The 72,089-nt window shown below is 41.9% G+C and overlaps 3 protein-coding genes and 1 pseudogene across 3 annotated transcripts; all 4 read right to left on the reverse strand.

Annotated features, from left to right (window-relative positions):
- Nucleotides 1-9,945: 9,945 nt before the first annotated feature.
- Nucleotides 9,946-17,925, reverse strand: LOC134624369 (E3 ubiquitin-protein ligase TRIM21-like). The gene is made up of 2 exons (XM_063469351.1): nucleotides 17,828-17,925; nucleotides 9,946-11,879 (listed from the first exon to the last, which is right to left on the reverse strand). Exon 2 carries the CDS (start codon nucleotides 11,868-11,870, stop codon nucleotides 10,212-10,214), a length of 1,659 nt encoding a protein of 552 aa, XP_063325421.1. The 5' UTR covers nucleotides 11,871-11,879; nucleotides 17,828-17,925; the 3' UTR covers nucleotides 9,946-10,211.
- An 8,542-nt stretch (nucleotides 17,926-26,467) lies between these two features.
- On the reverse strand, nucleotides 26,468-27,882 carry LOC134621808 (uncharacterized; annotated as a pseudogene).
- Nucleotides 27,883-33,904: 6,022 nt separating this feature from the next.
- LOC134624367 (general transcription factor II-I repeat domain-containing protein 2-like) lies at nucleotides 33,905-35,731 on the reverse strand. The gene has a single exon (XM_063469342.1). It carries the CDS (start codon nucleotides 35,729-35,731, stop codon nucleotides 33,905-33,907), a length of 1,827 nt encoding a protein of 608 aa, XP_063325412.1.
- Nucleotides 35,732-67,417: 31,686 nt separating this feature from the next.
- LOC134621824 (E3 ubiquitin-protein ligase TRIM21-like) lies at nucleotides 67,418-70,790 on the reverse strand. Its single transcript, XM_063467971.1, has 2 exons — nucleotides 70,668-70,790; nucleotides 67,418-69,085 (listed from the first exon to the last, which is right to left on the reverse strand). Exon 2 carries the CDS (start codon nucleotides 69,074-69,076, stop codon nucleotides 67,418-67,420), a length of 1,659 nt encoding a protein of 552 aa, XP_063324041.1. The 5' UTR covers nucleotides 69,077-69,085; nucleotides 70,668-70,790.
- Nucleotides 70,791-72,089: the final 1,299 nt, after the last annotated feature.

Genomic DNA, 72,089 nt, shown 5'->3' on the forward strand with positions numbered 1-72,089 from the left:
TAGCTCTTTATTAAATCTCTCTCCATTACAACACCTTGCTCTCAAACCTCAGACTAACCAGAATATTTAACATTAGAATGGGAAGCCTGGCCTCCAGTTTCCAGGAGTAATTTTTAGTTATTAGTTATGGTCAATCTCTCTTCCACAGCATGGTCGGGGGCAGGGATAGGTCAGTAGGTAGTGTGGACGCCCCCACTGAACGGCTACCCTGAGGTACTCCTGAGGTACCGTCCCTGCACACTGCTCCCCGGGCGCCTGATTTTTCTGCTGCCCACTGTTACACTGAGTTAAATGCAGAGAGAGTAATTTCCCCATGGAGATCAATAAAGCATACGTTATTATGTATTTTGTCCTGCCTCCTTCTCCTCACCCCAACTGGTCACAGACGACCACTCTCCCCTGTGCCTCGTTCTGCTGGATGTTTCCTCCTGTTCAAAGGGAGTTCCTCCTCTCCCCGACTCCAAAGTTCTTGCTAAAAGAGGGTCAGATAAACTATGCTTTGTTAATGTTTTATTATTATAATTTATCATTACAATATAAATGCCTTGAGATGACTGGTGTCATAATTTCGTGCTGTTTAACCTTGAGCTGAATACACTACAGCATGACAGCCTTTGTTCTTACAGTAAAGGAGCCATTGAAAAGCTAAAGTAGCTGTTTTAGACTAATCATACACATTTTTACAGACATGCATGAATTTCAGTTTACAGACAATCATACGAAGTTCACTAATTGGACCTTGTTACATATTTGGGTGGTTGACTCTGAGGCAGACAATTTGCCTAACACCCCATTTTCCTTAATTTGAAAAAATACATGTAATTGAAATCCTTCTGGTTTGCACCGTAATATATCAGCACAGACAGGAGCTCTGAGTCAGCAAAACTTTAAATGAGACAGTGAGAGTGAGGAGGTCCGACAGATATTTGAGGATGCAGCTGATGCAACATCAATGAACTCTGTCATTGGATATATTGGAAAATACATGGACGATATCATCACTAAAACCACCGTCTGCAAATATCCAAATCAGAAACCCTGGTAGATAAGGACATTCCTGCTAAGCTCAAAGTGCAGACCTCTGCCTTTAACTCAGGGCATTCTGATGCATATACAGCAGCCAGGTATGACCTCTGAAAAGGGGCCACAAAGGACTACAGGGACAAAGTGGAGTCCAGCTACCACAGCTTTGACGCCAGGCGACTGTGGAATGGACTACGCTGCATCACTGACTACAAGATGGAAAACACGGGCAGTGTTCAGCCCACAGCGTCTCTCGCAAACGAGCTTAACAACTTCTATGATCATTTTGATGCAGACAACGAGGAGCCGCTCCTCTATCCTCAGGAGCCGCTCCTCTATCCTCAGGAGCACAGTGAGGCTGCAACTTTAACTCTTAAAACAGAAGCTGTGAGATGGTCTTTCAAAAAGGTCGATCCTCACAAAGCTCCGGGACCAGACGACATCCCAGGCCGGGTTCTCAGAGCATGCGCCGACCAGCTGGCAGGGTGTTCACCAACATCTTCAACCTCTCCCTGAGGCAGTCAGTGGTCCCCACATCCCTCAAAACATCCACCATCATTCCCGTTCCTAAGAAATCAGTGGTCTCCTGTCTGAAATACTACCGCCCTGTTGTGCTGATGTAGCAGATTTCAAACGGTTGACTGCGTTGTGACGACAGACACAGACTGGCTGGAAACTGGATTTATTTCTAAAAGACAAAGTGCAGCAGCAAAATCAGTGTCACACAGCAACAGCAGGCCTCTCCTCATCCCAGTGTGGAGTCCATGCAGCTCTGCTCACAATATATAAAAGAAAATACAATCTATCAAAACAATGGTGTGGTTTCTCTCAACAGCCACTTTAAAATCAAATGTTATAGTGGGGTAAAACAGAGACAAATATGAAGCAAGGTGTAGTCAAAAATAAGCCACTAATAATAACTTGTAATATTTAAATCCCCACGAAGATGGATCAATTACACAATACATATTCAAACAACTTTAACTTTTCCCAACATGGCTGAAAATACTATTCAGTGTGCAGCCTCAGATCATGAACTCATTATAGACATAAAACAAAACCTATACATATACACATACCTAAAAGTGCAGCAGCAAAATCAGTGTCACACAGCAACAGCAGGCCTCTCCTCATCCCTGTTTAGCACAGGAACACATAAACGGATGGTGTAATAGATTAAAAGCAGTTCCAATTACTATTTTCCTCGTTCAAAGTAATCAAAAACATTTTGGGAGCTTTTAGCCAAAACAACTAATACTTATTAAAGAAAAATACACCAAATTTAAACGTATAATTTAGTACAGGGAGAGGAGCTACAGAAAGTGTGCCTCACCAGTCCATGCAGCTCTGGCTGGGACCCCCACACATGCAGCATGTTTAAAGTGGTGTCACACTGATTAATGCCCCATTAATGCCCCACTTCAACAGTGACATGTGGAACCTTAGTTTTACAAAAATCAAATTTACACAATAAAAAAAACTATATACTATACAGTTTTGAAAATGTTCACACTCAGTATATTATATCTCAGCTACACTGACATCCGTCATCATGAAGTGCCTTGAGTGGCTGGTCAAAGGTCACATCTGCTCCTCCCTCCATGTTACATATCTGCAAAGTTTGGCATGAACGCCAACATCAAATTTCTACAATCTAAGACCGAGAGCTTGCTGACGAGCTGCATTACAGTTTGGAACAGAAGCTGCTCTGCAGCAGCAGGAAATCACAGAGCATCACTGGCATGAGGCTTCCTGCCACTCAGGATGTTTATCTCCAGCAGTGTCTCTGCAAAGCACACAGCATCATCAAGGACCACAGCCACTCAGCACATCAGCTGTTCTCCTTGTTACCATCTGACGTTACAGGAGTCTGTCTGCTCGGACTACAAGACTCAGAAACTCTTTTTACCATCAAGCCATTCGGCACCACAACACATAATCCCTAAATGATGTAACGTTTATGTAAATCCCTCTGTGTAGGTCTCATCCCTTCAATAATGTGATGCTCATTGGGGCCATTTTCTTACCCTCTTTAAATAAAGTTAGTACAGCCATATAAACCAATCTGTCCCAGGTGTAACTGGGGTTCTGGTCCAGTCTGTGTATTTTGTTAGTGTCAATAAGAGTCGTGTCTGCACCCTTTATCTATTAAACTTTGACTAAACCTTCAATAATATTCTAATGTAAGAGTGTTAATAATGAATATGTCTTTAATGATCTCCTGTTAATGCTTACATGTGGCCTAATTCCTGTTATTTGTCTTCTTTTAGGATTAGGAGTGAACTTTATTGTCATTGTTGTCATAAACATATAAATACAGAGTAATGAAATACAGTAACAGCAGGGCTGGAGCTCTGGGCTTTAATCTTAGGAGTTTGTTGGGAGGATCACTGATGCAGCTGCTTCATGTGGTCCACTGCAGATGTGATGGATAGTTAGGTGATAGTTGTTCCCCTCCTACGCCTGCCGACCCTTAGACGTCGTCCTCCGCCTGACTCCTCCACTCCACCTTTGTGCAGGCCCCATCGCTGACCCAGGCCTGCGTACTGCCGGTGTTGCTCTCCTCCACAGGCTCTTGGCCTGCTGATCTGTGTTGTACCCTTCAGTTGGTGAGCTCCTTCATCTGTGAGCAGTTATCTGTTTTCCTTCATGTCAGGAGAGTCGTTATTGCGAGTGTGTGCAAACATCAGTTAGTAAGTAACTGTTTTCATTTGCTCCACTTTTTCTCTTCCTGTGAGCTCGACCTCTTCTTACTCTCCCTTTTCTTTCTCTTGTTTCTGAATTCTCCTTTTTAACTTCCTTTTCCTCTCACTTACATGTTTCCTCTTTCACAAACTGTCTAATCACTCTCTCCAGTGTGTGTGTGACTTCCTACATCTCTTACTTTCTCGTTCTCAGTTTATTCCTTAAACATATAAAGTGCAATTTGCTTCTTTTGTTGTGCAGTAAAAATGAGATCCACATATGAGGACATTTGTTTTAAATGTTGATCGAACAGTGACAGTATAATGTCTATAATGGTCCAGACAACCTAAAATGTGATGTCCACATATGTGGAGGTTAATCAGCTGTTCTAGTGATTCAATAACTTGATCAGTTCTGCATCACACAACTGTTATTTCTGTTTTTCTTTTCCCAGACAGATATTTTTGTTCTTTGAATTTAAATGTTTCTTTTCCCTCTAAAATGCTCAAGTGTAGCTACTTTGCCTTCATTCCTACTTGTTTGGGAAGAGCTGTGATCCAGCTTTTTGACTCTATTTTAATTTCTTATATTATATTTGGAGATGTGTTGTTTCCACTTGCCCTGATCACCTCCTGTGTGTATTTAGTGTGTGTTTCATTCACTCTTTGTCAGGTCGTCTGTGTATTTTCCCTCCATGTCATGTCAGAGTGCTCATCATCATCATCATCATAGTCGTCTTAGTTACCTCATTCTTGGGACTCTTCTGTTTTCTTGTAGCTCTAACTAATTTATTATCAACACCCATATGAAATTATGCATAAAATGAATGACTAATGTAAAAATTGGGTTTTTTCTTTATATGTTTATTATGTAAATGTGCTTTTATTTATTCACTCCACATAAAATGTAAAAAAAAAAAAACTTGTTTTTTGTATTTTATAGTCTATTTACAATTCAAATTTTAACTATTTAAAATATTTTTTGCTTTGGGCTCTGGGCTGGTTCAGGTGGATGTGGTGGTGTACTGCATGCTGCTGTAGATGCAGCAGCAGCAACAGTTGCAGACACACTGGCACCTTCATTAATATCACACCCAACTGACTGTTTGATCTTCCCATTGCACTGATGGGTGGACAGTTGTGGTCGCAAATTTTGAAGCCATCCTGATAACCTTCTCCCACCAATGATGTGGAGATCCAACCCTTTTAGATCCAATTAAAATCAAGACACTCAAAAAGATGCTCTGGAAAAGAGTAGAATTCTTGGAACAGAGTTTAATACACTGAATCATATGAACAGCAGGAAAAATACATACAGACATTTAGCAAGAAAATTACATAGCAGAAAGCAAGCAAAGCAAAACCCCGGGGTGTACAGCCTTAAGCACAGACAGCAGAGCAACACAGAGCCGGACAGAGAGCAACAGCAGAGGGGAAAAAGTGCTGGGGGTGTCCTCTGGTCCCCTAATATATAGGGACCAGTATCCCCGCCCACTGCTGCTGGGTAACTTTCCCACGCGCCCAAACACAGCTGCAGGGGTCAGGTACAGGCGAGGGTACGGGCAGGGCTCTGGCTGAGGGCCCTGCCCAAAGGGACACCCTTCGGTTAACCCTTTGCTTTGCCTTCTGACAATAGGTCACAACATGGTCAAAGGTCACACATTAATCCTAATTATTAATATATAATCTTATAACTACATAGGTTCTTAAAACACTTCAGTGTAGGTTCAAAGTGTGTGTGTGTGGTATTTTATCGTGATGTGTTCAGGATCTCTGTTACAATGTTACTGTTTTGGTTGTGCTGCATGAAAGACGTTGAGTGTGTATTAGGGAAGGTTAGTTACCGGAGCTGGAGAGTGAGTTATACAGGAGAACTCTCAGCAGCATTAACTGCCCTGATACTGTAAAACCTTAATAAACCTTGGTGAAACAAAATGTCTTGTGCTTAAGACTCTACATGAAAGTTACAGTGAAAATTAGAGTATATATGTTCAGTGCAGATAGATATATAGTGTATATAGTTACATAGTTATACATATCACACAAAAATCCACCACACAGGTCTCAGGAGCCTGTGCAGGTTGTTTGTGGAGCCGGCTCTATATGATATCCTCTACACTCTGCCTTTGTGTTTCAACAACATCAAAATGGTTCCAGATTTTGCTTCTTTTCTTGGTGTCACTTAATAACCCAGGATGATTAAAAACATGTTTAAGAGTCTACGTGAAAGTTACAGCACACATGTTCAGTGCAGATAGATGTAGAGTGTATATAGTTACATAGGCATACATGTCATCCTGTGTGTCCTGTTTGCCTCCAGATGTGGAGCTTCATGTTTCTCTCTGTGTGTTTGTGTCTCCAGATGTGGAGGTTCATGTTTCTGTCTGTGTTTGTGTCTCCAGATGTGGAGCTTCATGTTTCTGTCTGTGTTTGTGTCTCCAGATGTGGAGCTTCATGTTTCTGTCTGTGTGTTTGTGTCTCCAGATGTGGAGCTTGTTGTTTCTCTCTGTGTGTTTGTGTCTCCAGATGTGGAGGTTCATGTTTCTGTCTGTGTGTTTGTGTCTCCAGATGGGGAGGTTCATGTTTCTCTCTGTGTGTTTGTGTCTCCAGATGTGGAGGTTCATGTTTCTGTCTGTGTTTGTGCCTCCAGAGGTGGAGGTTTATGTTTCTCTCTGTGTGTTTGTGTCTCCAGAGGTGGAGGTTCATGTTTCTCTCTGTGTTTGTGTCTCCAGATGTGGAGGTTCATGTTTCTCTCTGTGTGTTTGTGTCTCCAGAGGTGGAGGTTCATGTTTCTCTCTGTGTTTGTGTCTCCAGATGTGGAGGTTCATGTTTCTCTCTGTGTTTGTGTCTCCAGATGTGGAGGTTCATGTTTCTCTCTGTGTTTGTGTCTCCAGATGTGGAGCTTCATGTTTCTCTCTGTGTGTTTGTGTCTCCAGATGTGGAGGTTCATGTTTCTCTCTGTGTGTTTGTGTCTCCAGATGTGGAGCTTCATGTTTCTGTCTGTGTGTTTGTGTCTCCAGATGTGGAGGTTCATGTTTCTGTCTGTGTGTTTGTGTCTCCAGATGTGGAGGTTCATGTTTCTCTCTGTGTGTTTGTGTCTCCAGATGTGGAGCTTCATGTTTCTGTCTGTGTGTTTGTGTCTCCAGATGTGGAGGTTCATGTTTCTCTCTGTGTGTTTGTGTCTCCAGATGTGGAGGTTCATGTTTCTCTCTGTGTGTTTGTGTCTCCAGATGTGGAGCTTCATGTTTCTCTCTGTGTTTGTGTCTCCAGATGTGGAGGTTCATGTTTCTGTCTGTGTGTTTGTGTCTCCAGATGTGGAGGTTCATGTTTCTCTCTGTGTTTGTGTCTCCAGATGTGGAGGTTCATGTTTCTCTCTGTGTGTTTGTGTCTCCAGATGTGGAGGTTCATGTTTCTGTCTGTGTTTGTGTCTCCAGATGTGGAGGTTCATGTTTCTGTCTGTGTGTTTGTGTCTCCAGATGTGGAGGTTCATGTTTCTGTCTGTGTGTTTGTGTCTCCAGATGTGGAGCTTCATGTTTCTGTCTGTGTGTTTGTGTCTCCAGATGTGGAGCTTCATGTTTCTCTCTGTGTTTGTGTCTCCAGATGTGGAGGTTCATGTTTCTCTCTGTGTGTTTGTGTCTCCAGATGTGGAGGTTCATGTTTCTGTCTGTGTGTTTGTGTCTCCAGATGTGGAGCTTCATGTTTCTGTCTGTGTTTGTGTCTCCAGATGTGGAGCTTCATGTTTCTCTCTGTGTGTTTGTGTCTCCAGATGTGGAGGTTCATGTTTCTCTCTGTGTGTTTGTGTCTCCAGATGTGGAGCTTCATGTTTCTCTCTGTGTTTGTGTCTGTGATTGGCTCACGGTGATGATGTCATTCTATGACGAGCTCCTAATCAGTGTGACTGTGCTGTAGGTGAGTGTGCAGAGTTCGCCTGTAATGAGCATCAGATCCTTTGTTCTGTCTGGTTTACCTGCCTCACCTGACGTGCTTAATAATGAAACATCTGTATGAACTGTGCCGTCAGTCGTTAGTGTCAATAAAGTTTAACTCTGGAATTTAAAGCAAAGCTATTTTCAGCTGCTCTCGCACCACCAGCAGATTTTACCTGGACTCTGTTCCTGCCACAAAAGTAAAGATGAGACTGAGATCAGTTTGATGTGACCTCAGTGTGTTCATAAACTGCTATAATGTGTTTTTGTTTATCAAACCGTGTTTCAGATTTTCATATATCAATAAAGTTTAATGACAGATTCTGTGTGTGTGTGTTGAGTCAGACTTTGAGCTCGAACAGAATGAACATTAATGATGTCTGAATTTGTCTTTGCAAACACAAAGATGTCAAACTAAATCCTGATGAAGACTCTGCTGATAAAAGCAGCTGAAAGAAAAATCAATGAGTGTTTATAGAAATGAATCTAACATGAGAACTTGGAAACATGGCTTCATCCTTCCTCTGCCTCCTCTTCATCAGCCTCAGCACAGCAGGTACCATCAATCCGCTCACCAGTGATCATTAATACACTGATCAATGCCATGATTCGCCCTCAGTCTGATGTTCTGTTTGTTCTCAGATGGATTCATGACTTACAGACTGTCTCGCTGTGACTTTAACTCCACTGAGCTGAAGGACATCCAGTTCACCGACTCTTACTATTACAACATGATAGAGATCATCAGGTTTGACAGCAATGTGGGGAAGTTTGTTGGATTCACTGACTTTGGAGTGAAGACCGCAGAGACCTGGAACAATATTCCTGCAAGGCTGGCTAGTATGAGGGCTCAGAAGGGGACGTACTGCAAACCAAACATTGATGTTAGATACCACAAACTTACGTCTAAATCAGGTGAGCGTGCGGTGGTCTGTGTGACATCATCAGGTGTTCCTGTTAACCTCACTCTGAATCATTTATGATGGACTCACAGCTGCAGCTAATTTTGATGATTAATAACTTTAATAAATCATCGATCACGGAACATAAAACGCCAGAGAACGAATCTAACCTGCGGCGCCCCCTGCTGGTGACACAGGCAAACTGCAGCTGTTCCTCATAACACACTGATTATGATATTATTTTTTTATACTCTTTGAGCTGAAAAATCATCCACAATTGTTTTTAATATTTCCATATACATATTTTAACAGTATTAAGGAGCCTAGCAAGTTAATTATTTCCTTCTTTTCATCTTATTCATTTATTTTAAATATGATAAATATGAAACACTGATGTCTGCAGTTTATTTATTGATTGTGACCTTCACAGCTTGTTTAGCTGCTTCACACCTGCAAACATTTACAGCTCAGATCTATGACTCAGTGCTACAGTGGAGTTATTCAATATGAGGCAACAATTATAAGGTTATCATCATAACACACACATATAAATGTGACTGCTGTTATTTAATCTGTGTGTGTGAAGTGTTTCACTCTCTACAGCATCTCTGCAGTAAAGTGAGCTAAAGTGCTGAAACAGCTGGTGTGCTGACAGGCTGACCTGACTGATCAGTGAAATATAAACACACACAACCTGTGACTGTGTAACATCAGAAACAAAGAGAAACATGAGGAGAACCAGCTCAAGACTCCTGTGCAGGGGAAGCTGTCTGATAGTGTGTGCAGAAGGTCCATGGAGGCAAGTTTTGTTCCCGTAATCCTCTCCACAGACTTTATGACTCTTTGTCTGTGTGGTGTTTCCATAGCAGACGGTTGTTGATGTGTCAGGCTGCACAAACAGCTGTGCAGCTTTTATTTATTTATTATTTTGTGTGATGCAGCTGTTCTTTGTGTTGTTGCTGGATCGTTGCCTCAGGGGGAAAGTTGTGTGTGTGTTGAACATGCAGACTCACAGAGACTGCAGCTGTCAGCAGCCACACACACTTTATATTCTTCAAATCAAATCACAGTGAAACATGTTCACTGACAGCTCAGCTTCAGCATCTTCTTCATGCTGTGACTGCAGCCGTTCAACTCTGTTTCTCTTTAACCCAAATCATCACAACATGGAAATATAATCATCAAAATGATGTGACTGGAAGGATGCAGCAGTCTGTGCTCCACCTTTCTCCTCCACGCCGGCAGGTGGAGAACATGGATGCATGAATCTCTACAGAGTTCTTTGAATATTATCCGTCTTATCAGTTTTCAGTGAACAAAAATCCTCACAGAGCCAAAATAAGCAGTTTGTATCCAACATAACTCAGCTGGACTCTGATGCTCCGTATAACAGCCACACATGAGTCTGGATTCACTCAAAGCATTGAACAAACTTTATTGTAAATGAAGCTTTTGGACATTTATTCTCTGATATTTGCTCTTCAGCTCGAGTCTCCATCAGTGGGAACATTTCCTGATTCAACTTTTCTTCTGTTCAAATCAAACTCCATGAGAATCAAAGTGTGAATCAGAGTCCTGATGATCAGATTCTATAGAAACATGGAGACTGTAGAGGATTTACACTCAATATGTTCATTTGGTCCCTTCAAGAAAAATCAATCATTCATCAAATAAAATCAGTCGTTGATCGACTCAGTTTGATTGACAGGACAGATGATCAGAGGTGCAGAGTTTTTACCACCATAATTAAAACATGGACTGAAGTATGGGTGGAGTCTGTGAGTGAAGGAGCAGCCAGTAAAGGAGTAGATCAGAGCTGCAGCACCTACATCATAAAAGGAGACCAGACCCTCCTCATAATCCACAAACACCCCCACCTTCTCAGGACCAGGATGAAGACAGAGGGGGACTGGAGGGGAATCACAAGCTATGTACTCATTTCCATTTCTCAGCCACACAGTCCAGAAACCATCCTGAGGACTCAGTGTGATTTTTCCCTTCCTGTTGATCGACTCTGTGGCCACTCCTAAATCCCAGTCAGTCTTTCCTTTAACCTGAACCTCAAAGTAAAATCTGCCTGAAGAGAAACTCTGCTCTCCTAAAACATTAACACACAGAGAAAATCTCTCTGGGTTGTTTGGAAGTTTCTTCCTCACATCACCACAGTACACTTGTTTTCCATCATCAGACAGGATGAGCCAGGGATTTGCTGTATCAGGATCCAGAGTCACATCCACCTCATGCTGCTGCACCCTCTGCAGCTCAGCCTCAAACAGCTTCTTCTTCATGGGTTTCCAGACTGTCTCCTCCAGCTGAGCCACAGCTCTCCCCACAGTCCCCTCATATGATGGTAGATGAACTCTGACCTCTGTCCAGTCCTTGCTGGGTGGAGCAGCTTTCAGGGAGGAGAAGCTTTGGAGGAGGTGGAGGTGGTCTTCAGAGCGTGAGAGCTGCTCCACCTCAGAGCTTCTCTCCATCAGCTCAGAGATTTCCTGTTCCAGATCTTTGATGAGACCTTCAGCCTGTTTCTCTGTAGTTTCCTGTTTGTCTTCGATCTCCTTCATGAGCTCCTTCAGGCGTCTCTCAACAGACTCCATCAGAGCAGTGAAGACCTGAACACCTTCTGCTTTCTGTCTGTCTGCAGCATCTTTACTCATCTTCACCGACTCTGTGATCTCCTGAATCTTCAGTCGTCTCTTCAGGATCATCTGCTGAATCTCAGCCTCTGTCTTCTCCAGCTCTGCCTTCTTTCCTTCATATTCTTCTCTCAGAGGAACAAACTCGTGGTTCTTGTGGTCTAAAACAGAGCAGAGCACGCAGACACATGTCTGGTCGGTCTTACAGAACAGCTCTAGAGGTTTATTGTGCTTCATACACATCCTGTCTTCCAGGTTCTCCACAGCATCAATCAGCTGATGTCTTTTCAGACGTTTCACTGTCAGATGAGGCTCCAGGTGAGTCTGACAGTAGGAGGTCTGACACACCAGGCAGGACTTCAGGGCCTTCAGTCTGGTTCCAGTGCAGACGTCACAGGGAACTTCTCCTGGTTTGGCAGCTTGTTGCTCTGAGCTGCTGCTGCTGGCTTTCTGCTGAGCTTCACGTCTGAACTGAGCAACCATCTCAGAGAACAAAGTGTTGATGTCTAGTTCAGGTCGTCTCTTGAACACTCTGTTACACATAGGACACTTCTGTCTGCCATCAGTGTCCCAGTGCTGACTGATGCAGGTTTTGCAGAAGTTGTGTCCACATGATGTAGAGACTGGATCAGTGAACACATCCAGACAGATGGAGCACAGAAACTGATCTTCAGATCGCAGATTGCTGGCAGCAGACATGTCTGCACTCTGAGGGAGAAAGAAAAGAAACATTTGATTCAAAATTCACTTAAAATTTCATTTTTAAAAAGAGAGAAACAAGCGTCAGTAGTCTGAGGAGCTTGGAAAGAAAAGCGTCTGGACTTCAAGTTTCTTGAAGACGTTTCATCAGAGAAGCTTCTTCAGTTCTCAGAGTAACTGGTGGAGACCCAGCAACACACTCAGACACAAACTGGTTCATCCCAAACACAAACTTAACATCGTCGTGTCTGCTGTACAGTGCAGCGTCCAGATGAACAGAATAATGTTTGGGGATGAAGATAAATACAGTCGTTAAAAAGATGTGAAATTGTTTCTCTGACTGTTTTACAGAAGGTCCAAGATTCATCCAGATCATTTGTATACTTGAATAAATCAGTTTGTTGGATATATTCCATCAATTACTGTGAAGTAAACTTCGACCTTGTTGGTGACTAAATACTTCTTATTGTAAGTCCAGATCAACGAGCCATTAATATTAAACAGTGACTGTTCCAATAGAAGTGACAGTGAGGAGGACAATGAATCATAAACCTCAGAAATGTGTTATTAACTGTTTGATCCAGTATATTAATGGCATTTATGAGAACATGTTTATTCAGTGGTGTCTGTATATTTGGTCCATTTGTGCGTCATTAAAAACTGTCCTGTTTTCTCTCACAGATACTGGAACATCACAGCTCCTCACAGACTCAGGATATGGAAGAAGATGAACTTTTCCAGTCACTCGCTGGGATACATCATTCAATTATTCTGGATCCTCAGAAAACATTGATTTATTTTTGTATTTCATATATTTGTTTGTCCAAATCAAAGATTTATGTTAGTAGAGAAGAAGCCACCATGATGAAGCCTGTGTGTGAAAATGAGATCAGTGAATTTTGTTGATCAAAATCACATTTAAGGAGGAATTCTGTCCTCCAGTTTGTTTAAATAAGCTTTGGGATTAAACACCATCATCTATGTTTGTGTCTGATGACATGTTTGATCCAGTTCAGCTTGAATATCACAGCTGATGTGTGAACTCTGACATATTTAAAGCCTCGATTATCAGGATGATTTAAACACATCTGTTTAAATAATGTCTGTGAAGGTTCTCAGTCATCCAGGTCATCGTAGTCAAAGGAGTTTGCAAAGAAAAGCGTCTGGACTTCTTTAAGTTGCTTGAAGACGTTTCACCTCTCATCCGAGAAGCTTCTTCAGTTCTAAGGTCAAATGGCCGAGAGTCCCAGATTTAAACCCAGTGGGAGTATCCCCCCAAGGAGGGACAAAGGACCCCCTGGTGATCCTCTAATCACATGCGCCAAGGTGTGAAAGCGGGTGTGGTACCTAATCAGCCAGGGTTTCGGGTGAGCCCATTGTGAAACCTGGTCCCACCTTGTCATGTGAATTCCTGAGGTCAGATGGCCCAGGATGTGAGTGGGCGTTAAGGCGTCTGGGAAGGATCTCAAAACTGGATTATAGATGCAGACAGTTGGTGTCGTAAACCACCGCCTCTGTTCAAAGATGGTCGCTCACAGTGGACATAGATGGCCTCTTTCACTCCTCTTTCAAACCATCTGTCCTCTCTGTCCAATATGTGAACATTGGCATCCTCGAAAGAGTGACCTTTATCCTTAAGATGCAGGTGGACTGCTGAGTCTTGTCCTGTGGAGGTGGCTCTTCTATGTTGTGCCATGCGCTTGTGAAGTGGCTGTTTGGTCTCTCCGTTGTAGAGGTCTGGGCATTCCTCACTGCACTGTACAGCATACACCACGTTGTTAAGTCTGTGTTTAGGAGTTTTGTCTTTCGGGTGAACCAGTTTCTGTCTGAGTGTGTTGCTGGGTCTGAAGTACACTGGGATGTCGTGCTTGGAGAAAACTCTCCTGAGTTTCTCTGATACACCGGCTACATAGGGGATGACAGCGTTGTTGCGTCTGTCTTTCTTATCCTCCCTCGCTGGTGTCTGATCTTCTTTTCTGTGGCTCTTTGCTGACTTTATGAATGCCCAGTTAGGATAACCACATGTTTTCAGTGCTTCCTTTACATGTGTGTGTTCCTTCTTTTTTCCCTCAGGCTTAGAGGGAACATGTTCTGCCCGGTGGTGTAGGGTCCTAATTACTCCAAGTTTGTGTTCCAGAGGGTGATGGGAGTGATGGGTGGTTTACGACACCAACTGTCTGCCATCTATAATCCAGTTTTGAGTTCCCTCCCCAGACGCCTTAACGCCCACTCACATCCTGGGCCATCTGACCTCAGGAATTCACATGACAAGGTGGGACCAGGTTTCACAATGGGCTCACCCGAAACCCTGGCTGATTAGGTCCCACACCCGCTTTCACACCTTGGCGCATGTGATTAGAGGATCACCAGGGGGTCCTTTGTCCCTCCTTGGGGGGATACTCCCACTGGGTTTAAATCTGGGACTCTCGGCCATTTGACCTTAGAACTGAAGAAGCTTCTCGGATGAGAGGTGAAACGTCTTCAAGCAACTTAAAGAAGTCCAGACGCTTTTTTCTTTGCAAACTCCTTTGACCTGTTTAAATAATGAGATTTATTTTTCCACACAAAGTTATAAAGTGCAGCATCGACTGTTTTCTGAATGATTCAGGAACATCTGTGACTCTTACAGGATACACTAAGTCAGATAATCTCTCTTTGTAAATGTCTGAATGACTTTTTGAAGTACTGACCAAAATCTGCTGGTTTACAGTATCAAAGGCTTTATATACATATATATATACATATATATATATATATATATATATATATATGTATATGTGTATATATATATATATATATATATATGTATATATGTGTATGTATAAATATATATATGTATATATATATATATATATATATATATATATATATGTATATATGTGTATATATAAATATATATATATATATATATATATATATATATGTGTATATATATATATATATATTTATACATACACATATATACATATATATATATATATATATATATATACACATATATATATATATATATATATATGTATATATGTGTATATATAAATATATATATATATATATATATATATATATATATATATATATATATATATGTGTATATATATATATATATATATATGTGTATATATATGTATATATATATATATATATATATATATATATATTAGTGCTGTCAATAGATTAAAAAAAATTAACTAACCAATCTCACAATTTTCTGTTATTAATTGCGATTAATCGCAATTATTTGATTAATAGCCTGGCTCCAATTACATTTTTTCAACTTTATATTTTAAGATTGTAACAGACATTTATGCAACACAATGAAGTAAATGCAGAATAAACACAAAGAATGTATGCTGAAATTCAAAGAGAATTTTAATAGTTTTCATCAATCTTTAACACAGTGAAAACTTACAAAACACCTTTAAGGCCATCAACAGTGACCGAACCCAGGCCTACAGGTTAAAGTGAATATCATAACAATAAAGGGTGCACAAAACTCAGTATTTAAAACACAAAAAGACACAGCTGAAAATCTGGAATGTTGAACATTTTTCACTTCAAAGGAGCAATCTGGCTCAGTCCTTCTGTGCACTCAGCCAGTTACTGAGGCAGACTATTCTGTTTACATTGTCTGATGACAAAGAAGCACGCTTCTTTTGAATGATGTGACCTGAGAGTGAGAATAATCTCTCACAGGGCACTGTGGTTGCAGGGGTTGACAGGTACTTGCGTGCAATAGGTGCCAGCCTGGCATGTGCTCCTTCTCTCTTTAACCACCACTGTAGTGGACACTCTCCTGTGTCAATTTTGGGCTCTGCTTTGTACAGATTCAGACAGCAGTCTATAGCATCTTCCTCTTCCTCTGTATCTGAATCAGGAGAACCCAGCAAGGAGATGGACATCTTGCTCTTCTTTGGTGAGGGTTCCTCTGTTGTCTGAGCAGATGGTTGGTGTGCATCCGTCTCTGCCATCAGAAGGTCATGTACTGATGCCCACACCTCTCTTCTTTCATCTTTGGAAAGGCATTTAAGGTCTTTAAACCTGGGATCAAGGGCAGTAGCGATCTTCAGCCATGTGAGATTGCTGCTGGCCCTCCGCTGAGCTAGGTCTGTGGTAAAAACCATCTTAAACTTCACAGCGTAGACTGGGTCATCATCCAAGGGCTCCATGACCCAGAACAAATGACGCAAGGCTGGCAACACCATGGAACAGGAGACATAGCGCTCTCCCCCCAGCAGTTCGGTAACATATCTGTAATAGAAAGATCAAGTCTGTATTTTTCTATTAATCACACAGAGACAAACATAAATACCACATATGAAAATACACAGAGAGGTGGAGGTGGAGAACATACTTGAAAACAAAGCTAGAACACAAAGATAGACACACAATCATGAGAAACAGAATGATTTACCTGCAAGGTTCAAGTAGTTCCTCCAGCTTCTGCAGTCTGTCAAGCCCCTGGTCAGTCAGCATGGTCACCTTGCTGTTTTGTTGAGTCAGGATGGTGGTGAGCACAGATTTGTTTCTCTGGATCCGCTTGATCATCTCTAGGGTGGAGTTCCATCTTGTTGGAACGTCCTGAACAAGCGGTTCTGTTTGATGTCCATGTGCAGCTTGCTGTGCCTTTAATTCCTGAGCGTTTGCTGGACTATGCTTAAAATGTCCAACAATCTTGCGACATTTGGCCAGAGCCCTTTCAAATGCGTTGTCATTAAGAGAAACTGTGATCACACTCTGCAGAATGTGGGCCATGCAGGGCATGTGTTCAAATGGAAGTAGTCTGGCGGCTGCAACCATGTTACGAGCACTGTCGGTGCCAAGCGTGGTTACCTTGTCCTTGATTTCCCATTCGTTTGCAACATTCAGAAAATGGTCAGCACACGCCTCAGCATAGTGTCTCTCTTCAGTTTTACTCACTGTTAGTGCAAACGATTGCATAGTCCAGTCGTTATCAATAAAATGCGCCATGACCCCCAAGTAATTATCGTTGTTCACCGAAGTCCAGTGGTCTCCGGTGAGAGCGACGTTCCTTACTTGCACAAGCTGCTGAGCCCTCTGGTCCCCAAAGTGTGCAGTCTCGACACAATGGTTCCTCTCGAGGGCAGATTGTAACACTCATCTCCTGATGCAGCGCGAATGACTTCTCTCAGTCCATCATCTTCTACCATGCTAACTGGTCAGCAGTTTTTAGCTATCCAAACAACCAAAGAATTGGTTAATTTTTCTCTCACATTTTTTGTTATTCGTCTACGAGCACCATACTCCTGAAGCGTAGACTGGCGAGGTCCAGTAGAGGTGGATTCAGTTGGGTGTTTTGCTCTCAGGTGATACGCCAGTGATGAACTGCTTCTGTGGTACTTGATTTCAGCTTTGCAAATTGTGCATCTTACTCTCGTTTTGTCCAACAAGCCATCAGGCAACTTCTTAAAGAGAAACTTTCCACCCAAAAGTCTACCCTCGTCCATGCTTGCGTGTGTTAGCTAGTGTTAGCTAGATAGTAGCATGGTGTCACTTCTTCTTCTTCTAATCATTTCTGTCAGGCCAAACGCCAGCATAGCACACTGTTGCTATGTACATATATATATATATACATATATATATATATATATATATATATGTATGTATGTAGGTGTTTTCACATCTGTAATCCTTATGATCAATCAGATCCAGAATCAATCTAATAGGAACAGGAACTGATGAAAAAACAGTCATCAGAACAGGAAGTGATGAATAACCAGGAAGTGTGGAGTCAGTCTGAAGTCCAGAGCACAGCCTGAGTCCACAGTCCTGAGCAGAGCCAGAGTGAGACTGAAGCAGCAGCTCGATGTTCCTACAGTGGATCTGTGGTTACATGAGCAGATTTCTATGGATCCAGTGTGACTGTGATGAGTCAGCATGAAGTGAACAGAGTGAAGATTTATGTAGAAACAGGAAGTGTGATCAGCTGCACTCACCACTGTTGCTGAGAGAAACCTGATGGACTCCAGTGAATCTTCTTTTAGAGACAAACAGGACTCGACTGCAGCTCTGCTGCTGCTCTCTCACACTTTCACTTCTGCAAAATGACGTTGAACTTCTCGTCTCTGCTCCGCCTCTTCCTGCCTCTCCCTTTATCAGCCGGTCTGTACTCAGTGACTGTGTCCCAATTCAGGGTCTGCACGCTTGAAATACGCGCACTACGCGTACTACGGACGGTGCGTACTATAAGTACGAGAAGTGCGGAAGTGAGAGGCTTGTGAAATGAGACGGTCTAGCCTTCGTCGCGCTGTTCAGGTTGCCTAGCAACCATGAGACTAACCGCGAGAAACATGTCATACAGCATTGTTTGACAGAAATGAAGGAGAAAAAATGTTTTGTTGGTCATTCATTTTTGTCATGACATCACTTTGATTAGTTGAGTATCTGAGGCTGAGACCACAGGACTGTAAAACATGATTTTTGGCTTCATTTCTGTACTGAACAGTCATTTCAAGATTAGTTAGTAAATAACAATCAGCTAACGTTGTTCATGAGGCTAAAATCATCTCACTGTGGTAATGTAAATATAATATGGCCAATATTATATGTATTGTCAGATTATTATGGTAATATATATATATATATAAACACCCAGCACGCCCCTGCGGGCGGTTTATCCTTCAAGCTTGGGTCCTCTACCAGAGGCCTGGGAGCTTGAGGGTCCTGCGCAGTATCTTAGCTGTTCCCAGGACTGCGCTCTTCTGGACAGAGATCGCCGATGTTATTCCCGGGATCTGCTGGAGCCACTCGCCTAGCTTGGGACTCACCGCACCTAGTGCTCCGATTACCACGGGGACCACCGTTACCTTCACCCTCCACATCCTCTCGAGCTCTTCTCTGAGCCCTTGGTATTTCTCCAGCTTCTCGTGTTCCTTCTTCCTGATATTGCTGTCATTCAAAACCGCTACATCGATCACTACGGCCGTCTTCTTCCGTCTGTCTGCCACCACTATGTCCGGTTGGTTAGCCACCACCATTTTGTCCGTTTGTATCTGGAAGTCCCACAGGATCTTAGCTCGGTCATTCTCCATCACCCTTGGGGGCATCTCCCATTTTGACCTCGGGACTTCCAGGTTATACTCCTGTACACTATGCCGGCCACTTGGTTATGCCGTTCCATGTATGCCTTGCCTGCTAGCATCTTGCACCCTGCTGTTATGTGCTGGATTGTCTCTGGGGCATCTTTACACAGCCTGCACCTGGGGTCTTGCCTGGTGTGATAGACCCCAGCCTCTATGGATCTTGTGCTCAGTGCTTGTTCCCGTGCTGCCATGATTAGTGCCTCTGTGCTGTCTTTCAGTCCAGCTTTGTCCAGCCACTGGTAGGATTTCTGGATATCAGCCACCTCCTCTATCTGCCGGTGGTACATACCGTGCAGGGGCCTGTCCTTCCATGATGGTTCCTCGTCTCCCTCCTCTTTCTTGGGTTTCTGCTGCCTGAGGTATTCACTGAGCACGCTGTCAGTTGAGGCCATCTTCATGATGTATTCGTGGATGTTTCTTGTCTCATCCTGGACTGTGGTGCTGACACTCACCAGTCCCCGGCCCCCTTCATTCCGCTTAGCTGGACTTGGGGTGAAACCCTCCATGTATGGTAAGGAGCTTTCTTGTCTTTATGTCAGTGGCTTCTATCTCCTCCTTTGGCCAGCCTATTACCCCAGCAGGGTACCTGATCACGGGCAGGGCGTAGGTGTTGATGGCCCGGATCTTGTTCTTACCGTTCAGCTGACTCCTCAGGACTTGCCTGACCCTCTGGAGGTACTTGGTGGTTGCAGCTTTCCTAGCGGCCTCTTCATGGTTCCCATTCACCTGCGGGATCCCCAGGTACTTGTAACTGTCCTCTATGTCTGCAATGTTGCCTTCTGGTAGTTCAATCCCCTCAGTTCTGACTACCTTCCCTCTCTTTGTTATCATCCGACTACACTTCTCCAGTCCGAACGACATTCCAATGTCATTGCTGTATAGCCTGGTAGTGTGTATCAGTGAATCGATGTCTCGTTCACTCTTGGCATACAGCTTGATGTCATCCATGAACAGGAGGTGGCTGACAACTGCTCCATTCCGTAGTCGGTATCCGTAGCCAGTATATATATATATATACATATATATATATATATATATATATATATATATTACAGCAGTGAGCTTGAACTCTGGGTCAAAGATTAAAGTTGCAGTTATTTATATTTCCTATCACCTTAAATCTTCACTCAAAGACAAGTATCTTTGACTGTGTATATATAGATGTATTATACATAAGAGACAAATATTGTTCTTTTAATATGTTGGCATTACTAAATTTGGCTCAATGCTTACATATATGTGTAACAAGGAAAATGTACGAGCTGTGATAACTGTTTCTGATAGAATGAAGATCAGACTGATATATGAAATATTCCTTTATTGGGTGAGAAAATCAGACCATGTCATAACTGCTTTAAGTCATACAGAATAGATATCAGAGCCTTAAACAGGCTGACTTCTGCTAAATGGGTCAAACTGGGCAGAAAGTATACAAACACATAACATCCTTATAGAATATGATGTAACACTATAGATCAACTTACCTCAGAATATATAAAGCATATAAACAATTACAGCAATATGATGCAACAAACACAGCAGTGCTACTAATCCAAAATACTCAAAGCTTCATAGAACTGAAACAAACATTTATTTTTAGCTCCATTCTGCTGCTGATACATACTTTAGGTTTCTGAATATTAAACTTGTTGCTGCCTTTCATAGTGTGTAACTTGAAGGCCCTGAGTACTTTCTCCCACACTGAAAACACTGGAATGATAATATTATTTGAACATTACCTAATAAGACTGATTCAGGACAGACAATTAGTTATGTTAAACTTTCCTAGCAGTCCTTCACAAACAGGGAACAGTCTGTCTATTCTCTCCATCTGTCAGCTGCTGCTGGCTCTTCCTCCTCCTCTTCCTCACACACTGCTGAGTTTGTCCTGGTGGATCATCAGGGGTGCAAAGCCTCACAGATGATGTGCAGCAGTGGGTCCCTCACTCTGGACACTTGCAGTTGTCACACATGGAAATCAAATGTGCGATAAGCTGCAGGATTCAAACACAAGTGTAACTTATAAATACATGTTCATACTTTTATTCCACAATCAGAGAGAAAGAAACAGAGAGAGAGAGTGCAGGACAGACAGACAGGTGACAGTCTCAGGTGTATACACTGCTACAAAACAGCACAAGAGAAGGAGGATTTAGTGTTTGTGTTATTACGAGTGCTAAACAAGAAGAGTTCCCAGATGGTCCAGTGGACACATGTGTGACTCCTGTGATTAGAGCATCTTTCTTTCAGCTTCACGAGTGAACCGTCAGCTCGTTCAAACACACGTTAAAGTTCGTTTGGCTCGACACCACCGAACAGAGGCAGCAATATAACATAGCTAACATTAACAGTGCAGTGAATCCTGCTTGTGCCGTGATATTCAGGACTGCAAACCGAGCAGCATCACTGACTTTCAGCCTGTTGTGTTTGTGGATATATGACTGACTTTAATTATCCATAAAATCATCACATTCTCTGTAAGATTAAGGTCGACTATATATATATTTAGAAGTAGAGGCTTTAAAACCAAGTAAACGCTGAAAGTACAAACATCACTAATGTCACATAACTTTGCCGACATGTGGCCAACAGTAATGTTTTAATGTTCTTAAACATTCGCACATAAATAAGTGACATCATATTCAGTACTTACTTTTGACAGTTCACTCTTCGGCCGCTCCCTTGTCAGCCAGGCATCTAACTATGAAAAAATTACACCCCAAAAGACCCCGGGCTTCTGAAAACACAACCCGGGCTTAAGCCCAGTAAGCCACCCCCTAGCTCCACCACTGATCTGAAGGCTACCGGCCTCCTGAGGACCTGGTAGACCACAAAGGCTGGATCCTCAGCCTATGAATTTGGGACCCCCCAGAATTGGGACACAGTTTTTGAGTTTCTGGTAATGACACCCAATTTTAATGCACAACTTCTGGTGGTTCTTCAAAATAAAAGTTCCTTCTACTCAGAGCAGGAAGTGCGAAACTAAAACACATTGTTTCACATTCTCACTTCTTGTGACAACAATTTCTCCTTGTGGTACAATTAAAGGATCATTAAATTCTTCTATTCTATTCTAGTAAAATCAAATATATAAAGAATGATTCTGAAACAAAACAAATCACTTACAAAGCTTATTTTAACCCGTTTCTCCAGCTGGGTTATATTTGTTTGTTTTTTTCAGTTTTACTTCCCAGTCTTGTTATATCTGATTATGCTCAGCTGTGCTCTCCTGTTCATGTCTCATTCCCTGTTACTCCCTTGTGTATTTAAGCCCTCTGTTTTCCTCTGTCCATTGTTGGGCTGTACCTTGTGCTGTGAGTTTCTTTGTGGTTTTTTAATGTCACTGGTAATGTCTGACTCCTCTTTGTCTAGTTGATAGGTTTGTAGCTTGAACCTATTCGCTGGAACGTTGAAGGCAATGTAATTACACAGCAAGCAAGACACGAAGTAGGCAAAGTTCTTTGTGTTACTCATGCATGAGGGAGGCCTGTCTGGAGCCAAGTGTCGTTCCACCCACTTGACCTCCGTCAGACTCTCAGCCAGGTTCCCCATAGGGCTTTGGAGCGTGATGTCACAGGGGTGGGCGTGGAAAGGATTTTGGCCCGATCCGCCATTTTCGGGGTCTAGCAAGTGAAAAGGGAGCGAAGGCACACACAACAGCCATGGTTCGTATTTGCTGTGCGGTCGGCTGCAATGTTCGATCGCACGACCGGCAAGAGAATAAGCTTGAAAAGGGTTTATCTTTTCATTCTTTCCCAACCTGGAAGCAACATGAGGCAGCTCGTGTATCGATGTTACCAAACGAAGGCGTCTAGCCTGGATAGCAGCTGTGAGACGAGCTGATATCCAGTTCTCTTCCATCTCCAAATATCTGTTGGTGCTCCAGACATTTTCATTCCGGTAAGTTCTAAATATGTTCATATCACTCTTTATAGCCTATTAGTTTTATTTTCGATGCGCTTTGAGGTCATAGCAAATTAGTACAAACATCCTACTGAGTGATTTTGCAGAACTACCTTCTATTTATGGAGTTGCTAATTATTTGGCATTATTGCAGCAAACCAGCCTATGAAATGGATGAAACATCGTGACTGGGTTCCAGCGCTACATAACGGACCTGCTTCAAACATACCACCATGCCAATCAGATTACTTCTTCCATGTGAGGGTGAAGAGGTGACCCTTCAGGATAAGATGGTGAAGGTTTGCTGCGTTTGTTGAACAGTGTTGTAGTAAAACCAGGGAAAATGAAACTTGCTCCTGTTAAATATTCTTAAGTCTTTTGCTGTATAAATAGTGGGGTTTTTTTTTTTTTTTTCCAAAAGATACAGTAAATAATGTTAGTAGTGGGTGATATCATGTAAACACTGTCATGATTTTATGTAAACATTTTGTCTTTTATAAACTATAAATGACATGGATTCTACATTGTAACTGATGTGATGTTCTATAAAGTGGTTTTAATAATAAAAAAGAGGCAAAACTTAGTTTGTTTCTTTATTCAATTTTTGAACAGTGGTACTCAGTCAGTACATATTCAGTAAATGCAAATTATTTACATGGCAGTGCACTACAGGCATAAATCTAGACCCCTAGACAAAACATTATGGCATTATAGCAGTGACAACTCCTCCACAGTAGCAGGTGGGATTTTTCTTTTTTGAGGACGGCTCCTTTTACCTTTCACTACGGATGGTCTGTTTATGTTTTGATCAAGAGCCTTTTTTTTGGGCAGCTGAAGAGGAGAAGTCTATCTTATGGCCAACCTCTGGCTGTATGTTGGTCACATTACCCAGCAAAACCCAGTATGGAGGTTCATCTGTAACAGTCCTTGTGCCACGGATCAACACTGTTGCTTCTAGATTAAACAGAAGAGCAGCGACGTGGGTGCAGGTCTCCACGACTCCGGCCATACAGGTGCAGTGGGCGGCTTCAACCTTCCCTGTGATGCTCACAGTGACCCATGGCTGCAATGCTGTTCATTCAGTCTTTGAGAGTGCAGGACCTGAAACACACACAAAGTTCAATTAAAGACAAGAACTATGAGCCAAGGCCGACATAAATGTGTTTTATCTACTTTATCATAAATGTAACAAAGTGTTTAGAAAGTTAGCACATACATGTAATTTTTCATTTCTTTATGTGTCCATCTATAGAACGCTGCATGTTATATTCTAAATCTGCCTGTCCTCTGTCAGAAACCTGCCTGCAGAAAATGAACCTAAAGTATGTAATGCAAGGATGTAATCGCTTTAGAGATGGAGAAAGCATAAAGTGACAATTATGAATCACTTAATATGATAAGGAGATTCTGCAGGTCATCAATCAATGTATAAAATTAAAATAAAATGTATTTTTAGTGACACAAGATACAAATATTGAAGCAAGATCTATAATTAGAATTATTTATAATAAATATGAATAAATCAGTGCAATTTCTTTAACCATAAAGAATAACTAAGTCCTTCAGGACAATGTCACATCAGTGCACTGAACTCACTATGTTATCCCTCTAACAGCCTCCACATGTTCTCACTGTAATTTCCCCCTCGTGAATGAATTTATGCTGCACTAATCTGAATGTTTGCAGGGAAATCAAACGCATTTCACTCGCAGTACTTGAGCTGACTTACCTTTGTTTGAATGACAACTTGTACGCGCTGACTCCACAGATAAAGTACGAAAATATGTCAGGCTATAGCGGTTGCTCTTCAGGGTTTCTACTCCACGGCCGTGTTTCATACGGGTCCACATTTCCAATGCACGCAATTTTCTGCAAGTACCGCTGCTTCGCCTCTGGACGCAATCGGTCTCTATACCGTCCGTTTTCTTTGGAGCTGCTTTTAAGCATGATTCTTGTCGTTGTCGTTCCAACACTGTGTCTCTTTTGATTCGTAGACCCCGAAAATGGCGCCGCGCTCCGCGGCGTGACGTCAACTCCAAAGCCCTATAGCACTCCTTTTATTGTGGTTACATGAATATGCATAGGTTCATTAACATATAACATCTTACATACGTATACATGTGAACAAAGAATACCTTGTCTGTGTGTGTGTGTGTGGGGGGGGGGGTCAAGATGTGACCCCATGAAGACTCACCAAAGCCGTCCATCTAAACAAAAGGCACTTATGCTTAACCAGATACAGAGTAGGTGTCCTCCTATACCATAAAACAATAAGACAAGATACGACCTCTCCCATGCTCCTGGAATGTGGGGGTGAATACCAGAATGCTCTGGAATGCACACAAAGCCTTTTACAGCCTACTGAAGATCACACATCCTATCACTACACAATCGATTATACACCTCTAAGCATATATGGTTAAATATTCCTAAGCATAAATGACAATCACAATACAATTTCAACACTAGTCCTTTAGTTCCTTGCCTTCCAGTTTAGATTTAGTTTTCATGGTTTCATTTTGTTTTGAGTTTTGTTTTCTGCTTCAGCGCAATACAAGCTGCCTCTTTGAGTTCACCCTCTGTGTCCGTGAGTCCTACGTTTGGGTCCACAGCACTAAACATGACAAACACATACACACACACCATTGACAGTAAATTCACAACCATTATGGTAAATGGTATATATGTATGCTTAATATGTTGGGTTAAAATGTTTATTTGATTTGAAAATTAAAGAAATCGACAAAAACTTGTTCTGGTCTCAAAACCCTACATGCACACGTGTAATCTGTGCGCATCATATGTTTCATTCAGCATACTTAACAATCTGTAAGTGAATGGAAAATGTGTCAACTATTTTTAGGCTTTTAAAACAGAAAGCTTTTTGAAAGTAAATTTGTGAAATAGTTTTAACTGTGTGTAGATTAGGGTACACATGTCTGACTCATCAGAAGATGCCCACAAATTATTGTACAAATTTGTAAACCTCCATATTTCAATCCATATTTTTGTGTGTTTTCTGTGTGTGTTCGTGAGCTACTGCTCACAATAAATTGAAAGTCCTTGAAGAACAAAGAGAAACAGAAAAAAATCAGTTAATGATCCAGTGAAACAGACTGAATGAATGAAGCAGAGATTTTATTGAGGATTGACAGAAAAGTGCATCAAGCAGGAGATGATTTCATGTGGAAGAACAAAATATAGAGAATTTCAACAAATCAAGTCGACCATGACAGGATCCAAATATTTCCACTCGGCCTCAGTCACCAGAAATATTTCAAGCAGTTATTCAGAGCATGAGCACACATGAAGAATTCAAGGTATCAATCAGATGAAAGAAGATCAGATTTCAGAACTGGACTCTTCACAAACACTGAAGAGTCAAAGTTGGATTGAATATTTCTACACTGTGTCTGAGTTCAGTGTCTCAACATCTTCTGTACTCACTGATTCAAATACTTATTTTTTTTTAAGACAAATAGTAATAAATGAACATCAAACCTGAGTATAGTAATAAAATAAGTATTCAATGTTTAACGGTCAACAGCTGACAGGTCAGAGTGATGTACTTTAGTTTACTTTTCCAGCCCTCTACTGTAGCCCGGCTCTGGTTTCTTCATCCACTCTGCTTCTCATCTCCTCCAGTTTCTGGGTCGTCTTGGTGTCCCCGTTCTTCTTCACCTTCCCAATCAGCTTGTCCAAGAGGTGAATAGTGGATGCGGAATCAGCTTTCAGAGCGATCTGCTCCAGTTTCACAACATGGTGGTAGGACTCTTCCAGCCATTGTGACTTCTCTGTTGCCAGATCCTTCATTTCCTTTTCAACATGTTCCTTAAGGCTCAATTTGTTCTAACATTCTGTTTTATTCATCTCGTACTGCAGTTTCTTTTGTTCTATTGTTTTTGTAACTGTTCTATTCTTTTTCACATATCTCCACTTTACTTTCACGTGTTTTGATACATGACACTTATTGGTACAAACAGTGCAGAAACTTTTTTTTATGACCCCACACTGTTGGGGTATTGGGGCCAGTGTACATCTAAAATGACAGTTCTCCTTACACTCTGTGCAGCATAATGCTCCATCATAAACCAATCCCTTTCTCGCAATATCTTCTGTTGCCATGTATTCCTCATTAATTTCTACAGTGAATTTCTCATTTTTCTCCATGTCTTCCTTATATTTGTCCAGAGCTTCTTGTAACTTTTTAATTTCTTTCTGTTTTCCTTCAATGTGGTCGATTCTTTCAAGCAGGTTTTGGAGGCAGGCTTTCAGTCTGATTCGTTCTTTCATAACATCCACACTGTCCATCATTTTATTATCTGCAGTTATTTCCAGAAAGTGTGTGAACCCTGTCATTCCACCCTCTGATATTTTTGCAGCATGTTCCAGTTCTTCTTCTTCTTCCTTTGTTCGCTCTTCATGCTGACAGTTATCAAACAAGAAGTAAACTGGCTCATTCGTCTCATTTCTGGCACATTTAATTTTTACAGCTTCAAGAGCTTCAAAAACATTTTTAGGTTTTCTTCCAGCTGAGTGTGTGATGAGAACTACAATGTTTTTTTCCAGGTTTTTTCCAAACAGAGACATCAATCGATCAAAGGTGTATCTCACATCGTCACCCACTCGATTCACACTCGCCTTCATCACCAGACACACCGCACTAATTTCATGAACTCCATCATTAGAACTAAATAAGTCTAATAATCTGTCATTGGTGATGTCATCAAGTTCACGCCCTTTAGTGTCTTTATATCCAGGAGTATCAATGATTGTCAGAGAGTACTCGGTTTCACAGCCAAAGATTTCATCACATCTGATGTCTGACTTTCTGTCTGACTTTTCTTCTCCTCCTCTACAATCTGAAACCAGACTTCATCCTTCCACTTCACTCCCATGACGTAGTTAACCATAGCGTTAATCAGAGTAGATTTTCCTGTTCCTGTTTCACCCACAAGTAAGATGGTTTTATTTGGCTTATTTGGATTTTTTTCACCAACAGTCATTCTTGTCAGAGTTCCAAACTCCTGTTTCTTTGGCTTCAGCTGGAAAACGGCAGGAGATCCTGCACGAATCAGAACACTTTTGGTGATGATTTTCTTATATTTTGATGAGATGTTACTGATCCTGGCAAGAAAAAAGTAGAAATTTGTAAGTGTAATTAATTTTTCTGTCATCTGATTGTTGGGGTTTTCTTTGTATAAAGCACCTTGAGGGTACCGATGTTGTAATTTGGCGCTATATAAATGTAACTGTTAATGTGTTAATGTGACTGTGATCAATCAGTTGTGACTGATTGTTAATCAGTCACAACTGATTGATTAACAGTTTGGTTAATGCCTTTGTAAGCTCTGTGGACATTTTGGAAATAAGCGTAAGATAAACATGGGGAGGACTGCATTTATTTATTTTTTCCTTTTACACATTTTTTAAACTGTATTTTAATTATTTTGAAATATTATGTTGTAAAGCACTTTACCTAATTTCTTTTCTTTTCAGCAACTAAATTCACAATCTTACAAAAGATAAATTTCAAAATAATTTAAACATTAAAAAAATTACTGATCCAAAACAGTATAATATACAGTGGCTTGCAAAAGTATTCGGCCCCCTTGAACTTTTCCACATTTTGTCACATTACAGCCACAAACATGAATCAATTTTATTGGAATTCCAGGTGAAAGACCAATACAAAGTGGTGAACACGTGAGAAGTGGAACGAAAATCATACATGATTCCAAACATTTTTTACAAATAAATAACTGCAAAGTGGGGTGTGCGTAATTATTCAGCCCCCTGAGTCAACACTTTGTAGAACCACCTTTTGCTGCAGTTACAGCTGCCAGTCTTTTAGGGTATGTCTCTACCAGCTTTGCACATCTACAGACTGAAATCTTTGCCCATTCTTCTTTGCAAAACAGCTCCAGCTCAGTCAGATTAGATGGACAGCGTTTGTGAACAGCAGTTTTCAGATCTTGCCACAGATTCTTGATTGGATTTAGATCTGGACTTTGACTGGGCCATTCTAACACATGGATATGTTTTGTTTTAAACCATTCCATTGTTGCCCTGGCTTTATGTTTAGGGTCGTTGTCCTGCTGGAAGGTGAACCTCCGCCCCAGTCTCAAGTCTTTTGCAGACTCCAAGAGGTTTTCTTCCAAGATTGCCCTGTATTTGGCTCCATCCATCTTCCCATCAACTCTGACCAGCTTCCCTGTCCCTGCTGAAGAGAAGCACCCCCAGAGCATGATGCTGCCACCACCATATTTGACAGTGGGGATGGTGTGTTCAGAGTGATGTGCAGTGTTAGTTTTCCGCCACACATAGCGTTTTGCATTTTGGCCAAAAAGTTCCATTTTGGTCTCATCTGACCAGAGCACCTTCTTCCACATGTTTGCTGTGTCCCCCACATGGCTTGTGGCAAACTGCAAACGGGACTTCTTATGGTTTTCTGTTAACAATTGCTTTCTTCTTGCGCTCTTCCATAAAGGCCAACTTTGTGCAGTGCACGACTAATAGTCCTATGGACAGATTCCCCCACCTGAGCTGTAGATCTCTGCAGCTCGTCCAGAGTCACCATGGGCCTCTTGGCTGCATTTCTGATCAGCACTCTCCTTGTTCGGCCTGTGAGTTTAGGTGGACGGCCTTGTCTTGGTAGGTTTACAGTTGTGCCATACTCCTTCCATTTCTGAATGATGGCTTGAACAGTGCTCCGTGGGATGTTCAAGGCTTGGGAAATCTTTTTGTAGCCTAAGCCTGCTTTAAATTTCTCAATAACTTTATCCCTGACCTGTCTGGTGTCTAAATCCAATCGAGAATCTGTGGCAAGATCTGAAAACTGCTGTTCACAAACGCTGTCCATCTAATCTGACTGAGCTGGAGCTGTTTTGCAAAGAAGAATGGGCAAGGATTTCAGTCTGTAGATGTGCAAAGCTGGTAGAGACATACCCTAAAAGACTGGCAGCTGTAATTGCAGCAAAAGGTGGTTCTACAAAGTATTGACTCAGGGGGCTGAATAATTACGCACACCCCACTTTGCAGTTATTTATTTGTAAAAAGTCTTTGGAATCATGTATGATTTTCGTTCCACTTCTCACGTGTACACCACTTTGTATTGGTCTTTCACCTGGAATTCCAATAAAATTGATTCATGTTTGTGGCTGTAATGTGACAAAATGTGGGAAAGTTCAAGGGGGCCGAATACTTTTGCAAGCCACTGTATTATGTAGTGTATAGATAATAATATGACAAATATTGGACGCTACTTTTACCTGGTTCTTCGTTCAACCTTGGTCACCACAGCAGGTTGCTCAACATTTTTGGATTTTTAAGGTGATATTTTAGTCTTAAATATAATAAAATGTGCAGACTTAACCAACTTCAGTCTTTTAAATAACAGATATGTTTTGTAATAAGTCACAGATAAAATGTCTCTCATGGATAAAACAAATGACATGAAACCTTCCACTCGACAGAAAAACAAATACAATGGAGGACAAATAAAAAGTATTTTAAAGGGTTTAGGGACAGCTTCGAACTTTTTGAAAGATGTAAATATAACCACAAATATTATGAGTAATTCTTGTAAGTCATACAGTGTTTGGTTTGTTCTATAGTCTGAAAAAACGGGGGGGGGTTTTGGGGTTTTTTTACTTTCACTGTATTTGGAAGTACAGGAAATGAAATAAAATCTGGTTGGTTATAAATGATCTATGTTGACAATATGATAATTTTACTGACTTTTTTAATGTTATGGTGGTGTCTGTGTCTTTACTGTTAAAGTATCACCAGAAAGAAAAAAAAAGCAATTTGTAGGGCTGACTTACCCTGCTTGTGTTATCACGTTAAAACATGAAGCTACCATTTTTGTTTGTCTACCTGTACAAACTTACTTACGTTGCCATGGTGATGACTGAGATCCGCACAATGAGGTGTCAGTACAGTGGCCTATAGATTAAAACGGGGAAAAAAATTAATTGAAGGGTCTTAAAAAATTGAATAGACTTTTAAATCCAGAGATTAAACAGAGAAATAGTTTTAACATCACCATCATCAAACATTTATCACTCAGTCCTGCTAAAACATAATCAAAATCTTTTTTCACATGCAAAATGCAGTGTTGAGTAGGACTCATGCCAGCGAGCTAAACCAGCAACCACACTTCCGATGTGTTCTCCATTCATTTCAACGAGACAAAAAAATAGCATAAAAAGCTAAAAAATTAATTTAAAAAAGTATTAAAGTAATGAACACCAAGAAATATAGCCGGTAAGAGCAGAAATGGCTACTTTAAAATTTGAATGGTGAAAATAGCACAAAAGCTCTAGGAGTAGTTAAAGGCCAAATAACAGAACAACTAGAATAACCAAAAAAGTTGCATTTCTTGCAAAAATGCCAGGTGAATGCAGTGTAGCGGAAAGCATTTTTCGAAGACAGCTGAAGAAGAGGAACTATCTGTTGAATAACTGACGGGACACAGGTAGGAGCCCCATGCGCCGACTGCTTTCTAGACACCTGCTCGACACTGTGAGATAAACCAGCGTGCAGAAGAAAAACACTTTGCAGAATTGCAATAAATTTGCAGAAATATTGAACAAGCAAAACAATCAGCTGAAAAAAGGTGAACAAGCCTAAGTTCTGTCAACTGTGGGAGAAGTTAAGCAGCAAAGAACTGAGCAACTAGAGAAATAATAATAACTCAGAAGAATAAAGAGAAACAGGAACACAATAGGTTGAATGCCTATGGCAGAGTGTACAATATATGTTGATTTCAGTTCTAGTTGAATCTTGATCTCCAGATCCAAATATTTGACATGATCCTACCGGTGTTGTATCAGGAAGCTCTATGATGCTCAGCAGGCAGGAAGAGTAAAGAAAAATCAGATTGTAACAGCCAGTTTTATACTCCATCAGAGTAAGATACTATGACGCTATTGTCACATGACTTCACAGAAACTCTGACGAGAACCCTAAATAACAGCATTTCAGCATTTCACTCAGGTTACCTCATAGTGAAACTGGCATCACTATTACCTCATTACCCCTATACACTTAAATCATGCGTGTATACGTGTGTGTGTGTGCGTGTGCGTGTGTGTGTGTGTGTGTGAGAAATTAGCTAGTTCCAAACAGTTCTGAAATGGAAAACCTGTTTGGAAGCTACAAAACAATGACATTAAATTGATCCAAATACTCCCCCTGCCTCAGCTTTAGCCACAGATTCTAAATTGTCTTGAGTTTGAGAGACTGAGATTAGTCATTGACAATACTTTCAGTGCTAAAGTTGGTCAGCTGACCTTTTCCTTCAACAGCACTTTCTCTTCTATGTAACAGTGACAGGCGTATTGTTAGCAGTAACATGGGGTTCTCATGTGTGCCTCACATTCAAAAGTTAAAATCACATCTAGGCTAACCTGTTTGTTCTTAATCTAGGTGGAACAAAGTTTGTAGCTTTGAGTATCTGGGCTGCTGGGAGATTCCCATGATGCATTGGATTTGTCTTCTTTACTCTGTGTTTTTTTTTTTTTTTTACACGTCTCTGCATTTAATCATTACCTATTATTAATCTCTGGCTCTCTTCCACAGTGTCTTTTTTGTCCTGTCTTCCTCCTTTCACCCCAAACAGTCATGGCAGATGGCCGCCTGTCACGATCCTGGGTCATATGACATATTGAGTTGTAGTTAACAGTAAATACTAAATATTGAATATTGAATATTATTGTGCCGCACGTTGGATCAACAGCGCACAGTGTGCTTTAAGGTAGGAGCCAAAAAGGTTGTAGTTTGTGTGTGTGAGCACCGGTGTGTACCAGTGGCGGGGGGTGGCTTACTGGGCTTAAGCCCGAGTTGTTTATTCAGAAGCCCGGGGTCTTTTGGAGTGTAATTTTTTCAAAGTTAGATGCCTGGCTGACAATTGTATAAAACAAAAAAACTACACACAATATTCGAAGCACATAGTGCACACTGTGGGAATTTACGACTGTGCGTAAATCCCCCCTAATATTGGTATGATCCGAGCTCAGACACTACTGAGCGAGGGGGCGGGGCAGCTGATGCCTGCTGGTGCGCTGTTGGAGAAGCGCAGCGAGGCAGACAGAGGAGAACTGAAGTTGGGCCAGGTACCAAAGCAAATCATTTGTACTGTACAAATAATGTAAATATGACGACGAATCACGAAAGATTGATGTCAAACTGATCACTTGACCCATATTACGTTACTTGCTCTTCAAGTGAATCAACAAATGGCGAAATGAAAAGCCGAACAACAACAATGCTGTTTCTTTAGAGCAGGGATGTCAAAGTCAAATACATCAGAGGGCCAAAAAACAAATTTGCTACCAGCTGAGGGCCGGACTGGTTCAATGTTTATTAAAACATATTAAAATGATTGCACATAACCTATTGAACCAAGACCTAACACAGTGTACTGTATATTATTTAACAATTAAATGAATAATCCAATATTTTCTATGGCTCTGTCAGTAATTTCAAGTGAAAACATTTTTCAACAGGCTCACAGACAAAAACAAACTTCCTTCAAAGAAAAATCACATGTCCTGTACATTAAATGAATAAAGCAATATTTTCTGATGGCTCTGTCAGTTATTTCGAAAGAAAACATTTTCAACAGGCAAACAGCAAAAAAGTAAATGTCATTCATAAACAAAATATGCTCCTTAATATCAAGATAAATGCATAAATGAAATTGCATGCATTATAAACTGAAACTGCAATATTTTGCTGCTCTATGATCCTACCAATTACTGCTTTCCAATAGTAAAAAGAGAAAATTGAAAAAAAAGATCAAATCAGTTGTATTCTTTCTCATGGCTCTTATCTGCAATTTTCCCTGAGTCTATTAACTGAAAAATAAATATAAATAAATAAAATACAATAAGATAAAATACAAAAATCTATGGCACACAGACAAAACAATACTTCCTTCAAAGAAAAATCACATCTTGTAGAAACAAATGTAAAAAATTTAACTGAGTTAAAAACTAAAAATACGTAAATGTTCTGCGATGCTCACTTGTCTGAGCCTGAGCCTGATACTTGGTGGTGTCTCATCTTTTGTACGAGTTCATCAATGTTCGGGGTCAGGCTCTGAGCTGAGGAAATCCTCAGAATTGAGTCAAGGTGTTTATCAGTAAGACGGCTCCAGTGTGATGTTTTGTTTAGCTTCATCAAAGAGAACAATTGTTCACACAGGTATGTGCTGCCAAACATGGAGAGCGTCTGAGCAGCTTGGATGCACAGCTGAGGCATTGTGTCGGGGATGAAATGTGCAAACTCAGCGGCACCCACTCTCTCATATTTTTCCCTCAGTGTGTCATTGCACTGGAGCTCAATCAACTCCATTTGGAGGTTTGGTGGTGCGCTTTCCACATCAACTCCAAAAGGATTGGCAAGTAGTTCAAACCTGCTTTTTTGAGCTTCAAAGTCAGCAAATCGGCATCGGAACTCGGCGGCAAGTATGTTGAGTTTATCGGCAAACCATGCACTTGGGAACACAGCGGTAGAGAGCTTCTCTTTCATGGTCTGGCAGCTGGGAAAGTGGCTCAAGTTTTCTTTCTGCATCTGGGTCTCCCACAGACTCAGCTTGGTTTTAAACGCCTTCACCGTACTGTACATATCAGAGATGACACGCCCCTGTCCCTGCAGTTGCAGGTTCATCACATTCAGATGGCTTGTGATGTCGCACAGAAACGCCATTTCACACATAAATGTTTCATCTCGAAGTTCTGTTGTGTCTTTCCCTTTGCTTTCCATGAACAGACAGATCTCCTCACGAAGCTCGAAACATCTTTGCAGCACCTTTCCCTGGCTTAGCCATCGCACATCTGTGTGATAGGGCAAGTCACCATACTCTGTATCTAACTCGCCCAGAAATGCCTTGAACTGGCGGTGATTTAAACCTTTGGCTCTGATGAAGTTAACTGCACGCGTTATGATGGTCATTACATGTTCCATTTTCAAGGCTTTGCCACATAACGACTCCTGGTGTATTATGCAGTGATAAGCTGTCAGCTCCTCTGTGACATTTTCGTCCCGCATCCTCTCACGTATCCTTGCCACCAATCCACTCCTGTGTCCACACATCGCGGGTGCTCCGTCTGTTGTCAATCCCACGAGTTTTTCCCAAGGCAGTCCCATCTCATTTACACATCTGGATACCTCTTCATACAGATCTTGTCCTGTAGTCGTGCCATGCATCGGACGTAACGCCAAAAACTCTTCTGTTACGGTCGGGCTGGAGTCCACTCCACGAATGAAAATTGACAACTGGGCAATGTCAGTTGTGTCAGTGCTGTCATCCACAGCAAGGAAATATGCAATGAAATCTTTTCCCTTTTCCACAAGCTGTTCTTTTAGATTGGTGGACAGCTGGTCTACACGTTCAGCAACGGTGTTTCTGCTCAGGCTCACGTTTGAAAATAGCTGCCTTTTGTCTGGGCACACTGCGTCACAAACTTTAAGCATACAGTTTTTGATAAACTCTCCCTCTCTAAATGGTCGGGCTGATTTTGCAACTTCTTCTGCCACAAGAAAACTCGCCTTGACAACAGCCTCGCTTTGTGATTTTGCTTTTGTGAACAGAGCCTGCCAGGACTTAAGACCTCGTTTTAATTCTTCCACCTTCTGTAGCCTTTGTTCCGTGTCCATATTCTTGTCTTTGTCTTTGTGTTTCTTAGAGGTTTCATAGTGCCTTCTTAGATTATATTCTTTCATTACAGCCACACTTTCTCCACACAGAAGACAAACAGGTTTGCCTTTTACCTCCGTGAACATGTACTCTGCCTCCCACCTGGCTTGAAATTCCCTGTGCTCACCATACACCTTCCGTTTAGCCATTATTGGGGAAGGGGGTTGCTGAAAGTTGACATCTGCTCTGAATGCTGATGAATAATGAAGCCGAGCCCCGCTTGCGGCGCTGCAGTGAGTTCGCGGGCTTCCGTTGCATTGTGGGGAATGGAGTATTGGTGTGTGCAAAACTCCAGCAGGCGGCTGTGACCTGCGGGCCGATTCTAATACTAATCAAATATCATCCCAGGGGCCATAATAATTCATTCGCGGGCCAAATCTGACTTTGACACATGTGTTGTAGCCAAAAAATAGCTTTACTTTGTTGTCTGGGTCAACTTTGGTTGCGAGAGACAGAGAGAGGCGTTGAAAGGCTGCTCCAATGGAACTTATTGTTTCGGAGGAAAACACGAACACAGTGTACAGTTGAGTCTTAATAGCTTACTTACAACTGGGCTCGTCAGGCACTCTTCTTGGCTGCAGTGGTTATTATTATATTTACATGCTTCCAGCTCCCGTTTCTGCTCGGTTACAGCTCGTACTTTTCCTTTCTCTCCCTCCCTGGCTCACAGACACATAACGGGTATGGCAGTCCATTCTCCCTACAGCACGGACTACACTGCCTATGATGCTACATTCTTTAGAGCTATACCTGTAGCATTCTGCCTATTAGCTTAGCACAACAACAACAACAACAAAAAGGCGCTCTCTATGGGCTCAAAATCTGGTCATAAATATTTTGTACTTGTAAATCAGGATTTGTATATGTAAAAGAATTTGTGTATGTGTAAAAAAGAATTTGTGTGTGTGTAAAAAAGAATTTGTGTATGTGTAAAAAAGATTTGTATGTGGAAAAAAAATACGTGTGAAACTCTGCAAGTTACAAGTACAAATTTTGACCCGGTTTTTCTTCCTTTCATCTGATTGGTCAATGTCATGTCAATCACAAATGTAACAATCCAATCAGAGAACAGCAGCCAGACTATTAACTCGTTCTACCAAACGTGTTCACATCACTCCCATCTTATATTCTTTACATTGGCTCCCAATAGAGTTTAGAATTCGCTTTAAAATTCTTGTTTTAACATACAGAGCACTAAATGGCCAGGCCCCAGATTATCTATCCAAGCTTCTTATAAAATACACTGCTGCTCGTCATCTCCGCTCACAGACTCAAAGTCTCTTAGTTGTTCCCCGTACATGACTGAAGACAAAAGGGGACAGAGCCTTTCAGTCTGTTGCACCAAGGCTGTGGAACAGTTTACCACTACAGTTACGTTTGCTTGACTCTGTGGATTGTTTTAAAAAACAGTTAATAACTTTTCTGTTTAAAGAAGCCTTTTGTTGATCTCTTCATATTTTATATTTTTTACATTATTTACATTTGATCTTTTATATTGTGTACATTGTCTATCGATTTTATTGTTTATTTTAATATTTATGTACAGCGCTTTGTGATTGTCTATCTGCGAAAAGCGCTTAATAAATAAAGTTTACTTACTTACTTTGGCTGTCGGAGGGGCGCTTTTTTGAACTGCAGGTCGTTGAAGGGAATAAATGCCCTTTTACATGCCAACCCAGCGTTTTCCTTCATCACCACGAAGGAAAACAGTCTGTGGCCGTCCGCGTTTGGTGATTTTTGTGTCACAGGTCTACGTGCTTAATACAGGGACTTCCACAGCCTTTTCAGCAGCGCTGCGGACCGCGGGGGGGGGGGGGGGGGGGGGGGGGCGTGTTTTTGAAATGACAGTCTTCATTACAAAGCTTTCTCCGTTATGATTTAGCATACATGTTTTTATTGAACATTTGAAGAACTAGCAAAAAAACCCCCCCAAAAAACAGAAACTCTTGTAGAGGAAATAAAGTCCGAGATAGAAACGACAAGGAGCAGGTGCATCTAGTACAGGTAGAGCTGCTGCAAAAACCCACAGAGCTCAGCAGCCAGCGCAACAAATTCTGGATCCTTTGCTTTTAGTTAGCATTAGCGGCACATCCTGCGTCCATTGACTGTAGAACGTGACAGCACCCCAAAAATGAAGCCAAAACCTCTCTATCGCCCCCTGGTGTCTGGCTGCAGTATAGGTCATAAACCCCGCCTCCTCCATGTTAGCGGATGGGACTGGGGTCAGACTAAAATAAATTTTTTCTCCTCAGATAATTTTTTTCCAAAGATTCTTTCTTTTGTTTTCAATAGTTCTCATCACGCTGATTGATGTCCAAGGGGTCTCCTTTCCCATAAGTTTGATTCTAATTCCTACCGTGGTGATGTTAAATTGGGGTGAAATCTCATCATAGCAGCTTTGACTGGCAGCTGCAGTCACGGAGAAACTTGCGTATCTGTGTTCGGGAATAGCAGATAGAGCGTAGGCTCTGAGAGGAGGGCCAGCGTTACGAAAACACGACCGACTGTTTTAACCTGACAGCCTGAGGTGTTCTTCAGTAAACTGGACTACCTGACAGAAGGATCCGAGACCCCGCTGCACTTTTTCGGTAAGCTAATCCGTAACTACCGTCCTTAGCTCGGTCCTGAGACCTAGCTAGCTGAGATGAGCACTCGGCTGTCAGGGTTCGTTTAGCTAATCTGTGCAGGTGAATGAATTTACCCTGACTAAGGCTACGTCCACACGTACACGGGTATTTTTGAAAACGGAGATTTTCCGTTTTCGTTTAAAAAAATAATCCCGTCCACACGTAAACGCAGAAATGAAGGAAAACGCTGCTAGGAACATGCCAAAACAACAGGTGGCGATATATTCCTAACCGTGTAGAAATGTTGGCCAATCAGAAGTCTAGAAGCCTCGGTAGGAAATAGTAAACAAAGATGGGGCATAGAAGCAGAACCGAGTCGTATGTGTGGAGGGACAGTAACTGTGTGTGTATATGTAAGCATTTAAACACTGCAGAGAGTAAAATTAACAGTAACAGTATTGTAGAAATTCATTTCACTGAAACAATAACGTGGCGCACAGTGTGAGGTCAAAAAAGGCGCACACCTTTGACGCTGCGTTTTCTCCGTTTTTCTCGTCCACACGTAAATGCAAAAACGGAGTTTTCGAAAATATCCACCCTGGCAGGCGTTTTTAGAAATCTCCGTTTTCAGTGACTGAAAACGCCGTTTACGTGTGGACGAAAGGTGCGAACGCATAGAAAAATCTGCGTTTTCAAAAATAGCCTAAAGAAATCAAGAGAAAAGCCCCGGGCTGCTCACTCACTAATTACTGTTACAGTACTTTTATTACAAGTATTATACTGTAAAAGCAACAGGCTGCACTCTGCTTCAGCTCCTGTGCAGAGCTGAATATTAAATATGTGCAAACAACAGCATGTTTTCAGTCTCTTGCCACATCTGTAAAGACAGTAACATCTTTTTTAAAAGCTTCTACTTCAGTAACTCTTCATTAATCAGGAACTATGGATTAAAGTACTGTAGTGTACTGTAATACTGAAAAAAATGTAAGAAGAACTTAAGATCCTGAGTGTGTGAGGACAGAAGAATCAGCTTTATTTCAATTTCGAGGGATAAAATTTATATTTGAGTTTGATGGTTCTGTTCTCTTTGTGATTACAGGAGCTGCCCTCAGATTCAGACCTCAGCACCACCCAGTGACAGCAGACAGATCATCCAACATGCTCACATGTTAAGTGCAAAATGAACTGATGAAAACAGTACAAAGGTTAAAGTACCACATGTGCTGTAGTGAAAGCTGCAGCTGTTTTATTGATAAAGTTAAAGACAAAAAAACAAAAGGATTAATCACCCATGTAACTGTGTCACTATATATCAGCATTAACAGGACCTCAGTTTGGTGTTTCACAAAGCTGCTGATCTCAGACCTGCACAGCTTCCGTTTTAAACACTGATGTACTCAGCTGCATGAAGAGCATATGAGATTTTCTCACAATTAAATAAAACCTGATGAAGGTCAAAGGTCGTCACTTGTATGTTGAACTACAAACTTGTCATCTGGAGTTCTTTCACAGTTTTTTGCAGATAGTGTGTTATTTACCATAAAGTGATGCAGAGTTATTCATACCAGAGTAACCAGAGAGGATCATATATTTTTAAATATATAACTTTCTACAGGACTAAATATAATATGTTCATGTGAAAATCCAGAGCCTCTGGGGAGTATCTGAGTATTTATATCATTACACAAACCAAAGGTCTCCATCACAGTGTTCATGAAATGCTGGGTTTTGGGTTTATCATCTCCTGGATCGGGCCTACGGAGGAGTGCTGAAGATATCCCTGTGAGGGAGCTGCTGGTGAAGATCATGAGTCCTGCTTGATCAATGCGATGAGCTTCAGTCTTCCTGGTGTTTCTTAAATGAAGCCTCTCTCAGTGGGTCAACAGAACTTATGGCACAGGACAGCTGTGATGAAAGAAAGGGAAGAAGTTTCTCCAAACCTCTGGACCCAGGAAACCCAGCTTGATCCTGATGGTCTCCCTCACTCTATTGGTCTCTATTCTATGGACTCTATTATTAAATGAAAAGAACAAATTAGACTACACTACTGAAACGTTCTGCTGATGTTTTTAAAGTCTCCATGTTACCAGGATGTAGAGGGCTCTGAAGATTTAAACAGTTTTAGATCCATTACACTCACAGTCTTATGTTAAAATCTCAAAGGACAGCATTATATTTTTGATATTAACAGTAACTCTGGGCTTCTGTAGAGTGTGCAGCTGATCTCATCGCTGTCTAAAAATGGATAAAAACAAACCTAAGAAGCGCTGAATCCTTCAATAACACAGACTATTAGAGTATTAGGTGTGTAGAATAGAATGCCTTTATTGTCATTATACAGCTGTACAATGAGATACAGAGCATCTCCTACTCAGTGTAAACATGTTTGGGGGGGGGGGGTACAGTTCTGCAGCACTATATACATATGGACAGTATTAACATAGGGAAGAAGATGTATATATATATAAAATGTACAATTTACAAACCGTAAACAATATGTAATAAATAGTGTTATGTATATACAGTTGAGTTATTGCACATGGAATTGGTATAAATAGTGTTTATGTATATACAGTTATTGCACATAGAATTGGTATAAATAGTGGTGGTCCATAGAGGAAGTGGGAAGTGGGGGGCTGTGTTATCGGTGCATGTGTGAGTTCAGGGTGGTTATCGCTTTGGGGAAGAAACTGTTTTTGAGTCTGTGGGTTTTAGTGTTGATGCACCTGTAGCGCTTCCCTGAGGGAAGCAGGCTGAACATGTTGAAGCCAGGGTGGGAGCTGTCTTTAATGATGTTTGCTGCTCTGCTGAGGCAGCGGGAGGAATAAATGTCCATCAGGGAGGGGAGAGGGCAGCCGATGATCTTTTGTGCTGTCTTGACCACACTCTGAAGCCTCACTCTATCTGCCTTGGTGCAGCTGCCGTACCATACCGTGATGCAGTAGGTTAGCAGGCTCTCAATGGACGAGCGGTAGAAGGTCAGCAGCAGGTTGGAGTTCAGCTTGTACTTCCTGAGGACTCTCAGGAAGTGCAGCCGCTGTTGGGCCTTCTTGATGACCGCTGAGATGTTTTCCGTCCAGGAGATGTCAGCAGAGATGAGGACACCAAGGAACCGGAAGGTGTGGACCCTCTCCACACACTCCCCGTTGATGTAGAGGGGGGCCAAGTCAGTGCTGTGTCTCCTGAAGTCAACAATGAGCTCTTTGGTTTTCTTGGTGTTCAGTGCCAGGTTATTTTCTGAACACCATGCTGCCAACTTCAGGACTTCCTCTCTGTACTCTGCCTCGTCTCCCTTCGAGATGAGTCCGACTACCTTGGTGTCATCAGCAAACTTGATGATGAGAGTGTTGTTGTGGGCCGGACTGCAGTCGTGGGTGTAGAGAGAATACAGGAGGGGGCTCAGCACACAGCCCTGTGGGGAGCCGGTGCTCAGTGTGCGAGTGGAGGAGAGATGAGGGCCGAGTCTCACAGTCTGGGGCCGGTTTGTGAGGAAATCCTTTATCCAGGCACATGTGAGAGGAGGGAGGCCAAGATTGACCAGTTTGTTGATGAGGATGTCCGGGATGATAGTATTAAAGGCTGAGCTAACTAGCTAACTAGTAGCATCGCTAACTAGCTAGCAACAAGCCTCTAACACAGCGCGTATGCTAGCGGCTAATCTAGCTAACGAATTAACAACAGAGTGATTTTAGAACTATAAGATGATAAGCTGTGTGTCTTTTTTTTTTATAACAGTGACATGGTTGTATTTACCTTAATTAAACGAGTCGTCAGTCGCGGTAAACCAGCAAAAAAAACTTGAGCAGCCGGGCTACGTAAAAAGTGTAGGGGGGCGTGTTTGCGGTGATGTCCAGCGGGTGTGTGGGCGGGAGCGTTACACAGTCGCTCCACCTCAAGTCACTACTGCGCAGACTCTGGCTCCAAATTTGCAAGATGGCAGCCTCCACAAGCGGGGTATTTTGGCTTCATTTTTGCACAATGGTAAGAGGCGGAGTCGCGTCGTCCATGTTTTCTACAGTCAATGCTCGAAAGCCTGTGAGCAAAAACTAACTCCACCCCCTCTGCCTTCCTATTCGTCCAAAAATGTACCATATCGACCAATCAAAAAATAATATATTTGAGACGTTTAGCGCAAATCTTGTGTAGTTAGTGTGTAGTTAGTGTGTAGTGTAGTCAATAGTTTTGTTGTGTGTGTTAGAGCAATGAGGCGACTGCTGAATGTTACAGGTGTTACAGCAGTGATACATCTCCTGTTGTCAGGCCTGCAGGTATCAGGCTGTTGTTCTCCTTTATCTCATAGTGGACAGAAATTATTTTTTGGAGTGGCACAAATAATTTGTGTGGCATCAGATTTGATGCAGAACAGCTGATTGTTCTGTAAATAGTTTGAAATGTTTATATAAAAACACCTTGGCTGCATTTAAAAAATAGCTGCAAAAAAACTTGTTTGCCAAACTGAGTTACTTTTTTAAAGAAGTAACTATATAATTAATTGCCCAGCATTGGTCATTATATACTGTATTTTGCAGACAGAGTTACAGACTCTCTCCCAGAAAACAGACTCACAATACAAGTCAGAGCTTTTTTTAAAAAAAAGAAAGAAAATGTTTTCAAAATTGGAGTTCAAGTGTTCCATATAGTGTTAACATACTACACAGGTCAATGACTAGATTTTTTTTACATTTTCATTGTAAGTGGGCTAAAGCAGTTAATTAAAAGTAGTCCAACATAAATGTAAATGCTGTAATTTGATTATTTTAATAAACCATGTAACTTAGATTCGATGCTGGCGTGACCACAGTGCACACGTCTGATGTTGCTCACAGTGGTCCAAGGGACGCTCAGGGAGTTTGTGTGTTCGTTCAGACACATGAAAAATTAGACGGAACATTGCTTAACATTCTGATTGGTCACTTGCAATGTTGATCCTGGAACAACATTTAGTATGATGATCTGGGAACAACACCAACATGACGGTGACATGGACACCAACACCTCTGCTGTCCTTTTTAAAAATAAGATACAAGATGGACGCTGTCATTACTGTGAAACTGATTCTTGTTTTTCCCAGCAACAAACCACACATGACCAAACATGTCCGACTCCTGCAGAAGAACCTCAGGCTGTGTCCCAATTCAGGGTATGCATATTATGTCACCGCCACGCGACGACGGCTGTCCCACTTCGAAGTGTACTCCAAATGCATACTCCAAATGCGCTGTCGATTTCCCCAAATATCAAGCGTGATCCGGTGCACGCTTCGTGGTCCCATATATCCCACAATCCGTAGCGCAGCGGTGGGTGTGGATAATTTTGCCGCAAAATACGGCAGAAGGGAGCGGCCGAAGAGTGAACTGTCAAAAGTAAGTACTGAATATTATGTCACTTATTTATGTGCAAATGTTTAAGAACATTAAAACATTACTGTTGGCCACATGTCAGCAAAGTTATGTGACATTAGTGATGTTTGTACTTTCAGCGTTTACTTGGTTTTAAAGCCTCTACTTCTAAATACATATATAGTCGACCTTAATCTTACAGAGAATGTGATGATTTTATGGATAATTAAAGTCAGTCATATATCCACAAACACAACAGGCTGAAAGTCAGTGATGCTGCTCGGTTTGCAGTCCTGAATATCACGGCACAAGCAGGATTCACTGCACTGTTAATGTTAGCTATGTTATATTGCTGCCTCTGTTCGGTGGTGTCGAGCCAAACGGACTTTAACGTGTGTTTGAACGAGCTGACGGTTCACTCGTTAAGCTGAAAGAAAGATGCTTTAATCACAGGAGTCACACATGTGTCCACTGGACCATCTGGAACTCTTCTTGTTTAGCACTCGTAATAACACAAACACTAAATCCTCCTTCTCTTGTGCTGTTTTGTAGCAGTGTGTACACCTGAGACTGTCACCTGTCTGTCTGTCCTGCACTCTCTCTCTGTTTCTTTCTCTCTGATTGTGGAATAAAAGTATGAACATGTATTTATAAGTTACACTTGTGTTTGAATCCTGCAGCTTATCACACATTTGATTTCCATGTGTGACAACTGCAAGTGTCCAGAGTGAGGACAGACTGAGGGACCCACTGCTGCACATCATCTGTGAGGCTTTGCACCCCTGATGATCCACCAGGACAAACTCAGCAGTGTGTGAGGAAGAGGAGGAGGAAGAGCCAGCAGCAGCTGACAGATGGAGAGAATAGACAGACTGTTCCCTGTTTGTGAAGGACTGCTAGGAAAATTTAAAATAACTAATTGTCTGTCCTGAATCAGTCTTATTAGGTAATGTTCAAATAATGTGATCATTCCAGTGTTTTCAGTGTGGGAGAAAGTACTCAGGGCCTTCTGTCAGGACTCAGTGTGTGGGCAGGCGGAGATGAGGATCCAAATGCAGGACTCAAACTCAGGATTGTAACGCAAAACCTCAGCTTTATTGCTGGAGGAAACAAACATAAACTGAGCCAAGAATACTGGTAACAGAACAGAAACACACTGGCATAATCCAATGGTACGACGTGACTGGGTTGAGGAAAACACAGGGCTTAAATACACAGGGTAGTAATGAGGGAATGGGCAACAGAAGGGAGACACAGCTGGGAGAGATCAGGACTAACGAGACAGGGGAGCGAAGCTAGACACACTAACATAAGACAAAGACTTTCACAATAAAACAGGAAACATGAATCACTACTCAGAGACACGGACTCAACACAGAGAGACAGACAGAAAATGACACATGGAACTGAACTACAGGGTGGGCCATTTATATGGATACAGCGTAATAAAATGGGAATGGTTGGTGATATTAAAGTCCTGTTTGTGGCACATTAGTATATGTGAGGGGGCAAACTCCTCAAGATGGGTGGTGACCATGGTGGCCATTTAGAAGTCGGCCATCTTGGATACAACTTTTGTTTTTTCAATAGGAAGAGGGCCATGTGACACATCAAACTTATTGGTAATGTCACAAGAAAAACAATGGTGTGCTTGGTTTCAACGTAACTTTATTCTTTCATGAGTTATTTACAAGTTTCTGACCACTTATAAAATGTGTTCAATGTGCTGCCCATTGTGTTGGATTGTCAATGCAACCCTCTTCTCCCACTCTTCACACACTGATAGCAACACCGCAGGAGAAATGCCAGCACAGGCATCCAGTATCCGTAGTTTCAGGTGCTGCACATCTCGTATCTTCACACCATAGACAATTGCCTTCAGATGACCCCAAAGATAAAAGTCTAAGGGGGTCAGTTTGGGAGACCTTGGGGGCCATTCAACTGGCCCACGACGACCAATCCACTTTCCAGGAAACTGTTCATCTAGGAATGCTCGGACCTGGCACCCATAATGTGGTGGTGCACCATCTTGCTGGAAAAACTCAGGGAACGTGCCAGCTTCAGTGCATAAAGAGGGAAACACATCATCATGTAGCAATTTCAAATATCCAGTGACCTTGAGGTTTCCATTGATGAAGAATGGACCCACTATCGTTGTACCCCATATACCACACCAAACCGTCTTGGAGGGATCCATCCAATGTGGGTTAGTGTCAGACCAATAGCGGTGGTTTTGTTTGTTAACTTCACCATTCACATAAAAGTTTGCCTCATCACTGAACAAAATCTTCTGCGTGAACTGAGGGTCCTGTTCCAATTTTTGTTTTGCCCATTCTGCAAATTCTGTGCGCCGATCTGGGTCATCCTCGTTGAGATGCTGCAGTAGCTGGAGTTTGTAAGGGTGCCATTTGTGAGTAGCTAATATCCGCCGAAGGGATGTGCGACTAATGCCACTCTCCAGTGACATGCGGCGAGTGCTACGCTGTGGGCTCTTGCTGAATTAAGCTAGGACATGTACTGATGTTTCTTCATTAGTGACAGTTTTCTTGCATCCACATTTTGGAAAATCCAACACTGAACCAGTTTCACGAAACTTAGCAAGCAGTTGAAATCTGCTGCAATGACCCGGTTACTGCGTTCACCAGATATCAACACAATTTCGATCCGCTCCTCACGTGTTAACCTCTTCGACATGTCAATGGCTGTGAACAAAGAGAAACTTGTAAATAACTCATGAAAGAATAAAGTTACGTTGAAACCAAGCACACCATTGTTTTTCTTGTGACATTACCAATAAGTTTGATGTGTCACATGGCCCTCTTCCTATTGAAAAAACAAAAGTTGTATCCAAGATGGCCGACTTCTAAATGGCCACCATGGTCACCACCCATCTTGAGGAGTTTGCCCCCTCACATATACTAATGTGCCACAAACAGGACTTTAATATCACCAACCATTCCCGTTTTATTACAGTGTATCCATATAAATGGCCCACCCTGTATAAGTGAAACCACAATTCCTAAAACATGGATAACAGAAACATGAAACTCTAATAATAATCATCATCATCACCACAAGAGAATGAGAAAACAATCCAAAACACCCTGATAACTGAAACACAAAGTACCAGAGAAACACAGAATAATCCATGATGCAAAAGTAAACCAAAACATAATAAACTCAAAATACTGGGTCCAACGGACCCAGAACCGTGACACCTTCAAGTTACACACTATGAAAGGCAGAAACAAGTTTAATGTTCAGAAACCTAAAGTATGTATCAGCAGCAGAATGGAGCTAAAAATAAATGTTTGTTTCAGTTCTATGAAGCTTTGAGTATTTTGGATTAGTAGTACTGCTGTGTTTGTTGCATCATATTGCTGTAATTGTTTTAATGCTTTATATATTCTGAGCTAAGTTGATCTATAGTGTTACATCATATTCTATAAGGATGTTATGTGTTTGTAGACTTTCTGCCCAGTTTGACCCATTTAGCAGAAGTCAGCCTGTTTAAGGCTCTGATATCTATTCTGTGTGACTTAAAGCAGTTATGACATGGTCTGATTTTCTCACTCAATAAGGGAATATGTCACGGCGAATGAGATGAGCTGTGTGGAGATAATAAAGGAGGATCCAATTGCAGGCACTTGTAAAGGTTTGAAGGTGGTTTATTGAATAAACGGCAAAGGGGAAATGGCAAACGAAGACAAACTAAACTATACTGGACAACAACTAAACTACAGCGCAGGAACCAGAACACGAACATGAAAGAGGGCGAGCAGAGGCAGACAATGGTAGACAGCAGGGGAACACACAGATGAAGCAGGGTGGATACACAGATGGACCAGCAAGTGCAAAGGCAGAAGACGTGACTTAAATACACTCAGGGAAACACAGGGAGATTACACACAGGTGGGGAACACAGCTGGGAGTAATCAACAAGACGAGACAGAGGTAAAACTGAACACACCCACATGAGACGCAGACCTTCACAATAAAACAGGAAACAAGAACACTACACCAAGACGCAGACCTGACACTGAGAGACAGACAGAAAATGACACATGGAACTAAACCCACACAAAACATGAGAACACAAATCCTAACCACAAATAAACAGAAACATGGAACTCAAATAATAATCCATCATAATCATCACCACCACCAGTATACAGGAAGAATCCATCTTTCAAAACCAAAACATAACAACTCCAAAAAGCTGGGTCGAACCGACACAGAACCATGACAGAATATTTCATATATCAGTCTACTCTTCATTCTATCAGAAACAGTTTTCACAGCTCGTACATTTTGTTTTTATACATATATGTAAGCATTGAGCCAAATTTAGTAATGCCAACATATTAACAGAACAATATTTGTCTCTTATATATATAATACATTAACTAATTGTTATTTACTAGCAAATCTTAAATGACTGTTCAGTACAGAAATGAAGCCCAACAATCATGTTTTACAGTCCTGTGGTCTCAGCCTCAGATACTTATCAAATCACACAAAGCTCATGTGGAAACAAACAAACAAATGAACAAAATATGTTCTCCTTCTTTTCTGTCAATCAAAGCTGAATGAAACGTTTCCAGCTGTTAGTATCATGGTTGCTAGGCAACCTGGGCAGCACGACGATGGCTAGACCGTCCCATTTCACAAGCCTCGCACTTCCGCACTTCTCGTACTAATAGTACGCACCATACGTAGTACGCGTAGTGCGCGTACTTCAAGCATGCATACCCTGAATTGGGACACAGCCTCAGTATGGCTGAGTTTGTTTCCTGTAGTTGGTCAGTCTGTGTCGTATTGTGGGTTTCTTGTGTTTCTTGTTTTACTCGGAAAGGCAATTGTATTGTGTGTCTTGTTCAGGTTTGCTACCCCCTGTCTCATCTCAGCTGTGTTTCCTCTTTGATCGATTCTCTCTTGTATATCTTGTCTCGTCTCTCTGTCCAGTGTCATGATCTCCCTCTTGCTGTGTGTCCTGTGCCTGTAGTACTTCTCTGTTTGAACCTGTCTGTTAGTGTTTGTCAGTTAGCCTGTGAGTGTTGCTGGTGAAACCAGCATTAAACTTGTTTCTGAGCACCGTCCTGCTACACTTGACCTGTTGTTGGAGCTGGATATGTGACGAATTCTCAAAGTGTCTGAAATGTAACCTTCCAGCCTCCCCTTCAGTTTGATTATTGGGTGACTTAGATTGGTGGTTCTTGGTGTTTGGGGCTGGGTGCTCAGGTGTGTACTGGCTCACTCCAGGTTGCTTGACGGTGACTTTAAATCAAAGAAAATAAAGGAGCTCATCCTCAAAGGCATGTGCAGGGTTAAAGTTTAGATGATAATCAAATGTTTGAAGTTCAGACCTGATAACATTATTTCTTCACAGACTTTAATAAGATGAGCTAACAGTGGTTGATTGTCTCAGTGTCCTGTGATAATGTTAGCAGACCGCAGTGCTCTGAACTACATCTCTCTGTCTGTCAGTGTCCGTGACAGTCTGATGGTGTCACAGCTGTGGTTCATGTTTCCACTACACAGTCAGAGATCTGAGTCTCTGTCTCTGCGGTCTCTTCTGCTGAGGCTGAAGCATCATTAACATGCACATTTAAACACACGTTATGAAAGCAGGTACACGCCTCAGTGGGCTGAGCTGTTGTCACACAGTTCATGACAGTCATGATAAGATCAGTTCAGCTCTGCATTGCTGTCTTTGTTCTTCTCTGTTTGCTCTTTAGATCATCTGCTACTGTCTTTGTCTTTAATGAAACGCCCACGTTAAGCTGAACTGAACCACCTACCACAACCTGCAAACACATCATTACACGGCCTGATGAGAGAGGATCATCTCTGCATCTGTGTGTGGAGCTTCTTCGTTAGTTTGTAGTTTGGACAGTTTCACCTGTCTTTGTGACCTTCAAAGAAAAACTATTAAACTTCTGACACTGGTGCTTCAGAGAAATAGTATTTCATAAAGGTTAAAAAATGGTTCTGGGCCCATAAAAGAGGTCAAATGTGGGCTCTGGCGGTATCATATGAAGTGACTAGAGGTGAGTGAGAAGACATAAGATTAGAATTGAAAGATCATCTAAACCATGTGTTCAGGTGTAAAATGTAGAAAACTTTTGGAAAGAGCAGATAATGAGTTTAAAAAAAAAATGATTGTATTAAAGTGAAGTAAAGAGAGAGTTTGAAAGCAACATTATCGATCTGTCAGTCTGTGTCTCCACCTCCACCTGTGGTCATGAGCTAATGAGAGATGCTAAATAGCTGCACTACAGCACCAGCGTTTAGCTGAACCAGGTCTATCTTAAAAATGAGACACTGAGTCTCAGCAGGACTACCTGTGAAAATAAAGGTTAAATAATAAAAGCCAATGGCTCTCCTTCGGTCTGCAAAGGTTCATGGGAGTTCTACCTCTGCTTCTTCTCTATAGCACAGCTATATGCTAACCACACAGCTTGCTGAGATATGACCTGTTTCCTGCACTGTAACTTGAGGTGAACCTCGTTGTGTTGTCGCAGTCTTCGAATATTGTGATCGGTCTGTTCCATACAGTCGACTCATTTTTCAAATGGATCAGTGAGAGAACTTCAAAGATGAAGAGTAATAATCAGAGTTTCAATATAGCATTCAGTCGCCATTCAGACATCATGAAGACCCCGTCTGCCTCTCTGCTCCTCGGTGAGTCAAACGTTCATCTACTCATTTATCCATGATATCATCTGCCCAGTGTTGGGGAGTAATGGAATACATGTACCGGTGTTACGTATTTAAAATACAAAATATGGGTAACTGCAGTCCTTTACAGTTACAGTTTACATAGGTGGTAATCAGAAGTTACTTTGTTGAAATAAGTAGAACACACGGCGCTCATTTCCAGTTTCATATGTTAGTGTATCCCCTCTCTATGCCTTCTCCAATTCTGGTGCTTAATAACAGCCTGGGCAGGATTAGCTCCGTTGATGGTGTAGATATATATCGCATTGCTGAGAGCAGCTGGCCTGGGTTTGAGTAGTATTAATCAGTGAAATCTGGTGTTTTTAATCTCATGACCACAGATGGATAAAATGCAGCAGCTGCCATGCAGACTGCTTTTAGAAACATTAGTCAAAGAATGGATCTTTCTAACGAGCTCAGTGAACGCGGGTCTAGTACTGTAACAGGATCATAACACGTCGGTTTGGAAAAATCTTTTTATTCTATTTTATTCTAAATGTTGCTTCTTTCAAACCATCTGTCCTCTCTGTCCAAAATGTGAACACTGGCATCTTCGAAGAGTGACCTTTGACCTTTAGATGCAGAAGGATGCCGAGTCTTGACCATAAAGTTAGCTCTTCTATGTTGTGCCATGCGTTTATGAAGTGGCTGTTTGGTCTCTCCGTTGTAGAGGTCTGGGCATTCCTCGCTGCACTGTGCAGCAAACACCACGTTGTTAAGTTTGTGTTTTGGAGCTTTGTCTTTCGGGTGAACCAGTTTCTGTCTGAGTGTGTTGCTGGATGTCAATAAACTGGATGACTGAGAACCTCCACAGACAGATTATAAATTTTCCACAGTCAGCTCTAAGTGAAATTATTTCACAGTGGAAACATTTAGTAACCACAGCCGCTCATCCCGGACGTATAAGACCATATACGGTCACAGAACACAGTCATCGAGTCTGGAGACAATTGGTGTGTAAAAGTCACGTAAAATGCGGAGCTCCAAACGTCCTCTCAAGATCAGCACAGACACTGTTCACCGCAAAATTCATCAGCATAAGGTTTTTTTTTTAATGAGGAGACAAACTGCTGCAGTTTGAAAGCTAAATTATTCTCTTTCTAGCTTAATATAAAAAATACAAACTACACAATAAGATGACAGCCAACACTTCTGAGCTTGGAAGAAGAATGGCTCATGCAAATACCAAATTCCCTCTGATGACCCTTCCAGGGGTAACTTGTCCCTAGTAACTAATGACCTCTGACCTTCAGTGACCCCTGTCCTCCTGTTGCAGGTGTGTGTGTGCAGCTGCTGTCTGCACCGACTGTTTCTGCAGGTGAGTTGATGGAAGTGAAAACAATCAGTGAGACTCCAACAAGAACACAAATACATTTACTCTGTGTGTGTGTGTGTATGTGTGTGTGTGTGTGTGTGTCCTCCAGTGACTCTGTCTTCTCAGTCCAAACCTTCAGCAGTTCTTCAGTGGATCTTCTTCAGTGTCTCTGAGCTGTGTTGATGATGGACAGACAGCTGATGGATGGACAGTGAAGAGGACCAGAGGAGGACTCACTGAGGACTGTGGAGCAGCTGCAGGCTTTGGGAGGGTTCATGGTTCCTCCTGTGTTCTGGATCGCTCCGTCTCCTCTGATGGAAGTTACTTCTGTGAGAACTCATCTGGACAGCAGAGCGATGAAGTGTCCATCAGTGTTTCAGGTAGAGACAGGCAGATGTTTCCAGATGTTGGCTACATGTCTGTCAGTGAGAGCAGTCCCAATATTTTGGCAGCATGTGTTCAAACTGGTGGATGCTTTGAGGTTTGACCTGCTCAGATCGTCGCTGTGACAGGAAGTCAGTGAGGTGCTCGTTCAGACAGGAAGCAGCCCTAACCCATCTGAGAGGAGCTCATGACTTTGCTCTGGTTGTTTTTTTCCTTTGTCAGATAAAGGTGTAATTCTGGAGATTCCTGCACTTCCTGTGAGGACAGGAAGTGATGTCACACTGTGTTGCAGAGAGAGGAGCGGTGACACAGCTGCTGCTTATTTCTCCTTTAATGGACGTCATGTTGGATCTGGAACAGCAGCAGAGCTCGTCATTAGACGGGTTAAACAGTCTGATGAAGGTCTCTACTCGTGTGCTACTGAAGCTTCTGGACCGTCTCCTCAGAGCTTTCTGAGGGTCAGAGGTCAGAACAGTGACATCACTTCCTGTTTACAGACATGACTTGCTGATAAAATGACTGAACCGTTGTCATCATCTCTCCTGCAGGTCCTCCTCAGCACAGGAGCTCAGACTCCACTCCTCCTGTGAACTCTTCTGTTGACACTGCTTCATCACCTCCTCAGGGTCTCACCTCCTTCCTCACTGTACTCATAGCAGGCCTGGTTCCTGTGGTTCTTCTGGTTCTGCTCTTGGTTCTAGTTCGACTTCTTTTCCTCTGCAAAAAGCAAAATGAAGCAAATGGTACAACCTCTGTCACATTCACCTGATATCTTTTATTTTTCATCACAACAAGGAGCCCAGCTGCTGCAGTCTGAGGCCAGATGTTTCCATTTTGGTTGATCTCAGCTGCTCCTTTAAGAGAACTTTTGGTTTTATAAAGCTTCAGATGTTTCAGTGAGTGAAACAGGTGGACTACAGGCAGGCTAGCTTAGCAACCAGACTTCTTTCTGAAGTGTGATCACACTGAGGTTTGGCAACATCTGACTGAAATGATGAGATGAGGCTTGAGGTTTTGGGTTTCTGTTGTTTCCTCTGAGGGCTGTCTGCTTTGACCTCGGGGTCAGTGACCTTTGTCTGGAAATGGATTCAAAAACCTTCCCACAATGTTAACAAAGTTACCTGTAAAATCACTGTTGTCTTTATTGTTGGTGTTGTGTTAACACACAGCTGAATGCTCCAGACCAACAAACTGCCAAACGTCTGCTTCATTACAGGTGAATCAGTATCAGTCAGTGTGACTTAGTATGAGTCAGTATGTTTGAGGTTCTGTACTGACTGCCGCTGATTACAGACTTTAAACATCATCTGTTTGTGTTTCCTCTGTTTGTAGTTGTAACATGACCTGAGTGTGTGTGTTTGTATTTTCCAGATACACATCAAGCTGATACAGATGTTGTCTACTCTGACGTGAGGATTCTCACTGCAGGTACAAACGAATAAAATGAATTTTCTTAATTTTATTAGATCAGGTTTTTTTTTCATAACAATAAATGTGCAGCACACCGCAGAGAAAAAAAGAGCAGATTAAGGAAGAAGGTAGGAAATATAAAATGTAGTCAGATTAATGGGGGCTGAATACAGATTCACACCACACTTTACAGGATGAATATAAATACTTTTTCAAGACACTGTACATAGAACACAAACATCTGGATGGGAGTCCAGCAGCTGAGTCAAGACCTGAAGGGGGGTCGGGATGAGAAAGTGGACTGTTGGCAAGAGACGAGTCTCAGTTTAACAGGTTTAATATCACAGAATGAGCACCAATGAGAGACTAAAGGATTACAACGACTGGGAGAAAGAAACTGTTCTGATGGAGCTCGTGTCAGGGTGGTGTCACAAACACTTCACATCTGGGGTGGGAGGGGTTTCAGAGTCTGAGAGGCTGAAGTGGAAGGTGATTTCTGCCCTGGTGTCAGGGTTGCTGTGGGGTAAGACCACAGAGCTCTGAGTCAATCACTTCCTAAGTAACTGATGTGGAAGAACAGAAAGGAGGGTTGATCTGTTTCTGATCATTTACTGGAGGAAGCTTCACAGACATGTGGGACAGGTGGCTGCTCAGAGCAGGTGGAGCAGATGAAAGGACTCCTCTTTGAATTTATATGCAGTGAGTGAGAAGTTGGAGCTTCATGTATGTGAGCTGCCTCTGGCAGTTTGAACCTACACATGACTGCAGGACACGTATGATGCTTCATACTCTTATGTTGTTTTTCTGTGTGTGTTACAGAGCAGTCAGCTGATCCAGGTGTTGTTATTCATCACTGAGAGCAGGTAACATTTACACACAAATGTAAAGTTTTCAATTCAATTCAATTTTATTTATACAGCACCAAAACACAACAATCACCTCAAGGTGCTTCATGCTGTAAGGTAGACCCTAGAATAATACATACAGAGGAAAACCCAACAATCATCAACGCAGAGAGGTTTGCTGCTGCTGTAGCAGGAGAGATTCAGGAGCAGACTGATGAACACTGACTTCTTATCTTTGTTTGCGTAACAACGATTGAGGTCCATTCTCTACGCTGACACACCTGTGTTTGATAACCTACCTGCTGCTCATTAACCTCCAGCCACTACTTAGAGCATCGGCTCAGTGTTTCTGTTTGTTGGATCATTACTACTTGTGTCAGTCGGCTCTTTTCTACTCTCGTATTCTCTTGGCCTTTCTCGTTACTGATTCTAATCGCCTGTTTCTTTGTATGCAGATTTCCTTGGACCTGTCCCTGATTCTGCCCTGAATCCCTGAGTGTGAGTTTGCAGTTTTGTGTGTGTTTCTGGCACTGTGGCGTGAACCAAAGAGGAGTGTGGAGGATGTGCCCCTTTCCTTGGATTGTTGTAACGGTCATTTTACTTGTTCCCACCAGTCAGCCTTGGATTGCCTTCAGATTGTACAGAATGCTGATGCATTCTGCTCAAACATTACTCCAGTTTTGGCTTCTCTTCATTGGTTGCCAGTAAATTTTAGAGCTCTTCACGGTGAAGCTCCCCAGTACATCTCTGACCTGTTTAAACCTCACGCTTCATCCTGAGCACTTAGGCCTTCAGGTCTGAGGTTACTGTTGGTCCCACGTACTCGGTTCAAAACATGAGTGGATTGTGATTTTCAGGCAGCGGCACCAAGGTCGTCTCCTCCACTGTGTTTACACTGAATCCACTGAGTATCTTTAAAAAGCAGCTGAAGGCATTTCTGTACAGACAAGCTGTTAATTAATTAATCGTTTCATATTATTTTATTTATACTTCTGGTTTTATTGTGAAAGCAGTTTGTGATTTTTACCTGTGAGCGTGTGATCTACTGTGAACACATTTTACTTATTGTACTATAAGGTCATTAAGATCAGATGGGCTGACTGTGAGGAGCTGACATCATGTTTGTCTCTGAACAGGAAGCTGAGGACACCCTGGACCTGATGGACCTTCATCCTTCCCTCTGCTCCTCTTCTTCATGCTGTCTGTGCTTTAGTCTGTTTTAAATACAGCTGTTAGCTCTCACCTGTGCACACAGTAACATCTGCTCAGAAAGCAGGTTCAGTAACTCTGAGTTTCCTGTTGTCACCTGTGCAGGTTTCAGACTTGCACACAGACGCTGTGCTGCACTCTAACACACTCTCACACTGATGGAGGCTGCAGACTGTTTAGCACAGAGGTCCTCTGACTGCCAATCCACAGTCTCTGATTGGTGGGGACCCGCTGTACCCCTGAGCCACAGACAGAAGCAGTAGTGACAGCTGAGGACACAGGTGTGAATGAGGGTCTGTGACCTCCTCAGCTGAGTCTGTGTGACAGAGAGTGGATGTGAGCCTGAGTCAGCAGGTTTCTGTAGTCACACAGCAGGAAACACTCACTGTGAGCTCAGCAGCATTAACATGCACTGAGAACAACACACACAGCTACTGTCTGTCCCCTCTGATGTTCACACAGACACACTTAGGCAGCAGCAGGTGCAGCAGGTGAGGTGAAACACAGAAGCACTGAGATGAGCCGACAGCGCCCTCTGCTGGTCTCAGTTTGAGCTGCTGCTGATCGTCCACAGAACATATTTGTTCATTCCTTTTTCCTCCTACATGCTCTCCTTCACACTCTTTACATGTTTGTACTAAAGATCAGGAGTTATGGCTTTCTGGATGTGTGTCATCTGTTGCCATGGTAACTGACCCTGTTCAAGTTATCCTTCTTACTGGGACCAAAAGGCTGGAGTTTCCTTCATCTGAGGATTAACAAACTCAGACCATCAAACCTGCTTCCTGGAACAGAACCTGTGTGTGTGTGTGTGTGTGTGTGTGTGTGTGTGTGTGTGTGTGTGTGTGTGTGTGTGTGTCTGTGTGTGTGTGTGTGTGTGTGCGTGCGTGCGTGCGTGCGTGGAATCTTTTTCTATTTGTGTCTCAATGAAATTTTTTTCAATGTTTTCTAAACGTTTGATCGGATAAAATGAATAAAACTCTTTGTTTTGGGAACTTTTGTGTCATCATTATCAGATCTGTCCTGTGTCAGTGGAAGAATCAGCATCCCTGTCTGTCTTTTCCCTCTGAGCTCTTTATTGTAAGACATTTACAGATCTGAGCTCCATCACATGTGGGTCGGACCTGCTGGTGTGCTGAGCTGCCACAGCCCTGCTGAGGGAACAAGTCCTGGTCCTGAGCCAAAGTCCAGTCTGAGGTCTGAGAGACTCTGTGTTCTCTGAACTGTTCAAATATCTCTGTGTGTAGTCACACTGAGAGTTTTTACAAATGATCATCAGACTGAATAAAATAATAATAAGACTGCAATAAAAACATTTCAGTCTCTAAAATCACACAATAATCATGATCAATACTGAAATCAGTCCTGATTTAAATTCTGATCATAATAATCATGATGATCATTTTGACAGTGCTGATGCATGCTGGACTCCTGCCTCACACAACCTCAGTGAGGAGTTAATAATCCAAGTTAACTCCTGCAGGAGGAGAACGTGAGGATCATGGGTCAATCAGATGATCATGAAGGAGTCCACAGTTTTATTATTTAGCTGATGTCAGCACTGACAGCAGAACACAACATCATCATCATCTCCTTATTAAGTGGATTCAAAGACTGTTTGAATTTACAGATACAGCTTTAAAATACTATAAATATCAGATAATCATCAAACGAGCAAAACTGCAGATGCTGATCATCTAAATCCATCAGAGTTCATCACGACTGAACATTGAAGCTCTGAAGCTTCTAAACACATTTACACATCAGTGTGTTCAGCTCCAACTACACACTGTTTTTCTTTGTTTTGAAGCTTCGGATTTATGGAAAAACGTCTGTTGGGATCAGCACGTTAGCCTGCATGCACTCAGCTCCCTGTTTGTTGGAGAAACACTTGGTTTACACAGGCAGAGGGTCAAAGTTCACGGGACAAACTAAGATCATTTAAAATATGAGGATTATTTTTAATGCTAATGAAAATCACATGCAGTCAGTGACTCAGTCTGGAGCTCATGGACTGTGATTCCCCTAAATCTGTGATTCAGTTCTGTCCATGGCCTTCATGATATAATGTGGTTTATTAACAGATTTTACAAGGTCAAACGCTTAGCCAAGCTCGCATTTGACAAAGCCCTGGTGTATTGTTGTGAAGTTTGAAGATGATCCATAAATATACAAAGTTTCTACTAGTTTTTACATTTGCTATGACCTTGACCTTTGACCTGTTATTGGTATGTACCATGACAGAAAAATTGAACATTAAATGTTGAAAACGGTGGACGTGGACTGTAGCAGAGTAGCAACGAGTAGACACAAGACTTCAGCGAAGCAACAAAAAAAACCCTTTAATCCAGCGCATAGACACAGCCCAGAAACAACAAAATAACATTCAGTGCGTAGACACAGCCCAGAAACAACAAAATAACATTCAGTGCGTAGACACAGCTGAGAAACAACAAAATAACATTCAGTGTGTAGACACAGCCCAGAAACAACAACATAACATTCAGTGTGTAGCCACAGCCCAGAAACACCTCTAACAAGCTCTAAACCAGACCTACTCAATCAACAACACCGAGATCCAAAGTCCAGAAGAAGAAACCCAAAGATGGACACTAACAGAGCTCTGTGACCAAACCAAAGAAAAGAAGAGTGAATACTTATAAGTTTACACTTCTCAAACTGTTCATCAAATCTGACAATCTTTTGTTCTTTTAAGACATGAAACACATTTTATCCACTGACATGAAAGTGATGATACTATAAACTGTACATGACATCATTTTCCAGGGAAAAGATGATATTTTTGTATGAGCTGAGCTGGAATAACCCTGCTCGACCTGCCATTGTAATATTTTATGTGAAATATTATCACCTGAAGAAACTGTAATTTTAACATTTTTTAGGCAAGTGTTTTTGTGATTTTTAAATAAAAAAGAATTAAATCAAATAGACAGAGAAAACAGAAATTTGCAATCTATGAATAAACCTCATCTAAACCATGTGCACAAGTGTAAAAGGTCAATCAGCCAATGAACTGTTTTAACTGTCATATTTGGATTCAGCTCATAATGAACAAAGAACAGACGGGATTAACCCGACACAGGCTCAGTCCTGAAGAAACAAACTACTGTACGACAGAGAACATGCTGCTCATCAGGAACAATCTCCAAGAAAACTGATTAATATGAACTCACTGCTAATGAGACCAGCTGAGGACCTGGTGGAAACAATCACAGACCCGTGGCCAGTGAGTACAAAGCCCCCAAAACACCAACAAATAGAAAAAAGACTAAAGGGGGGACTTGATGAGACCGTGACGAGATGTGTGGCCTTCACAGGACCACTAAGACCTCGTTGTACAGAGTCTTTTTGATGGGCTGCATATGGTAACAGGGATGTTAGCGTGACTCTGAGGGCGTCTCTGCTGATCAGAAGTCTGCATCTGTGTCTCTGCTCCTCAGTGAGTCAGCTGTTCATTCATTCCAGCTCCAACAGACAGTCAAAGAGGAAAACTAAGACATAAAGACTGTGGCAAACTAAAATGTACTTTTAAATACAAACAGATGGATGGGCCTGGACCCGGCCATCATAGGTGGAGTATACTCTGTCAGATCTACGACCTGTTTAGAAGTGCTAATAAACATCAACATAGCTGCTGAGTGTGCATTAAAGAGCCTACTGTAACACTGGCCGTAGAAATGTGTCACAGAGGAAACATTAAATCAGACACACAGGGGGAGTTTAAAGATAGACCAACTGAGATCTCAGTTATCAGTGGCACCATTAATGTTGCACTAGTGGCAGCAGGATTAGAGGAATCATGAAGTAGACCAGGAGTAAATGAGACACACATGAAGTCAGCAGCTAACCTCAAACTGCTGCCATCCCCCGACTCAGCCCGAGGACCTCGGGGCTTTAAACTGGGTTAGTAAAGATCCAAAAGGGGGCAGCAGTCCACTGGTGACCATGGCAACACTCCTTAACAACATCACACTTTATGGTCATCTGTTTGTGATGGGGTGTGGTTTGTGGCTCAGCGGAAGGGGAGGGGTGGAGCAGCGGCTTAAGGGTGTGGTGTCAGAGGAGGCTGGTCATCGCAGCTGGTGAGCATCATGTAATCTCACCTACATTAATACTAATATAGTACTGTTAGGCAAAGGTCACAGCAAACTTTATTTATAAAGCTTTATTATTTATAAAACTTTTTTTTATAAAACTTTATTTAAAAACAGCAACCTGACATGCTGGAAATAGCAACAAAATAAAATGTAAATAAAATAATACAAATAAATATAAAATAAATAGAATTAAATTACAACACAAAATGAGAGCACCAACACAATTCAACATATAAACTCATATAGCAGCAGTATTACAGAGTGCAGAGTGAGGTAGTGCAGATAAAGCAGCAGAGTGAGTGCGAGAGGAAAACAGCTGTAATGAAAAGAGCTGCTGTGTTAATAAAGTTTCATGTGTTTGAAGCACAGAGTTCAGACTGATCCATGATTAGAATAGTTTGAGGGGTTATAATCAGATCACTCATTACATGTTTAAAGGCTTTTATATGTAATAAATATTAAATATAAAAAGTGAATTCAAACATAACCTGTGTACAGATCTGATCTGAGGTCAGCTGGTACACTGCTGGTGTTTCAGGGTCAGATGGTAATGTTTGCAGAGCAATAAAGTTTTTCCAAAATTCTTCACAGCCTACAGAAAAAAATGAGTCCAGTGATCCTGTATTTTTGTGATTGATGCTCATTCTTGAAACACAGAGACTCAGATATGAAATCACTAACACAGCAATAATATCAAAATACATAAATAACTAATACTGTAATAACAGTGTGACATGACATGAATGTTTACAGCTTCAAGTCACAGAGGTGGGCCTGATTGTCACTTTCTAAAATGATTTTCCATCTTTATCATTTATCATGACAAACATAACTCACTCAAATTTGGATATTATATTATAGAGTATTGAATATGATATATAATATATTATAATAATAGTGAATATTTCCTGATCAAACAGGAAGTATGTTGCAGGAAAGGAGACCCTGTTTAATTACAGCATACTGACATGTAACACGGAGACGTTTACTCTGTTCTACAGTTACCATAGAAACATACACTATTGACAATATCAGTATTTCTCTGTTACCTGTAACACCTGACTGACTCTACAGCTGTGCTACCTGTAAGTGTCTGCAGGTAAATATCACATAATCCTGTTAATTACAGGGGATCAGCTGTGCGTATTATAAAGAGTTTCACAGTGAGGGTCTGATACTGTGACACACATGGAGACTCGCCTAGGGGTCACCATGGCAACGGGTGAATAAAGAGCAGAGCCTCCATTGGATGGTACCAGCGCAGCAAGAATGAAGGTGTAAGTAATGACCATGTTAATGTCGAGAGGCCTGATAAACAAAGTGACCAAAGACAAATAATCCCTGATGTTAATCCAGATTCACAGAGATTATTCTGCTGTTTACCAACTGCTGTGATGAACATGCCTGTTTATGATCAGTATGAATGTGAAAACTGTAAAACAGCTTGAACTTCAGGCCTTGGTCAGGTGCTTTAAGCAGAGAGGTGATGAGAGGTGAGTCACATCAATGCTATCAGGACATATTCAGGGAAAACCTCATTTAAACATCAGCTTCTTCATTCTGCAGACGTCAGCTGACTGAGGTCAGAGTGGACTGACCTGCTTCAGTCTGTTTCAGATGTAACAAAAGCTGGAAACAGTTTGTTGAAGCCTTTTAAAAATGACCAGAATCAGCTGATGTACAGAAATAACACCACGATAAGGCTGAAGGTATAACATCCACCCACCAACACACCCACCTGTTGCACAGCGTGTGCTGTAACACCCACACGCAGACACTAGGTGGCAGCAGAGTGTGAGCACAGACATCAGTGATGGAGGTGATGGTGCAGTGACAGGTGGAGCTGTGATGAACACATGATCAGATCTCAGGGACCTGAGTGAGATCATGTCTGCATCACAGAATTATAAAGACAGATGAACTTAATCAGAAAATCATCATCACAGCCTCCTTTCTTCCTGTGAGCTGGCTCAGTGTGTGACACGTTACCCAGTCAGCACCTACACCTGTTTAGGTGCTGACACACCTGTGCACTGTGGGACAGGTCAAAGGTCACGTGGTGTGTTTCCTGTTCCTGCAACTGCAGTGGAGCTGCTCGCTGTGTGGCAGCGTGTACACACAGGTACTGCATAAAATACACACAGTGTGTACAGGATGTGTTTAGTTGTAGTTTCTCGGGTGCAGTGAAAGTACTCAGAGTGCTTCATGTGTTGTTAGCGTGTTGGTGGTGTGTTAGTGTTGGTGCACGTAAGTAAAGTGTAGTTTTGGAGTAAACTGCTCACGATTTCAGGTGTGTGTGTTTACCTGTTGCTCTCTCTCTCTCAGGGCTGCAGCAGCTCTCAGTGTCACTCGACCTCGTTAGTGTTTCAGTCCAAAGCAAAGTAAAAGCAGCTTCCTGTTGAGCTCACCTGCTGATACATGTTACTCACCTGGATCAGTCAGGTGACAGTCACATGATCAAACCATGTCGCTCTGCTCTTCGATCTGGCTGGTGATTGATGACGGGACAGGTGAGGCTCACGTCTGGTTCTCAGGTGCTCTGTTTCGTGCTCTGCTGGGATTGGCTGATGCTCAGTGGGAGGGGCTTCAGAGAGCACTCAGGGTTAGAGGTCACATCAGAGTCTTCCCTCGTGGGCAGAGCCAGGTCGGTACCACCTGTCAGGTGTATATATTTACCTGTCACAGGTGAGTCACGTGCTCATCGTCATCTTTAAACTTTATTTTATCTTTAAAATTTAAGATCGGGTCATGTTTTTATTTCCGAGGCTTTAACTGTGAAAGGGCACATCCTGTTTACATCCTGGTAACAGCTCCGTCTGCTCACACCTTTACTGCTGAACTGGTTTGGGGGCGTGGCCACTTCCACCTTTAAAAGTCTGTAGGTGTGACGGACCCACGCTGGGCTCACGTGAACAGGAGGGAGGGGCCTTACAGCCGTGTGTTTCAGTGAGACTCAGGTCGTGCCCCTGACTCCACCCACTCGACCTGAAGAAGCAGCAGGTGGTGTAGTTCTGAGGGTAATCAGGGCTGACCAGCTCCATGTTCACTGCAACGCCACACCTCCCACACGGAGGGTGGAGACCACAGGGGAGGGGCAGGACAGCGAGAGGCATTTAGGACTCGGGTCACACCAGGAGAACCCACAGGGACCCTCCACCCACAGGTGGAGCTGTGTTAACTGGATATTAATTTTTGTCCTTTACTGCAGAAAATAATTATAATCATAAGAAAGTGAGATTAGTATCAAACAGTAACAGTTTATAAAAACACAAACGTGGAGTCTAAACTGAGACGTCCTGTTTAAAATAACAAGAACACGTTTTAACTCCATAAACTTTGACACGAGACTCTTTATGATTAATGAGCACTTATTTCCATTTATGGTTTTAACTCATTCATGTTATTTGTTATTTACTTTGCAAAGATCAGTTTGTAGAATTAAATTCAAACTGAGGGTTTTCTTCATATTTACAGTCGGTGTAAAAACGTCAGAAGGTTTGAGTGAAAAGAGAGAAACAGACGTTTGTGAGGATTCACATTGTGGATATCTGAACATATCAGAGTGTCAGGAAGTGAAGGGAAACCAGGTTATCAGAGACTTCAAAGACTGAGACTGCTGGGTCTCTATAGGCTGCACAGGGACACACTGTGAGCTCACAGAGCTCCACGTCTGCAGAGCAGACACCTTCAGCCACACTGCTGAGGACGACCGGGACAAAGACCCTGCAGACTGAAACGTCCTGTGGTCAGAGGAGATGAAACGAGAAGAAGATGCAGCTACAACCCAAAGAACAGCGTCCACACAGTGAAGCACGGTGGGGACACTGTGGGGGGACACCACAGAGAGAAACAGACGTCCTGCAGGACGTTTCCACAGGGCCGAGCCGTGAGTCTGCAGTGACATAACCTCTGTCTCTGTCTCAGGTGTGTGACGGGGACGCTGACGACTTCCTCCTCCACTTCCTGTTGTGTCTGTGCAGCAGTGATGTCATGATTCGGCCGCTCAGCCTCACCTGCAGGAAACGCACCAATCAGAGACCAGAAGGTAACCCCACCCTCACCACCCTGACCCAACCTGACCAACCTGACTGCAACCTTCAGAGTCGTGTGTGTGTGTGTGTGTTTGTGTTTCAGAGGTGAGGAGGTTCACTCGAGGAGACAGAGAGTTCCTGACCAGACTGGCTCCTCCCCTTCAGCTCACCTGTCTGCGCCTCCACCCTGACTGAGCTCCACCTGCTTTGTTCTGACTTCATATGTTCTACGTGTTCGTACAAATAAAACTTTATTGTTTATTGTTCCTCCTCCTGTCACACGGTATCTCACCTTCACTGACCCTAACGCTGGTGATCAGGGTCAGAGGTCACATGAAGCTCTCTGGGTTTAACCTCACATGAAAGGGGCGGAGCTGTCATCATCACAAAGGGCCTATAACAGGTCATGTGACCCTTCTACAGGAAGTGATCCCTGTGAGTGGCGCCCACATCAGAGACGTTCTCAGATGGTGATTCATAAAACCTGAACCAGTAAAATCTGACAGTAGAAGGATGATAGTGAAACTAGTTAATCTGGTGTTTGTGGCACAGAGCGGGACAATAAAGGTTTGACCTCCACTGTGTCACACGTGTACCTGAACAGGTGTGCTGTGTGACACGTGTGGCTCTGGGTCAGGTGTAACTCCCACAGCCTGTAGTTCAGATTCTCTCTGTGTTTGTGAAGTAAAACTAAACACTGTGAACGTGTTTCAGTTTCTTTACAGACGTCAGACGGTGAAAGCTTCAGCCTGACCAGGAAACAATCAGTCTGCTTTAAATCACACTTACTTTAAAATTCATTTCTCCTCACCTTCATGTGTTTTGTATTATTTGATCTTATACTGAAAGAGTTCATCCATCGACACATTTTAATCCTGCAACATTTCACCGTGTTAGTTTGTCATAAATTGGACTTTTTTAGGTTAAATGATTTCAGTTCATCTTTCCAATAAAGCTGGCAGCTCTGAAACAACTGTTCTCTCTGAGGGTGTTTTGCATGTAAATAAAAGTGAAATAATTAAATGTAAGTTCTGTGAACAGAGCCGTCCAGTGGAGCTCCTCAGGGCTCTGTGCTTTCACCACTTTGTTTTCTATGCTAATGAGTGTCAGAGCACGTCAGCATTAGTCCTTTAACATGGTCACAGCCACTGATGAATGTGTTCAAATGTGAGTTTTTTAATCCAGGTTTACATCACACTTAAACAGTCTCCATGAAACGGGCCTCTACACTCATTCATCCTTCATCCTGGAGATCACTCATCTAAACCACCTAACATAAAGAATGTGATGTTTTCAAAGCTAACATGTACGAACAATTGTTATCTATGCGATTAAATTTAGGAGCGATGATTTGTGAAATCCTACATGCGTGTTCTAACATGCTTTAATGATGGTATGAGCTGAAAATAAATAACATAAAGTTAATAGTTTATCTGCTACAAAACTTTTTCACCGGTTCAGTTTTTGGTGTCGGGTTTTTTTTCCACATACGGTGGTTGTTGTCATGGAAACAGTGTTTAAAGTGAAACATGAGAACGGAGGGATGAAACATTGACTTTGGCTTTATCTGTAAAACAATCAGGCCTCGGATGGACGTCGGGCACAGGAGTTCTTAACAGCAGCTCATTGTTCATTCTGATGTTGTTTTAATTATATTTTATATTTAATATAATATATTGGCCTTTTTCAGCTTTATTTGAAGGGCCACGGGTCAGACTCCACCTGGGCCTGCCGCTCTCGGCCTCACTCTGAGGAAGCCTACAGTCTCTCACAGTGGAAACTACACCAGGGGACCCGATCCTTGGGGTGGACCAATTTTTGTTATAGCGTGTTTTGGGGTTTAAAAGCCACAGAGACGCGGCGCTTAGAAATAATGCATTTCAGCTGTGCTGATGCTCCTGACACGTATAAGAAGGTAGGCCAAGTTATAAAGAAAAAGGCAATTCACCAAATCCTGAAAAATCAAACTGAAAAATAGAAATACAGAATAAAATAAAATATCCATCCTGATCTTTACAACCAACAACATAAAATCTATCTTAATTAAATGGCCTAATTCTCCAATAAATTAGCAATAATAAAGTAAGAAAAAAATAAGACATTCAATTTATGAACGATCAAATTAACAGAGTGGCATTAAATGCACCTCATTGCCTGCCGTAGCGTTCTTCGCAGCTGCACTTCACCTCAAAGGTCGGTTAATACTTTGGATTTAACTTAACCAAAGTCCCGCAATTAAAGGAAAATGAAAAAAAGTTTCTAACAAATACAATGAAGAACATTAAAATAATTCACTGTCAGTTACTGTCGCTATGAGTTTGACGAGAGTAGCTGCTTCATTTGGTTCTGCCTAAAGTTAAAGTTAGGTTAAAGTTCTCTCAGTGATCGAGTGTTTATATGATAAGATACATGTTTAATGTAGAAAGTTGGAATTACAAGTTGGTAAGAAGGTTTTTAACGAAGGTTTAATTTAAGCCTGAAGTTCAAAGGTGAAAGAAATTTCACGTTTGATGAAGGAAGATCAAGGTTTATCAAGGCTAACAAGGAAATAGGTCAAAGGTCAAAATAAGGTAAGGTGATAAACTATAATAGATATATATAATCGTTAAATAAGGTGAAAATATTAGATAAAAGGGTTTTTTTGGTTATAAGGAATGAATAGGTCAAAGGTCAAAACAAGAGTACTGTTAAAATTAATAGGTCAAAGGTCAGATTAAACAGAAAGGATCGGCAAAAATTAAACAAGGACAAAGAAATAATACATTAAACAAGGAAATAAATTAAAAGTCTGAGTTAATGAGAAATTAAACAAGTTTAAATCAGGTTAAGAGTTAAATTTTAACCCTTTGTTAGTTAAACTAAATAAAATAAGCAGAATAAACGATTGGAGGAAAAAGCAAAGATGTTGTGATCAAAGCTCTTTTAAAATAGTTTGTACGGCATAAAGAAAAACACGTTTCAGTAAATTGTTACTGATCCAAAACCGCAGCAGCCACTGGTAGTGACCTCAAATCATTGTTACTGAGGAAGGAGGAATTCCACCTTAAAACATAAAACCAGAAAAGTGTTCTTTAACAGTACGACGTTGATAGAGTTTGTTTGTGTGCTTGAGAGTTCAGACTGAAAGTGGTTGCACAATCGTGTGTGTGTGTGTGTCTGCAGCTGTTCTTTGTGTTGTTGCTGGATCGTTGCCTCAGGGGGAAAGTTGTGTGTGTGTTGAACATGCAGACTAACAGAGACTGCAGCTGTCAGCAGCCACACACACTTTATATTCTTCAAATCAAATCAGAGTGAAACATGTTCACTGACAGCTCAGCTTCAGCATCTTATTCATGCTGTGACTGCAGCCGTTCAACTCTGTTTCTCTTTAACCCAAATCATCACAACATGGAAATATAATCATCAAAATGATGTGACTGGAAGGATGCAGCAGTCTGTGCTCCACCTTTCTCCTCCACACCTGCAGGTGGAGAACATGGATGCATGAATCTCTACAGAGTTCTTTGAATATTATCCGTCTTATCAGTTTTCAGTGAACAAAAATCCTCACAGAGCCAAAATAAGCAGTTTGTATCCAACATAACTCAGCTGGACTCTGATGCTCCGTATAACAGCCACACATGAGTCTGGATTCACTCAAAGCATTGAACAAACTTTATTGTAAATGAAGCTTTTGGGCATTTATTCTCTGATATTTGATCTTCAGCTCGAGTCTCCATCAGTGGGAACATTTCCTGATTCAACTTTTCTTCTGTTCAAATCAAACTCCATGAGAATCAAAGTGTGAATCAGAGTCCTGATGATCAGATTCTATAGAAACATGGAGACTGTAGAGGATTTACACTCAATATGTTCATTTGTTCACTTCAATAAAAATCAATCATTCATCAAATAAAATCAGTCGTTGATCGACTCAGTTTGATTGACAGGACAGATGATCAGAGGTGCAGAGTTTTTACCTCCATAATTAGGATTGGGAGTGAAGTATGGGTGGAGTTTGTGAGTGAAGGAGCAGCCAGTAAAGGAGTAGATCAGAGCTGCAGCACCTACATCATAAAAGGAGACCAGACCCTCCTCATAATCCACAAACACCCCCACCTTCTCAGGACCAGGATGAAGACAGAGATCAACTGGAGAGTCAGCACAAGCTATGTACTCATTTCCATTTCTCAGACACACAGTCCAGAGACCATCCTGAGGTTTCAGTGTGACTTTTCTCTTCCTGTTGATCGACTCTGTGGCCACTCCTAAAGCCCAGTCAGTCTTTCCTTTAACCTGAACCTCAAAGTAAAATCTGCCTGAAGAGAAACTCTGCTCTCCTAAAACCATACCATAGTAAGAAAATCTCTCTGGGTTGTCTGGAAGATTCTTCCTCACATCACCACAGTAAACTTGTTTTCCATCATCAGACAGGATGAGCCAGGAATTTGCTGTATCAGGATCCAGAGTCACATCCACCTCATACTGCTGCACCCTCTGCAGCTCAGCCTCAAACAGCTTCTTCTTCATGAGTTTCCTGATTGTCTCCTCCAGCTGAGCCACAGCTCTCCCCACAGTCCCCTCATATGATGGTGGATGAACTCTGACCTCTGTCCAGTCCTTGCTGGGTGGAGCAGCTTTCAGGGAGGAGAAGCTTTGGAGGAGGTGGAGGTGGTCTTCAGAGCGTGAGAGCTGCTCCACCTCAGAGCTTCTCTCCATCAGCTCAGAGATTTCCTGTTCCAGATCTTTGATGAGACCTTCAGCCTGTTTCTCTGTAGTTTCCTGTTTGTCTTCGATCTCCTTCATGAGCTCCTTCAGGCGTCTCTCAACAGACTCCATCAGAGCAGTGAAGACCTGAACACCTTCTGCTTTCTGTCTGTCTGCAGCATCTTTACTCATCTTCACCGACTCTGTGATCTCCTGAATCTTCAGTCGTCTCTTCTGGATCATCTGCTGAATCTCAGCCTCTGTCTTCTCCAGCTCTGCCTTCTTTCCTTCATATTCTTCTCTCAGAGGAACAAACTCGTGGTTCTTGTGGTCTAAAACAGAGCAGAGCATGCAGACACATGTCTGGTCGGTCTTACAGAACAGCTCCAGAAGTTTATCGTGCTTCGTGCACATCCTGCCTTCCAGGTTCTCCACAGCATCAATCAGCTGATGTCTTTTCAGGCCTTTCACTGTCAGATGAGGCTCCAGGTGAGTCTGACAGTAGGAGGTCTGACACACCAGGCAGGACTTCAGGGCCTTCAGTCTGGTTCCAGTGCAGATGTCACAGGGAACTTCTCCTGGTTTGGCAGCTTGTTGCTCTGAGCTGCTGCTGCTGGCTTTCTGCTGAGCTTCACGTCTGAACTGAGCAACCATCTCAGAGATGAAGGTGTTGACCCTCAGCTGAGGTCTAGTGGAGAAAGTCTCTTTACACATGGGACACTGACAGCTCTGATTCATGTCCCAGTGCTGACTGATGCAGGTTTGGCAGAAGTTGTGTCCACATGGTGTAGAGACTGGATCAGTGAACACATCCAGACAGATGGAGCACAGAAACTGATCTTCAGATCGCAGATTGCTGGCAGCAGACATGTCTGCACTCTGAGGGAGAAAGAAAAGAAACATTTGATTCAAAATTCACTTTAAATTTCATTTTTAAAAAGAGAGAAACAAGCGTCAGTAGTCTGAGGAGCTTGGAAAGAAAAGCATCTGGACTTCTTTAAGTTTCTTGAAGACGTTTCATCAGAGAAGCTTCTTCAGTTCTCAGAGTAACTGGTGGAGACCCAGCAACACACTCAGACACAAACTGGTTCATCCCAAACACAAACTTAACATCGTAGTGTCTGCTGTACAGTGCAGCGTCCAGATGAACAGAATAACTTTGGGGATGAAGATAAATACAGTCGTTAAAAAGATGTGAAATTGTTTCTCTGACTGTTTTACAGAAGGTCCAAGATTCATCCAGATCATTTGTATACTTGAATAAATCAGTTTGTTGGATATTTTCCATCAATTACTGTGAAGTAAACTTCGACCTTGTTGGTGACTAAATCCTTCTTATTGTAAGTCCAGATCAACGAGCCATTAATATTAAACAGTGACTGTTCCAATAGAAGTGACAGTGAGGAGGACAATGAATCATAAACCTCAGAAATGTGTTATTAACTGTTGATCCAGTATATTAATGGCATTTATGAGAACATGTTTATTCAGTGGTGTCTGTATATTTGCTCCATTTGTGCGTCATTAAAAACTGTTTTCTCTCACAGATACTGGAACATCACAGCTCCTCACAAACTCAGGATATGGAAGAAGATGAACTTTTCCAGTCACTCGCTGGGATACATCATTCAATTATTCTGGATCCTCAGAAAACATTGATTTATTTTTATATTTCATATATTTGTTTGTCCAGATCAAAGATTTATGTTAGTAGAGAAGAAGCCACCATGATAAAGCCTGTGTGTGAAAATGAGATCAGTGGATTTTGTTGATCAAAATCACATTTAAGGAGGAATTCTGTCCTCCAGTTTGTTTAAATAAGCTTTGGGATTAAACACCATCATCTATGTTTGTGTCTGATGACATGTTTGATCCAGTTCAGCTTGAATATCACAGCTGATGTGTGAACTCTGACATATTTAAAGCCTCGATTATCAGGATGATTTAAACACATCTGTTTAAATAATGAGATTTATGTTTCCACACAAAGTTATAAAGTGCAGCATCGACTGTTTTCTGAATGATTCAGGAACATCTGTGACTCTTACAGGATACACTAAGTCAGATAATCTCTCTTTGTAAAATGTCTGAATGACTTTTTGAAGTACTGAACAAAATCTGCTGGTTTACAGTATCAAAGGCTTTATATCAATAAAGAATAAACAGGTGTTTTCACGTCTGTAATCCTTATGATCAATCAGATCCAGAATCAATCTAATAGGAACAGGAAGTGATGAATAACCAGGAAGTGTGGAGTCAGTCTGAAGTCCAGAGCACAGACTGAGTCCACAGTCCTGAGCAGAGCCACAGTGAGACTGAAGCAGCAGCTCGATGTTCCTACAGTGGATCTGTGGTTACATGAGCAGATTTCTATGGATCCAGTGTGACTGTGATGAGTCAGCATGAAGTGAACAGAGTGAAGATTTGTGTAGAAACAGGAAGTGTGATCAGCTGCACTCACCACTGTTGCTGAGAGAAACCTGATGGACTCCAGTGAATCTTCTTTTAGAGACAAACAGGACTCGACTGCAGCTCTGCTGCTGCTCTCTCACACTTTCACTTCTGCAAAATGACGTTGAACTTCTCGTCTTTGCTCCGCCTCTTCCTGCCTCTCCCTTTATCAGCTGGTCTGTACTCAGTGACTGTGTGCAGCGGGTGGGAGGAGTGAGGAGTGGTGTGTGTGTTCACACAGTAATGACGGCCTCAGGTGATCAGGAGAAACTCACCTGGATTTCCTTTTTCCACAGCAGACTGAGAGCTTCAGGTGGACCCTGAAGGAGGTCTCAGACACAGGTGGTAAAAGTACACACAGTGTGTACTGAAGTAGAAGTACTACTGTTAAAAATACTCCAAGTACTAATTCAACTTCTTTACTCAAGTAAAAGTAAAAAAGTACTGGCTGAGAAATGTAAGAGAGTAAAAAGAGCTGATTGAAGAACATTTCTAACACATGTTTATACAAAGCTAACTGAACCATGTGCTGCATCAACGTAATAATAAAATAATATTATTCACTTTATTTCTGTCTAAATTTGAATTACATTAAATATTCTCAGCTTGAATCAGACAAGTTGAACATGAACAGAGAAAAAGAAGGAAAATCCAAATATTCCTGTGTTCAGTTTTCTCCATTGTACAGACTGACTGTGCCTCTAAACAGGAACATGAGCAGGAAGAGGCTGAAGTGGATTCAGCAGGTGGAGGATGCCCAACATCAGCTGGAAAGATTTACTGTGACGTTTGTTTGCTGTTTTCGCCTCCTGCATGAGAACATCACCAAATAAACTCGAGTTTTTATTATTTCATTGTTCAAGAGCAAAAGGACTGACGGACTGTGTTTAAGCTCACAAATGTCACACATGAAATATTCATTGTTTATTTGCTGGTTTGTTGGTAGCAGCTCCTTAAAGTCTGTCACACATCTGTTTGAGCGTCTCCAGTTAATCTGAGCATCAGGCGGCTCAGCTGATCTCTGGTGTGTAGCTGCTGTGCTGCGGTCCCATTCCTCAGTGAAAGTAACAGCAGATCCACATGTTTGAAAAGAAAGCTTTTAAACAGACGAACACAATCAGTAAAGGACAAAGAAATAAGTAAGAAAAAATTAGAGTAAAAAGCAGGAGCAACTGAAACAGGCTGCATGCTAGCTGACGCATGAGCACTAGAAGTGTTAAACTCAATTGTTATGATTTTAGCAGCGAGTTACATGAAATACTGCATCAGAAAGAACAACACAGCGATCACAGACATGTTTATGCCAACAAACAAACATTAACCCAGAAAAGCCTTTAAAACAACCTGCTGTGGTTTGGAGTAGAGATTCCTGAATTTACCAGGTGCACCTAAAGGCAGCACAATTTAAACCGTAAATAATGATGTAGGTGCG

Source organism: Pelmatolapia mariae, linkage group LG3_W (genome assembly GCF_036321145.2).
Source record: "Pelmatolapia mariae isolate MD_Pm_ZW linkage group LG3_W, Pm_UMD_F_2, whole genome shotgun sequence".
Lineage (NCBI taxonomy): Eukaryota > Metazoa > Chordata > Actinopteri > Cichliformes > Cichlidae > Pelmatolapia > Pelmatolapia mariae.

Coding starts and splice junctions, on each gene's coding strand:
- LOC134624369 (XM_063469351.1), bottom strand. CDS start 11,870: ATGTCTGCTGCCAGCAATCTGCGATCTGAAGATCAGTTTCTGTGCTCC.
- LOC134624367 (XM_063469342.1), bottom strand. CDS start 35,731: ATGGCTAAACGGAAGGTGTATGGTGAGCACAGGGAATTTCAAGCCAGG.
- LOC134621824 (XM_063467971.1), bottom strand. CDS start 69,076: ATGTCTGCTGCCAGCAATCTGCGATCTGAAGATCAGTTTCTGTGCTCC.